The sequence below is a fragment of the Lichenostomus cassidix genome, chromosome W (genome assembly GCF_008360975.1).
Source record: "Lichenostomus cassidix isolate B80296 chromosome W, HeHo_3.0, whole genome shotgun sequence".
Classification (NCBI taxonomy): Eukaryota; Metazoa; Chordata; class Aves; order Passeriformes; family Meliphagidae; genus Lichenostomus; species Lichenostomus cassidix.
The window spans coordinates 17761534-17833622 of record NC_139510.1 but is presented as its reverse complement, the minus strand read 5'-3'; the positions used below and the strand labels follow the sequence as shown (position 1 = coordinate 17833622).

The 72089-nt window shown below is 43.8% G+C and overlaps 1 protein-coding gene across 1 annotated transcript; it reads right to left on the bottom strand.

Annotated features, from left to right (window-relative positions):
* Positions 1–22134: 22134 nt before the first annotated feature.
* LOC146425619 (uncharacterized) lies at positions 22135–26852 on the bottom strand. The gene is made up of 2 exons (XM_085041489.1): positions 26764–26852; positions 22135–23014 (listed from the first exon to the last, which is right to left on the bottom strand). Exons 1-2 carry the CDS (start codon positions 26850–26852, stop codon positions 22135–22137), a joined length of 969 nt encoding a protein of 322 aa, XP_084897615.1.
* Positions 26853–72089: the final 45237 nt, after the last annotated feature.

Genomic DNA, 72089 nt, shown 5'->3' with positions numbered 1-72089 from the left:
TGAGCGATCTCCTGTTTGATCTGGGTGAAGGCTTGCTGCTGTTCAGGGCCCCAGTGGAAATCATTCTTCTTGCAGGTTATGAGGTAGAGAGGACTCACGATCTGGCTGTACTCAGGGATGTGCATTCTCCAAAAGCCTATGGCGCCTAGGAAAGCTTGCGTCTCTTTCTTGTTGGTAGGTGGAGACATCGCGGTGATCTTATTGATGACCTCAGAAGGAATCTGACGCCGTCCGTCTTGCCACTTTACTCCCAGGAACTGGATCTCTCGGGCAGGTCCCTTGACTTTGCTCTTCTTGATGGCGAAACTGGCTTCCAGGAGAATTCTGATGATTTTCTCTCCTTTCCCAAATACTTCCATTGCTGTGTCCCCCTACACAATGATGTCATCAATATACTGCAGATGTTCTGGAGCCTCACCCTTTTCCAGAGCAGCCTGGATCAGTCCATGGCAGATGGTGGGACTGTGCTTCCACCCCTGGGGCAGTCGGTTCCATATGTACTGCACACCTCTCCAGGTGAAAGCAAATTGAGGCCTGCACTCTGCTGCCAGAGGAATGGAGAAAAAGGCGTTGGCAATGTCGATGGTCGCATACCACTTTGCTGCCTTGGATTCCAGCTCGTACTGGAGTTCCAGCATGTCCGGTACAGCAGCACTCAGTGGTTGTGTGACTTCATTCAGGCCACGGTAATCCACCGTCAGTCTCCATTCTTCACTGGACTTACGCACTGGCCATATAGGGCTGTTAAAGGGTGAGTGAGCCTTGCTGACCACCCCTTGGCTCTCCAGTTCCCGAATCATCTTATGGATGGGGGCCACAGAGTCTCTGTCAGTGCGGTATTGCCGGCGGTGCACTGTTGCTGTAGCAATTGGTACCCGCTGTTCTTCAATTCTCAGTAGTCCTACAGCAGATGGGTTATCTGAGAGACCAGGCAGGCTATTCAGTTGTCTTATGTCTTCCGTCTCTACGGCTGCTATCCCAAAAGCCCACCGATGTCCCTTTGGGTCTTTGAAATATCCACTCCTGAGATAATCTATGCCGAGGATGCATGGGGCGTCTGGACCAGTCACAATGGGGTGTTTCTGCCACTCGTTCCCAGTTAAACTCACTTCAGCTTCCAGTACAGTCAGCTGCTGGGATCCTCCTGTCACCCCAGAAATAGAAATGGATTCGGTCCCCACATACCTGGATGGCATCAGGGTGCACTGAGCACCGGTATCAACCAAAGCCGTGTATCTTTGTGGGTCAGACGTGCCAGGCCATCGGATCCACACAGTCCAATAGATCCGGTTGTCCCTTTCCTCTACCTGGCTAGAGGCAGGGCTCCTCTAATCCTGTTTTTGGTGCATGATGTTCTTCTCCTGTAAATGTGTTCCAGAGGTCCCTTCAAGAGGATCAGTCATATTATCACTTCCATTCTGTCTGGAGTTCTGTCCACAAGAGACTGGGGCAGTGTTGTACCTAGATGAGCCTCCTGAAGTGGATGTTTCTGTTTTCAATTCACGTACCCGGGCTGCTAAGGAGGAGGTGGGTTTCCTATCCCACTTTCTCATGTCTTCCCCATGCTCCTGAAGGAAAAACCAGAGGTCACGTCGCGGGGTTTGTCTTCTTTCCCTGGCTGGGGGACGTCTGCTCCTGATGGCAGAGACTCTGGTTGGTTTCGGTGTGACATGGAAAAATCCTTCTTTGAACTCTTTCCTTAGTTTCTGGAGGCTCTCTTCAATCAAGCTCCGGACTTGCTCGGCCAGGTTTGTTTCCACTGATGAGACCTGGGTGCGTAGTGGGGCGGTGACAGTGTCCTCATAAATTCTCAGTTTGTTTGTTAACACGCCCACCTGGTCTTCGCCTTCCCTCCACTGCAGTGTTGCCAGGTAACGAGAGTATATCTCTGGTCCGAGCCGTGCGAATCTTAGCCACATTTGTGAAGTGCACTGGACATTATCTGGGCTCTTAGGGAATCTCTCGTTGTCCGAGAAAATGATCTCTAGCACGGCCAATTCCCTCAGGCATCGGATACCTTGTTCTATTGTGTTCCATTTTCTTTGGTGCATCTGGAGGTCTTCTTTGCAGAGGTATCTGTCCCGTACACTCGCCAGCAATCGCTGCCAGAGGCTGAGAGTTTCCTGGGTTTTCCCAATCCCCTGGTCAATAACCACATCCTGGGACAGGGATCCCAGTTGCCTGGCCTCACTTCCGTCCAGAATGGTGTCATTAGCGGCGGCATCCCAGATGCGGAGCAGCCAGGTTAAGATGGACTCGTTTGCCTGCCGGGTGAATTCCCTCCATAGGTCACGCAGCTCCCCCAGGGATAGAGAGCGAGTGATGATCTCCGGCTCTGTCTCTTCTGCTGGGTGAGATGGTCCTGCCGCATCCTCATCAGTCGCTGTGCGGACTGATTTGCTCTTTGATTTCTTTTTCTGGACGGGGGCAACTGCTACAGGCTTCGGCTGTTCTGATTTGGTAATGGTCTGTGTTGAGACGTCCACTGCTCTTTTGGTTCTCTTCCTCTTTCCTGCTGATTTGCTTTGTTTCTCCTCCTCAAGAAGACAAGATATTGTTCTGACCTTCAGCATGAGGTACACAGTGCTGGTCAAAGAAAACAGAACTAACAAAAAGATTATGCCATCCCTAGCATCCAGAGAGAACTCAGTATCCTCAAAAACAGCTGTGCCTGACCTGAAAGGCTGGAAGAAACCTCTCTCTCCTCCTAACCCCAGAGGCTGGGTATGATTGCTGAGGAGGTCCCAGATGTAGTGGCTCGGATTAGGCCAGGCAGACAAAACTGAGTAAATGTTCCGAATGGTATTCGTCGCCTTACAGGTTACCACGCAATAGGCATAATAAACCAATAGAGCAATTTTCATGCCATTCCCTGGTCGCAACAGGACCAATACGACAGGCAGATAGTTTCCCATTTGAGGAAAAATATAGAGAGCGAGATACAGAACCCATATAGATAAGCTGAGCATCATGGTGATAGGATTTCTGAGTTTCCCCAGGTTGTGCCCCACATTGGGCGCCAAAATATGTGTTGGTTTGAAAACAAACCAGTGGGAGATCACAAGTCAAGATTGAAATAAAAAAAAAAAAAAAAAGTGAAATAATACAAGGAAAAGCACTGACAAAGTCAGATACAACCTAACACCCTGTTAGGGTGGTAGTAGCAGTCCAACTGAAGTAGTCCAGTTGAAGCGGTGATCCTGTGAAGGTCTAGTCTCCATCTGAAGATCCAGTGGTAGCTCTCATCCTCTGGGAACCCAGTAGACAGGGCTAGCTCAGACAGTTCCAGGGCCAGGTTATATCCAGGTGGGAACACTTGGCTCCTCCCTCCTGGGCAGAGCATCCCACAATGGGATGAGATAAGTCCATGAGTCACACGGTGGGTCCCTGATGGCCCATTGCCTGTCATCTGGAGTGGGTCATTAGCAGGTGATAGCAGCTAACGGCCCACAGCTGGTGGTAATAGAATACTTAACTACATCTATATTGCAACCTAGGACAGGAATCAACTAGCTGATGAAGAAGTTAGGAAAGCTGCAAGTGCTGCAAGAAGCCTCTGAGATCCTCTCTTTGCTCCTAGTAGTTTTGCCACTGCCAGAGAAGCTGTATTTTCCAGCAGAGGAGCTTGAGATCATTAAAAAGAGTAGAGCAGAGGAAAGAGAGGATAATTGGCTTACAAGGGATGGCAGGCAGTGGATACCAAGAGCTCTAGCCTTACAAATATTAAAACAACTCCATGGGGGAAGTCATTGGGGCTCTAGGGGTGTGGCGGAAGCCTTCCTCAAAGTATATGCTGCTGTGGGTCTTTTTAATCTGGCAAAACGAGCTATTGAGGGTTGTTTGATTTGTGCTAAAACCAATGACAGGATTACAAAGAAAATTGCCAGGGGAGGGAAGATGTGTGTCCCTTCCAAAGATGCTGGGTAGATTTTACTGAAATGCCTTGAGTGGCAGAGATATCTCCTGGTGGTGGTGTGTCAAGCTGACCGGGGAGCCAGAAGTATTTGCAACTGCTTCAGCAAATACAAAATTGGATGTTGGAGTATTTTTGGAACAAGTAATTCCTGGATTAGAGACTGTGGAAGCAGTGGACTCAAACAGGGGAACTCATTTTACAAGAAAAATCCTTTGGGGATTTATGGCTGCTTTGGGAGTATAGTGGAACCTCCATACCCCCTGGCACCCCCAGAGTTTGGGTAAGGGGGAATGAATGGACAAATGGGGAAGCACCTTTTGAAGTTGGTGATAGAAAATAAGATGCCATGAGTATGGCTTTTGCCACTGGCTGTAGCAAAAATAAGGGCTGGGCCCAGGGGAGATACTCAAATATCTCCCTTTGGATTGCTGTTTGGAATTCCTTACCCTTGTAATTCTCAGCCTAGTGGGGGGGGGGGGGAGAAATAAGTTATGCATATTTAAAACAATATGTGGCCCCGGATACTTTCTCTTGTGAAATCTCTTTGACAGGAAACTCAGCTGGCAGAGACCCCGCCTTTGGACTTTGCCATTCACAACATCCAGCCAGGAGATTGGGTTCTAGTTAAGGCGTGGAAAGAAGCACCGCTGGTGGTGAAGTGGCGTGGGCTTTTCCAAGTGTTACTGACCACAGAAACGGCCATCAAGACAGCTGAACACAGATGGATACATCACACTCTGGGCAAGGTCTCTAAAGCCCCAGAGATTTGGACATCTCAATTGGAGGAAAAGGACAGGAAGCCATGACTGACTCTCCGCAGGAGCGGACCGGAGCAGTAACCAGTGCGTCAACATCAGGGGAAGCCCAGTGTGCCTACCACAAACTGTCTGGTAAAATAGTCTGTGTGGGCATTCCTCCTTTCGAAGCTCCAGTCACTGCAGGCAGGGCTAATACATACTGTCTTTGATTTATGTTAAATGGTTTCTGTGCCTTCACTTGCCACAAGTGGTGTGGAAGATAATGTGAAGATTAGATTAGATTACATTATTAGAATGTTTTTCTTAATATTCTTACCTTTATATTGTCAGTTAGTTTTGAGCTAGAAGGGGGAGAATAATTTTTTAACCCTAGGAGAAGAAGTAGCAAAGACCTTTAACCTCAGTAATTGCTGGGTCTGCGGAGGGCCAGGAGGATCGGAAGACTGGCCATGGGTGGCCAGCCCAGTCGAACCTAAGTGGTGGGTTTGATAGCATAGAGTTAAAATGTTTCTAAAATCATGGTAGCTAAAGTAAGCCTTGGGAACGGGAGTGGGCATTGTATTTACTGCAATTGTTAAATCATGTGAACTTACACCTGTGTACCTACCGGTACAAGTAGATGATGAGATTGAATACGATGATTGCTCAGTAAATATTGGGAATTGTCTTTGCTAAATCATGTGAACTTACACCTGTGTACCCATCTGTGTTTAGATCAGAAATATTGTGGGAAGAAGGGGCTTAGAGTCATGCTTGGGGGAAAACAATAGAACAATATCAAGTTGATGATTAACATATGATTATACAACAGTTATGTAAAGAAAGGGTATAAAATGTGTCCACTTCGAATCCATGTTGGAGTCAGATTTGGGTTCATCTGTACCCCGACTCCCAGAGCTCTTCAATAAAAGCACCTGCATATAATTATCCAGTGATTATGTGTTTTCCACGCTAACAGGTCAGCACCCTAAATGAGGTACATAATGGAATGGGATTTTGGGAAGAAGAAGGAAGTCCATGGCGACTTCCTTCTTCTGAAAAGGGCTTTTATTGTCTCAACAGAACAGGGGTGTATATGTGGGAAAAAGTGTTTGTGACTGGACTTTATCTTTGGTTTTAGATTGTTGGGCCCCCAACTGCCCTCATTATGATTGCTCCAAGTATCAAGGCAGATGGAATAAAACACATGTTAGGCTCACTAATGGTAGCTGGGTAAGGTGTTCCAACCATAATTACCAAAGGGATTTTGAAGGCTGTAAAGCAGTGGGGAGGGACAAGTTTTTTTTACCATTTATTTTTAACCTGCCCCCAAGATAATTCTACCAGTAGAACACATGTTGTCCATGACTATCATTGGAAGTGGCAACACCGGAATAGAACTATAATCCTTTATGTAGGGTGTATTACACTGTTGTTCTTTTTGTTACCACAAGTTCAGGGAATAGACAATGGACAAGTGGTGAAATAAATAACAAAGGGAATAAGAAAGTTAGCTCATGTACCAGTCCAAACATGGAAAGGATGGGAATTAGACATGTTTTCATGGTTACCTGGTGGTCTATGGGTTAAACAAATGCTCTTTTTCCTCTTATGTGCTATAGAAGCTCTGATCTTTTTACCATGCATGATCCCTTGCTTAGTGCAGCTCATTCAGCATGTGATCAAAGGGATGCAAGTAGTAGCCATGCCTACTGATCCAGAAATGGCTACCAAAGGACAAAAAATCATGTCACTACAAATGATCACAAAACCAAAAAAGACCCAAGAACAAACAATCCAGTCAATGACAACTAAAGTTTGTAAAAACAATTATTGAGAAAATAAAAAGAGGAGGGATTGAAAGGAATAAGGCAGTGTCTTTACAAACAAATGACGGGGAAATGCCCATGACCTCTCCTTTTATTCATTAATAATGTTACAGGACTCCTCTGTCTCCTTTTTGAACATAAACCTCTGGCGTTTGTGGATTAATTTTCCTGTCAGTCCCGTGGGGAGTCATGAGTTTTAGCAATTTGGTGTCTCGCAGTTATTTACTGTTAGTTTTTTTTCTTGCCTGTTGCCATTCTGTGTTAGTAAACTGTTATTTTTTCACTTATATCTATTCATATTTAATTCCTTATTGGTGGAAAGGGTTTGGCTGGAATCAAGTGGAGGTTACTATTTCAGAGTGCCCACCTCTTTAAAATTGTCCTTAACTGAGACACTGATAGAATCAGGTCCCTTGAGGTTTCACTAACTATTCTACAGATAACATACTGGTGAATCACGATTTGAAAACAAAGCAAAACAAAAAACTTTCTCACAGTATCCTGAGCAAAACCTGATGGTTGGCTTCCAGCCAAATTCTACATTTTTATTTTATTCATACTTTTACAAAAATCACCACGATCCTCATTTTGGAAAGCTTGTTGCTAATAGGCCCCTCAACTAACTCCATGTTGTGATAAATGAGTGAATAGTGAATGTTGGCTTTCACACATATGAATTTAACATTTACAAGTGATAATGTACTGTGTAATTTAGTACTAAGATAAAATATAGTTAAGTAGAAACAAAGTTAGAGTGAATTATAACTTCGAAATGGTTGTAATATTTTAGAGAACCTGGTAAGAAATACATGGTAATACATGTCTTTTAAGCTGATAAGCCACAAGGCCGGAGATCAAGACGCCCTAAAGAAATAAAAGGAAATAAACCTCATGCAGCCCAGGAAGTCTGTTATCTCCATTCACACCTCCCTGAGAAGCTGTGAGCAACAATTTGAATTAGAGCTGAAGAAACATTGAGAGGGGATTTCTGCCTTCAGCCCTGAGGCAAACCAGAGGACCCAAAAAACGCAGCGCTAGCAGGGGGCAAAGATCGAAGAAAGAGGGATGGTTGAAGTGTAAATAGCTTTTTTTCGGGACTTAATGAATATGTAACAGTTAATGTGTTCTTAAGATGAATAGGGCGCGCAGCTGGCAAAGACAAACTTGCCATGCCCGCCCGGCGCTGTATGCCTTTGTTCTCCTAATAAATGTTCAATATTTTGTTTCTAAAAATGTCAGCTTGTGAATTTGTTCATATCAATGTCCTTTTCTTAGGATATTCAGAAAACACAGAGCTGTGTGTGGGACTTCAAATTGGAAGCACCCAATAGCACTGTACAACTTGGATGATATGGGCAGTGTTTCAGTTGCCTCCTCTAACAAATGGGATTGCACAGTGGCTTGTTCTTGGGCACAAAGCATCTTGCATCATTCCCATAAGAAAGTAAGTTGCTGAGACACATAGTAGGTGGAAATATTTGATCCTTGCATACTTGGGGTAGGCATTCAATCGGCATGAACTATCTATGAGAAGCAGACAATTATAGAATGGTTTGGGTTGGAAGAAGCCTTAAAGATCCTCTATTCCTAACCCACCCACCCCCCCCCCACCCTGCCATGGATAGGGAATGGACAGGGACACCTTTCACTAGACCAGAAACTATGGAATCAACAGCACCTAAACATTACTATATATTTGAAGTAAATTAATCTAAGGCCATTTATATCTGAAAGAGCATCTCCTCAAACCCCATCTGTGGTGGTGGGTGATACCACCTCGGGAACTGCTGGGGAGCCAAGTGGTCCCAGTACAGCAGGGTTTCACTGGTGGCAAACTTCCTAGTCTGAGTAACACAATAAGTCCCTCCCCAAATTATGTAAATCCCCCTGGCTGTAACCTAACCCCTGACTCCATCCCTCCCTTCTCCCCATTGGTTGTAGTGTTCCCCCCGCCTCCTCTCCCCTGACCCCAGGTGATCCCTATATCTAGGGACACCTGGGGCTCATCTTCCCCTTTCACTCTGGAACCCTCTGGAATAAACATCTGGAACATCCAGCTGATTGAGCCTCTGGATTCTTTGTCTCTGGTAACGCATGAGCTATCCGGCTCTCTGGGTGAGTGAGAATCTGTGCCTTACACCGGCTCGGGTGTGAGAAGGGTCTTTCTGTACAGCACCAGAGCAGTGCTGGCTGGAGTGATCTCTTGATAGCCTTAGAGACACTTTTGGTAAACGCAGAGGCCTGTTTCTACCCCTCCTCTCCCCACTGCGTTAAGTGGCGCTCGATACAGGGACATAAAAAATCCCTGAAAGTGTCTTGAAAGGCTTTATGCCATAGATGTCACGATCGGAGCAGCTACTTCCCTCGAAAACAGGTCTAAGTTTTATTAGATCTGTTTAAAGAGGCAGCCGAGAAATCTCCGTTTGTCTGGGACAGGAGAAATCGGCTAAAACCAGAGAACCACGCCGAAAATTTTTTTTACACTCTCGGAAGCCTCGAGGTGGTAAGTGAGGCTTTGCCAGAGTGAATTTTTCTTTTGTTTCTTTCCTTATTTTTTTTCTTTAGGTGTTGGGAAGAATTTATTTGGGGAATATGGGTGGGAAGTTAACCCGTCCCCAATCAGAGCTTTATACCTCCCTTAAAACCACCCTTAAGTCAGATAATTCCCAGTTTTCTAAGGGGAATTTAAAATCTTTTGTTCGATGGATTTTTAACATCTTTCCAAATGTTTCTGTAGTTTCTGTTCAGTCTCTTAGTTTCTGGGATAAGATCGGGGAGAAACTGACGGTTCTCACACAGTCTGGGGATCAAAGAGTTGCTAAATTCCTCCCTTTGTAGTGATTTATAAGTCTGTTAAGAACTCTAAGACTCAGTCAGTCCTGCTGAAAAATTCAGACCCTTTTTGTGCTATTTCCCCTGTGTCTGTTCCCTCCCCCGCTGTCCTTAAACCCCCAGAACCTCAGGGGAGAGAAGCTCTCTCTCCCCTCATGCCCTACTCCAACCGGGACTGATCACCCCAGTCCGAGCCTGTCCCTCACCCTCCTTCCAGCACCCCAAAACCTCCCTACCTCGACTTCATGTTTCTTACAAGATGGTGGAAGCCACGTGTTACCCCTTTCTCCTGCGGGACAGGACCCGGCCCACGTGGCACAACAAGCTGGGGTGCTTTGTTCATATCAGTTTAAAACTCCCGGGTTAGCGTCGGCCCCGCCCCCCGCAGTATCGGGTGTCCCTGCGTCGGCTCTGCTCCTCGTGGTATCGGGTGTCCCTGTGTCGGCCCTGCCCCCCGCGGGGAGCTCTCACCCGGGCGCAGGCCCCTCCCTTGTTCATGCCCCCCTCCCCGGCAGTGCTACTCCTGCGGCCCCGCTCCTCCCTGGTTCCCACGGCAACGGGGCCGGCCAGCGAGAGGCGGGGAGCCGTCCCCGCCGTGCCCGGTCCCGGCCTCGGGCTGCCTGTTCCTCTTCGAAAGAGGAGAGCAGCGATTCTGAAGAGGATACCCGGCTTGAAATACGCCGACAAGCCGAGCAGGTGGGACACTGGGGAATAGCAAACAAAATCTCTGTCACTGCTGCCCCAGTGCATTATAACAGGGCTGGAGGGAACCCTCGCTGGGATGCCCTCCCATATGCACAGATAAAAGAGATGTGCAAGGCAGGGAAGGATTTTGGGCGTGACTCCCCTTATTTTAAGAATCTACTTCAAGCTACTTTTGCTGCAAATGTATTAGTTCCACATGATATAAAAAATCTTATGGCATGTCTTCTGTCACTGGGGGAATACATCCTGTGGGACAGAACTTGGAGAAAACAATTAAAAGACCTCCTACAGGTATATCACAGAGATCCCAACAGGGCTCACTTAACACTAGATGATCTTTGCGGGGAAAGAAACCTAGTTAAACCCCAGGATCAGGCGAGACAATTGCCTGAACTGATTTTAGAAGATATCAAAAGAGAAGCTGACAGGGCTTTGCTCTCAACTCCCTCGGACTCCACCCCCTCTCTAAATTTCTCCACCATAAAACAAGCAATCGATGAGTCCTTTATAAAATTCTTTGACAGACTAAAAGAGTCAGTTGAAAAGCAAGTTGGGAATTCAGAAGCCCAAAAGGAGCTGCTGCGTGCAATAGCTATGGCAAATGCTAATGAGAGTTGTAAAAAAGTCCTTCGAGCCCTTCCTCTAGATCCAGCCCCTACCCTCAATCAGATGATTGAGGCTTGCACCAAATTAGCATCCCCTGAGGCAACTATAGCCCAAGCAGTTTCACAAGGAGTAGCAGAAGCACTAGCAGCATCACAGAGAATACCTCGTAGATGTTATAATTGTGGGAGTTTTCAACACGTGGTCAAAGACTGCCCTGAACCAAAGCGTGTTAAGAGAAATACTAACAAAAATACTGAGGCTGTACCCCCAGGCTGTCCCTGCCAGCATCACCATCAGAAGGACCAGGGAAATGGACAGTGAAGCGCGGCACGGCTCCGCGCAAAGACACAAATTCTACGGCCGTCTCTCCCTGCCCTGCAACCCCTGCCATGGACTGTAACTGCGCACCGCACAGCGGAACAGACAAAAGACTCCGTCTTGTAAGTACTGATACACACCACTTCCGCCATGGAAATCAGCAACACATATATGTAAATTTTGAAAAACCTTTTGATAAGACTGTGGACATCTTGGTAGTCGGGGACACTAAGCACGGTCCACCTGAACTTTCTATTTTACCTGCGGTGCACAAAGTAGACCCCAGTGGACAAGTACAAATTTCTGTCTCCTGTAACAACACTCCCTGGTTTCTATCAAAGGGTCAGGTGGTAGCACAAGCTATCATACTACCTGAAAACCACCCCAGGTGCCACAGAACACCTTCCATATGGTGGGCAGAGGTTGTGGGCGCAGACAAGCCCATGATGCATTGTAAACTACACAATGATAAATCCACTGCTTACCTGATGGGGATGGTAGACACAGGGGCCGATGTAACCATCATTTCTCGAGCAGAATGGCCCCAGGACTGGAACACCAAACCAGCAGGCGGGAGAATCACAGGCATAGGAGGGTCAGCAACTTCCCAGAGGAGTACAAATAATATCATCATAGAAGGCCCTGAAGGACACACAGCCACCATCTGCCCATATGTAATTGACTCTGGTTTTACCCTCTGGGGCAGAGATCTCCTTACCCAGTGGGGGACTCAGCTGGTAATCCCACCTCCATCTCAGGATTTCTAGCTGGGGCCACTGGGAGACGCTCCACCCCACCCCTTACCTGGAAGACAAACAACCCAGTCTGGGTGACCCAGTGGCCCCTAAGCAAAGAGAAGCTCAGTGCTTTAGAATCCCTAGTAGAAGAACAGCTTGCCAAGGGTCACATTGTACCATCTAATAGCCCTTGGAACTCCCCTGTTTTTGTCATACGGAAACCTGGAAAAGACAAATGGAGGGTCCTCCAAGACCTCAGGAAAATCAATGAAGTCATTGAGGATATGGGACCCCTACAGCCTGGCCTGCCCTCGCCCTCAATGCTTCCTCGGAATTGGAAGCTTGCTGTCATTGACATTAAAGACTGTTTCTTCACAATCCCCCTACACCCAAGTGATGCTCCTCGGTTTGCTTTCTCCGTGCCATCCCTAAACCAAGAAGGCCCCAAGCGCAGATACCACTGGTGTGTGTTACCCCAGGGTATGAAAAATTCTCCAACTATTTGCCAATGGTACGTGGCTCGCGTCCTGTCCCCCATCTGCAAAGAGTTTGCACGTTCTATCATTCTCCACTACATGGATGATGTGTTGATTTGTGCACCAAATGATAAATACCTGAACTTAACTCTAGAAAAAACTATTCAAGCCATTGAGAAAGCAGGGTTCAAGATCCAGCAGGAAAAGATTCAGCGTACCTGCCCGTGGACCTACCTGGGACTCCGCATCAGCGAACGGACCATCGTACCCCAGCAGCTCACCATCAAAGACAACCCAAAGACACTCCGGGACTTGCACCAGCTGTGTGGATCTATAAATTGGGTTCGTCCTCTGCTGGGAGTGACTACGGAGGACCTTGCACCACTGTTTAGCCTCCTGAAAGGCTGTGACCACCTGGACTCACTCCAAGTCATCACACAGGAGGCCCGGGAATCCATCGCTAAGGTACAGCTTGCCCTGTCTTCTCGCCAAGCCCATCGGACAAGTCCTGAGTTACCTTTTAATTTCATCGTTCTGGGTGAGTCACCCAGGCTGTATGGACTGATTTTTCAATGGGACACTGCACAAAAAGACCCACTTCTTATAATAGAGTGGATCTTCTTATCACATCAGCCGCTCAAAACCATAACAACATGACAGGAACAAGTAGCCCAACTAATTATGAGAGCCAGAGCATGCCTCCGTACCCTTGCAGGATGTGATTTCACCTGCATCTATCCATCATTGGAAAATGATTCCTTAGCAAACGTACTCCAAACAAATGAACACCTTCAATTTGCTCTGGATAGTTATCCAGGCAAGATTTCAAATCATCATCCAAAACATAAATTATTCAATTCGACTTTTCATTTGGCCCCAAAAGAACTTCAAAGTCGAACCCCTCTCAAGGCTCTAACTCTTTTTACAGATGGCTCCGGGAAATCCCAAAAGTCAGTCGTGACTTGGAAACATCCCGAAACGCAAGTGTGGGAGCATGATGTCTGGGTAGTGGAAGGCTCCCCACAGATTGCAGAGCTATCAGCCGTTGTTAGAGCTTTTGAGATGTTCGAAGAACCTATTAATCTGGCAACAGATTCAGCTTATGTAGCTGGAGTAGTGGCCAGAGCAGAACATGCCTGGCTAAAAGAAGTGTCAAATCCTAAATTGTATAAACTGCTCTCAAAACTTGTTTTTCTGCTTTCCCACAGAAAGCAGCCGTTCCATGTGATGCATGTGAGGTCACACACCGATCTCCCTCGACCAATCGCTGAAGGGAATCAGAGGGCAGACGCTCTAGCTATGCCGGTGAAAGCTCCTAACATTCCAGACACCTTTGCTCAGGCAAAGCTGAGCCATCAATTTTACCATCAGAATGTACCAGCACTCATAAGAATGTTTAAACTACCTCGAAACCAGGCAAGGGCAATTGTAGCAACCTGTCCTAGCTGTCAGAGCTACCAAGTGCCATCATTAGGGTCCGGGGTTAACCCCCGGGGTCTAGGCAGCTGCAAAATCTGGCAAACAGATGTAACCCATGTCCCTCAGTTTGGCAAATTAAAATACGTACACGTTTCTGTAGATACATTTTCTGGAGCTGTTTTTGCATCTGCCCATGCAGGAGAAAAGGCAAGAGATGTTATAAAGCATTTTCTCCTTGCTTTCTCTACCCTGGGCGTTCCTGCTGAGATAAAAACTGACAACGGTCCAGCATACATCTCTAACAGACTTCAAGAGTTTTTTAGCTCATGGGGCATCAAACACATTACAGGCATCCCCCACTCCCCCACAGGACAATCCATAGTTGAGAGGACCCACCAGACAATTAAGAGGGTCCTAGACCAACAGCAGGGAGGGTCAGAACTCAATTCTCCCATTTTGAGACTCTGCAAAGCCCTTTTCACAATAAATTTCTTAAACAATTCGTTTGAAGAGCCTGACCCCCCTGTGTTCCAGCATTTTACCAATTCGACCCAAGCCAAATTGAAAGAACAACCGCCAGTGTTAATCAAAGATCCAGAAAGCCATCAAATATCAGGCCCTTTTTCACTAATTGTATGGGGGAGGGGATATGCTTGTGTTTCCACACCTTCAGGACCCAAGTGGATACCAGGAAAATATGTAAAGCCCTACCTCTGACCGTCAGCGACAGCTCCTGAGCAGACGAAAGATGACACACCAGACGCTGACAAAGAAACCCCAGACAAAGAAACCAGTGCCGCTTGGAGAAGACGTCGGCGCAAGATACCAGTCACGTGAACAGCTATTTGTGCCGCCTTCCAGCAGTTCCCCAAACCCACAAATCCCTTATCTGTTACCCTCATGTGTTTCCCTAACCTTCTACCCTATTACCTGTGTGTTATGAGAAAAAAAGGGGGGATGAGCGGGAAAAAAGAAAAAAAGTAACAGAAAACCATCTTTTAATGATCTTTGCTTGAAATCCCACAGAAAAAAAGGACTACCTATACCTCTCTTACCACCATGCCTCTAATTGCCTACCTCTGCATTCTCCTGACCTCCTGCATCCTGTTACCACCAGAGGTTGTTTCATGGATTGTCCTGCAGCCAAAGACCAACATGTGGGTCACATTGGCAAAAGCACTTCAGCAAGACCATATGTGCCTGTCTGTGGGCAGCGTCAGTGACCCAGTTTCATCATGCCTGGTGGGGATCCCTCTCCACGGAGATGAACTGCCTTTTGCAAGCCAGGTGCTCCACCAGAAGGAAGCTTGGGAGAAATGGGTAAACATGCTGGGAACAGCACCGGAGGAACCCCATGAATTGCTATTATTGAGGTCCTCCCAGGCCACCTTTTGCGTCAAGTTTGTCTTCAGCCTGAAAGGAGGGATGGCATTATCCTGGTCAGAACACCAGAAATTAAGTCATAATAGAAATGCAACACCCCGGGAAAAGGTTTACTCTGTCAGTAATTGGTGTCAGGATAATAAGGTCATCCCAGCAGAGTCATCTGTACACCCCAAAGTGCTGCCTACAGGTGTGTTCCTGATTTGCGGAAATCGGACGTGGTCTGGAATCCCATCCCAGTTCTGGGGGGGGCCGTGCACTCTTGGCAGGCTTTCTGTACTGGCACCCAACAAAATCCAAATTCTATATTGGACAAACCATACTCGATTGGCCCGCCAAAAAAGAAGTATACAACAATTAGATCCAAATTGTGATAGCGAAGTTATCAATTGGTCATTGTCTAAAAGGATTGCTGCATCATTTTTCCTGCCTGGAGTAGCGGCAGCAAAAGCCTTAGGTGAACTTAGCCACCTTGAGTGCTGGCTCGGAAAGCATGCTAACCTAACCTCGAGTGCCCTCTCTCTGACATAACGACGAGAGGGAACTCACGGCAGTCTCAATATGAGATATACAGTAAGCTCCATTTTATTTCACCAAACGAGAAACTTATATACTGTTATAGATGTTACTAATTATAGTTACACACGTATTCGCAGTTTGTTCTCACATAATCAGGGTCCTCTCCTGCATTCTTTGGTAATCACAAATTCACTCCCGTACATTCTTTACACAGCTGCATCTTGAAATCTTCTCACAGAACATTCTCAGGGAAATAAGCCACTGTAGCTTGTTAGGATTTTAATTAAGGCCTGAGTATGCTGAGGCCCTGCTCAGGTGTGTTCAGTTAGCATAAGTTTTGCTGGAAAACTGCGTTTTCCAACAGTTCCCCTGTTTCGCTTGTGAGAACAGACGTTGTCTGTTATCAGATTAATTTGCTTTGCTATAAGTAATTCTTATTATTAGAATTGTTATAAATTTGCTTAAGGAAATTTCACTAGTTATTTAGATATGTTGCCATGGTCTAGGAACTGTCATTGCTGAAAACATTCACTTCACAGGTAAAGCTTGGAGAACCCTTTCCGGACAAGGACTCCAAGTTTACTTGGAAGAAGGTTTAGCTTTTATAAACTCAATTTGGCAAATGAAAATTATTTGATCACATTTTGGTGCAGAACACTTGGGACTCATGGCATGTTTCCCAGCTTGTTAGGACCAAGGCTTGGCCAGAGCCTAGGTGCTAAGTAGGAGGGTTTTCTTGGAACATCAAGCTTTGATTAATATCAATAAGGAGAGTGTCTTAACATGTTACTATTTTTGCAGATAGCTATATAAGGTGAGATGAAATATTTGAAAACAGTGGACATTATCATTTGACTTTAACTAAGGAAGATAAAACTGCAAAGCTTTTGTGAACAATAATATAAACTAACAATTTTAAAACTTAAAATCAATATCACTGAAAATGAATAAAACTTGATCTTAATAAATTTGATTTAAAACTAACAAATAGGACTTAACTATAATGGAATTTAAAATTGATATCACTTTAACAACTTAACTCTAACAAAATTTAAAACTTAACAGAATTTAAAATTAACATCACTTAATATTACTTAACAGAATTTACAACTTAATAGAATTTAAAATCACTATTACTTAACTTTAACAGAATCTATATTTAACCAAAGGTACTTAACAGGTAGTTTAGACTATTCAGTATAACTTCACTCACAGGTTTTCATTCACACATCAAAACTCTCAAGAAATCAAAATCACACTCTCAGCAGTCACAGGGTTCATCTACACATTAAAGCACTCAACACACTCTCAGTAGGCCTACAATATTCACACATACACACAAACACTATCTTAAGCAATGCTTTAGCAAAATTCAGCTTTTGTTCAAGGCTTTTAGTATTCAAGGTGTTATTTTTTATCAGGATAATATCTTGTTACAATGCTTCTTTATTAGTAAAACGCTGGAAATAGGTTTTGGTCTTGGTGTCGGTGCAGCCGGGCTGAAGGAAGAGCCAATCTGCTCCATCTGCTTGCACATTTTCAGGGAGTTTCGGTTGCTGAGCTGCAGCAGGTGGTGAAGGTTTGCCAGGACAAGTGCTTACGAAAGAAGCCAAGCTCAGAGGCATTTTCCTGAAACTCTGGAAAAGCTGAAAAGTCACAAAGCTGCACCGGATCAGCCATAGCAAGGCTGTGCTGCTGGTCAACACATGGCAATGGGTGTTTCACCTGGCAAAGCGAATAATTAGGGCTTTTGGGGAGAATGCCGCTCCGATTCGGGTATCAGACTGCTGTTTTTGCTGGCAACGCTGTTGGTTAGTTCTGGTTCGCTGCTGAAGCTGTCAATCATTTCCTCATCCTTGGGGAGGAGTAGAGTTTAGAGTTTCACCATAGACATCACCGTTGGGGCAGTGAAGGAGGCGTGGATGGCTCGCGGCTCCGCCTACCGGGGCACCCTCTGGGACCTCTGCTCTCGTTGTCATTTGACCGGAAACCACGGTTGGAGCAACTTCCGCCACAGGTCTATTTGTGTGCCATGCAGGCGGCGTGCATTGAAGGGTAGGGGCCACCGCTGCCATGCGGCCACTGGTCGCTTTCTGTTTGTTTTTTCCGTTTCTACAAGCTTCTGTGCTGTGAGTATCTCTATTGCAGCGGGAACACCAAACTTTTTCGTTACAGTTCTTTCGTATGTGTTTTTCACTGCCACATCGATAACACTGGAATGATTTCTGGCTACTCTGGCTTTTTACCCCCGATATTTGAGCTCTCTCTAACATTGTATTCAGTTGTTCTGGCAAAAATTCAACGGTGACTCTCTCAGACAAAGCAGCTAAGATGTTTTTCGTTGTAAAGTTGCTAAGCTCTATGATACATTGAGACAGGAATAGGTTTTTCATCCAATCGAGTAACTTTGTATTCTCGGCTGCTAGCAGCGGTGCGGAGTGCCCTCCCCTTGGTAGCGCTGGGAGCGAGGGAGAGCTACTATTCTCCCCCCCCCCAGCGGGGGGGGCTTCCCTGGCTGCACCGCAGCTGCTGAAGTCTTTTGCATTTAAAAGCAGCACGGTAACTCTCAGGTTTTTCCCTGCTCTCTGCGGCTGTTATCTCCTGTGCTGCCAGCCACGCAAGGTCCTGCCCCGTGGCATGCTTTTGTAAGCAGGCTACGACTTTACTCCATGGTTTACCAAGCTTTCTTGCAATTTTATCACACTCCAAAAGTAAAGTAGCTCCATAATTCAACCACTCTCCTACATCGAATACTGTAATAGGATTTGTAAAAAATCCATAAGCTTGTCCCACCGCCATTAAGCCAGCTAAGTGTGATAGGCTGCCTTTACTGAGTCCGTGCTTTTCTAAAAAGCATAACAATAAAAATTGGGCTACCTCTGTCTCCATTCCGTACCAGCTGGGTTTAAAGTTACGCAGTCGCTGCCGTGGTTATTCCGCGGTCGCTACAATCAGTGCAGCTTTTCCGAGGTTTATTAGCCCATCCGGAAGCGGGTCTTTTTCGGCCCAGGCCCTCTTAGCCCCCCAGCGCTGCCCCGGGACCTCTCTGGTCTTGTCGCTCTCTGGGCAGGGTCGTAAAACTCTGCTGCCAGTGTCTGTGGTCGTCGGTTCTTGAAGCAGGGTCCTAAATCCTGCTAACTCCGTATCACGTCGGAGGTCACCATTTGACATAACGACGAGAGGGAACTCACGGCAGTCTCAATATGAGATATAGAGTAAGCTCCATTTTATTTCACCAAACGAGAAACTTATATACTGTTACAGATGTTACTAATTATAGTTACACACGTATTCGCAGTTTGTTCTCACATAATCAGGGTCCTCTCCTGCATTCTTTGGTAATCACAAATTCACTCCCGTACATTCTTTACACAGCTGCATCTTCTTGAAATCTTCTCACAGAACATTCTTAGGGAATCAAGCCACTGTAGCTTGTTAGGATTTTAATTAAGGCCTGAGTATGCTGAGGCCCTGCTCAGGTGTGTTCAGTTAGCATAAGTTTTGCTGGAAAACTGCGTTTTCCAACATCTCTCAACTTCTTGAAGATGAAGAAACCACCAGGCATGCAACACTGCAAAACAGAGCAGCTATCGACTTTCTTTTATTGGCCCATGGACATGGCTGTGAAGAATTCGAAGCGCTGTGTTGCTTTAACCTGTCATCTCATAGCCAGAGCATCCACGCAACGATACAGAAAATAAAGGATCAAATCAAAGAACTAAAGACAGAAAAAGAAGCAGACTGGATTGGTGATCTTTTCAGACAATGGGGACTTCAAGGATGGCTAACATCCTTAGTCAAAGCTGGACTGTGGGTGATCCTAATAATTTTCCTTGTTCTAAGCTTGTTCAGTTGCCTCAATATGTGTTTAACTAAGCAAGTAGGGGAGGCCTTTCCTTTAAATAAGGAAGGGGGAGATGTGGTGGTGGGTGATACCACCTCAGGAACTGCTGGGTAGCCAAGTGGTCCCAATACAGCAGGGTTTCACTGGTGGCAAACTTCCTAGTCTGAGTAACACAATAAGTCCCTCCCCAAATTATGTAAATCCCCCTGGCTGTAACCTAACCCCTGACTCCATCCCTCCCTTCTCCCCATTGGTTGTAGTGTTCCCCCCGCCTCCTCTCCCCTGACCCCAGGTGATCCCTATATCTAGGGACACCTGGGGCTCATCTTCCCCTTTCACTCTGGAACCCTCTGGAATAAACATCTGGAACATCCAGCTGATTGAGCCTCTGGATTCTTTGTCTCTGGTAACGCATGAGCTATCCGGCTCTCTGGGTGAGTGAGAATCTGTGCCTTACACCGGCTCGGGTGTGAGAAGGGTCTTTCTGTATAGCACCAGAGCAGTGCTGGCTGGAGTGATCTCTTGATAGCCTTAGAGACACTTTCGGTAAACACAGAGGCCTGTTTCCACCCCTCCTCCCCCCACTGCGTTACCATCTTTGTAAGCAGACTTCCGTATAACTGCTGTCTTTACTGTCAGACCTTTGCTGTCATTTGTTGATCCTTAACCAGGATTTTGGGCAACTGATTATCAATAATTCAAGCAAAGAAATTTTTACTTCTTGAAGTAGCTATCTATTTATCTGCAGTTTAAAGAGAGAAAATTGAGGGCTAATGGTCACTAAGTATGCCCTGATGGTAGCTGTTTAATAAGGATAAATGAGAAGTGATGTGTCAGCTTAGAAAGCAGCAATAAAGTCCCAGGAAGTGACTTGCCCAAGCGAGCCTGGAGACACTTCAGAGACAAAGTCGGAGAAGTGGGTATTTTCTTTTATTCAGTGCACCGGGTGTGGGGGAATTCACTCCTCCAAACACACACACTGGCACTTCCAAAGACACAGTGTTATAGGTAAAATTCATGAATATTCATCACATTCTCCGGGATAGGAGTGGTTATACAAATAATTTCTCGGAAGTACTTATTATCATTAGCATGTGTGCCATGCATGCTCTGTATGTCCTGGTGGTCTTTGGAGACCCCAAAGACCCCTCCAGGATGACAGTCATCACAATGCACTTTTCACTTTTCTCTCTGGAGCATGCGTAGTCCTTCATGAGATGATTCAGCGGTTTCTGTGCTGGCTTCAAACAGATTCTTATCCCTCTTATCTTGATAAGATTAAGGGAATACTGTTTTTCTAGGTTTTAGAATTCACATATTCTGTCTCCCAATAGTTAACTTGAGTTACCTATTGATTACCCCTTTCTCAATCCCCCCTTTTTTTTGGTCATTTTGTAATTCTTTACAAATCTTTTATATAGTGAAAGTAAGTACTTTATCTTATTTTTAAATTTGTACTTTTGCCATTGAGTAAAGAGAAACGACGGGAGGGAAACTCAAGGCAGTCTCAATATGAGATATAAAGTAAGCTCCCTTTTATTTCACCAAACGAGAAACTTATATACTGTTACAGACATTTCTAATTATAGATACACACACCTGCAGTCTGCTTCTCACACATTCAGGGATCCTCCTGTTAACTCCCTTATTCTTTTCTCATAACACTCCTGACTTCCTAATCTTTCTCATGACATTCTTCCCACAGAACATTCTCAGGCAAACAAACCACTGCAGCTTGTTGGAATTTTACTGAGGCCTGGCCATGCTAAAGCCTTGCTCAGGCTTGCTCAGTTAGCATGAGTTTTGCTGGAAAACTGCATTTTCCAACAGTTCCCCCGTTTCGCTTGTGAGAACAGACGTTGTCTGTTATCAGATTAATTTGCTTTGCTATAAGTAATTGTTATTATTAGAATTGCTATAAATTTACCTAAGGAAATTTCATTAATTATTTAGATATGTTGCCATGGTCTAGGAATTATCATTACTGAAAACATTCACTTCACAGGTAAAACTTAGAGAACCTTTTCCGGACAAGGACCCCAAGTTAACCTGGAAGAAGGTTTAGCTTTTATAAACTCTTGGGACTCATGGCATGTTTCCCAATTAATTAGGACCAAAGCTTGGCCAGAGCTTAGGTGCTAAGTAAAAGGGATTTCTTAAAATATCAAACTTTGACTAAATAAGAAGAGTGTTTTATCATGTTACTGTTTTTGTAGTCAGCTATATAAAGTGAGATGAAATATTTGAAAATAGTAGATATTATTATTTGACTTTAACTAAGAAATATAAAGCTGCAAAGCTTTTTGTGCAATAATATAAACTAACAAATTTACAACTTAAAGTTAATATCACCGAAAATGAATAAAACTTAATCTTAATAACTCTTATCTTAAACCAACAAATAGGATTTAACTATAATGGGATTTAAAATCGATATCACTTTAACAACTTAACTCTAACAAAATTTAAAACTTAACAGAATTTAACATTTACATCACTTAATATTATTTCATAGAATTATAACTCTAATAGAACTTAATAGAATTTAAATTCACTATTACTTAACTTTAATAGAATCTATATTTAACTAAAGGTACTTAACAGGTAGCTTAGACTGTTCAATATAACTTTACAACTTACATTTCTTTCACACTCTATTCCCACATCTACAAGGTGTTTTCCTTCATTCTCTGTTAATCACAAGTTTCCTCCTGTACATTCTTCACACAGCTGCATTCTTGATATTTTCTCACGAAGCGTTCCCAAGGGAAGCAAGCTGCTGCGGTCTGTACATGGTCTAAGTGCTACTTAGCCTAACAGTGATCTTGCTCGCACAATCCTTCTAATAAGTCATGTCCGTGATCTTTAAGCCATTGTGTAACAGTTCCCCCTTTTCTCTTTTGGGCGAGCAAGATTCCGTCAGTTGTTTGATTAATTTGCTTAGCAACACACTTATAAGTAATTTTCACTACAATAACTATTAATATAAGAATCACTAACCAACGTAGACCTTCTTTAAGCAAGGGTATCAACCATGGTGACAGACCTCCAAACAGGGATGACAACCATTTGTCTAAGGGATTGACATCAACTGTAATTGTGGAGGTGTGCTTTTTCAACCACTCTAATTGTTTATGGATGGAATTGCTATGATCTGACAAATTAAAGCAGCACATCCCCTCAAAGTCTTTACAACCATGGCCTTGAGCTAATAATAAAAAATCAACAGCAGCTCGATTTTGAAGCACGGCATGTCGCAAACTCTTTTGGTCCAGCAGCAATTGGGAAAGGATATTAGTAGTAACATTTGCTTGTTTAACTGTCCAACATGCAAGTTTTTCAATTTGCCTGAGGGCTCTTGCAGCAGCTATTCCGGGGGTAAACAGGGAGGTGAATACTTTAGCTGTTACTGACCATAATTCAACATCATCTTTGCACCGTGAATTTAGTTGGTGAGACAGAGAGCGCTGTTGGCGTTTTGGCTCGGCGACTACGCTAAGCCACATGTGCTGGTTGGGTGCTAAAAGAGTTAGTTCTCCTAAATAACATGGCCCTCCAAAGATGTTATGAGGGACTCCTTGCCATGCTCTATCTCTACATATTAGGAATACAGATGGGGGTATCGCTTTTGGCGTTCCGTTGTTCCAAATCGTAATTGGTGATTTCTTTATTTCAGCTCCCAAAGCACCCAAACTTTGATTAGCAGTGTTGTTACTTCCGCAATAGCCGCCTTTAACATTGTATGAATAATCTGCTATATTTATCGGGCTGACATTTGTCCAGCCTTTGTTAGAATAACTTAGGGTTAGATTTTGTTGTCTATTTCCAAACCAAATGCATGTTTGCATCCAATTGCTGGAGGTATTACCAATTTTCATGGACCCCAAGAGATGCAACTCCTCTGGGTCCCAAGGCAAGGTAGTATTTAACTGATTGATTAGGTTTGCAGCACACCAAGAGGTGCTTTTCGCTATAGAACATTTAAGATAGGTGCTATAATTGCTAAACGCCTCAAAACTAAACAAAGGCACACCGACTAAACATGTTTTAAATGGTGCAGTAGCTGATTGCAAACTGAGGCAAAATTCTGGGTTATGCGTTGCACTGGCCCAAGTCACCCACAGGTTCTGTCTTTCTTCAACCTTCGTTATGAGGGTCGTGGCTGAGCCCGATATTAGAGCCTTGATCGCTAGCAGCACGAGTAACAGCTTTGGTCCACTTCGCAGGGACCCACTGTGTACCTGTGGATGTAAGCACACACATGTAACCGCGCCCTATATATTTCACTTCTGCCGGGCCTCGCCACAGGCCTGAGCACGGGTCGCGATACATGACCATCATGGGTTCCTTATGCTCTGAAGCGGGAGCTCGGCCATGCACTTGTGCAGGAGGAGAATCCTGGTCTGAAAAAATACACAAATAATTTAACACAAACAATGTTTTAGCTAGCCTTTCACTAACATCACGAACATCATTGAATTTGTCTAAGTATCGCTTTAGAGTCCGATTTGCTCGCTCAACAATGGCTTGTCCCGTTGGTGAATGGGGAATGCCTGTTACATGCTTGACCCCCCACTGTTGACAGAATTGTCGCATTTTTTCGCCGATATATGCGGGCCCATTGTCGGTCTTGATCTGCTGCGGCACTCCCATAACTGCGAAACAGCTTGTCAAATGCCGTATGACGTGGGTGGCCTTTTCTCCTGCTTGAGCCGTGGCCCACAGAAATCTGCTGTATGTGTCAATTGTAACATGCACATACTTTAATCGACCAAACTGAGGGACATGGGTAACATCCATCTGCCAAAGTTCACAAGGGCCTAACCCTCGTGGATTTACTCCAATTCCTAGGCCTGGTCCATGATGGCTACAACTTGGACAAGCTCTGACAATGCCTTTTGCTTCTTCCATAGTAATCTTAAATTGGTGGAAGAGTCCCTTGGCATTTTGATGAAAAGTGTTGTGAGCTTCTCTGGCCTTAACAAATTCGCTCAGTGGCACCACTACTGAAACTAAACGATCCGCTCTCTCATTGCCCTCCCCAAGGCCCTTTGACCATTTGTGGCTTCGTATGTGAATGACAGCATAGGCGCATTCTCGCTGATAAATTGCAGCCTGCAGCTGTCTCAATAGTTCGAAAAGTCGTTTATTTTGGCAATCTTTGAGCCGGGCATCTTCGATACGCTGTACTATGCCAGTGACATACATGGAGTCAGAAATTACATTTAACTCCGTAGAGTGCCAGTTCACAAAGGCCCAAACGACTGCTGCCAGTTCCAAGGTTTGCAGTGAATCTTCTTCTTTCGCGGCTAATATGTGATGATGCCATTTGCCGTCTTGCATCCAAGTTGCTGCTGCGCGTCGAGATTTCTGTCCTGCATCTGTAAAAACTGTCACTGCGTTTTGCAATGGGTGCTCACTCCTTTTTGGTATTGTAATCCAATCTTGGTTACTCACCCAACGCAGGGTGGTAGATCGCAGTGGCTCCACCCTAATTTCCACTGCTTGAGACAGCAGGCTGATTTGCAGCGCTTGCGAATTCTGAAGATACCACTCGAGGTTTCGTCGCTTCATCGGCAGGTAAATGGTTTCCGGCTCTTGGCTTGTTAACTGTAAAATCCTGGTGCGACCCTTCTGGATCAATTCTGCTATGTTTTCAACCTTTTGTTGAATTGTGGTTTTGGGCTGGATGCTAGTGAACAGCCATTCCAATATTTTCACCTTATTCTCCCTCTTTTTATTTTTGCACTGCGTAAGTGCACCAAGGATTTGTTTTTCGCCGCTTAAAATTGTAAGATCTACTGGAATGTCCGGGTCGCAACGATCAACCCAGCGTTGTGCAATTTGTGTGCCGATTTTCTGAATAATCTGCTGTTGCAGCGGGGTTGGATGTACTGTCCGTGCTGGGTCGGTGCCTTGTAGCAGTGGTCGCAAGGCATCAATGTCATCGTTTGAAATGCCAATAACTGGACGTAACCATTGAATATCGCCTAGGAGGCGCTGTGCGTCATGTAACGTTTTCACATGTGTGTTAAGCTGTAATTTTTGTGGTCTCACATGCCCTTGTGTTATTTGCCATCCTAAGTATTTCCAAACAGGAGAACGCTGGATCTTTTCAGGGGCAATGGTTAGTCCATGTCTGCCTAATTGTTGTTGAAGCATATTTTCTTGTTCGCTAGTAAAAGCTGAGGCCTGGGCAAATAAAATGTCATCCATATAGTGGTAAATCACTGTTCCAGGCCATGCTGTACGAATGGGTTGTAGCGCATTGGCTACAAACAGTTGGCACAGGGTGGGGCTATTTTTCATTCCCTGTGGCAAAACAGTCCATTCAAATCTCAAGAAGGGGGCTTCTCTGTTAATTGTTGGTAGGGTAAAAGCAAATCGTGCAGTGTCCACTGGATGCAGCGGAATTGTAAAAAAGCAGTCTTTCAAGTCGATGATTAACAGGTGCCATCCCTCAGGAAGCATGGCAGGGTTTGGCAATCCAGGTTGGAGGGCCCCCATTGCCTGCATTTGTGCATTAACTGCTCGCAGGTCATGTAACAGTCTATACTTGCCGGATTTTTTCTTGATGACAAAAATGGGTGTGTTCCAAGGGCTCGTGGAAGGTCGCAGGTGTCCTTGTTGCAATTGTTCTTGCACCAACAGCTGTGCTTGTATTAGACTTTCCCCTTTTAGCGGCCACTGCCCTATCCATACAGGCTTGTCTGTTGTCCATGTGAGCTGGATCGGGAAAGTCCATCTGACAGCGACCGCTGGGGAAAATGCTGATTGGTTAACACAAGTCCCAGTTGGTCTAGCACATCCCGGCCAATTAAGGCATTCACCTTTTTTGGTAAGGGCATAATAGTTACATGGACTGTCGCCACTCTGCCCTCGATGGCTACTTGAATTGGGTCAGAGCTCCGCTGTACTGAAACTGAACTCCCAACGCCTTCAATTCCACTCAAAGTATGGTGATGTGGCCATTCAGTTGGCCAACAGGCGGTAGACATTATCGTAATATCTGCACCTGTATCAAGTAATGCTGGCAATGTTTGGGAGATATCTCCCCGAGTCCAAGTAGTTTCCACAACTGGTCGTTCTGTTAATGGGACTGTTAACATTGCAAGTTCTCCTGTAGAGCCAAATCCACCGGCTCCGCGATCCACGAGTGCCTCGTGTTGTTGCATCTGTGCGACCATTTGCGGGAGCGGGACGAGTTGAGCTAGTCTTGTATTTTTAGGAATATAAATGGGGGGAAACATAGTTTGCACCATGATGTGAATTTCACCTGTAAAATCAGCATCAATTATTCCTGGTAATACGAACAGTCCTTTTATACTAGCAGATGAACGACCCACTAGAAGCGCGCCCACAGGTTCGTTGTTAATGCAAAGCGGGCCTTGAATCCTAGTGGGAACTTTTACAGGGCGCAAATCGATGATTGTTACACCTACTGCTGTTGCCAGGTCCAGGCCGAGGCTTCCCTTGGTGGCAGGTCGGAGGATGCTTGCCTATCGAAGGGGTTGACGGCGGGCGAGCTCATCGGCGGAGATGTCGTTGTGTATGAAGGATGAGGTGGTGGGATAGTCGCGGGGGTGAGGGCTGGAGCTGCTATTTGTGTCAGGGCGCGGCGGCTGGACGCGCTCTTCTTCGCGTTTCCCGATCGCCGACAAGCTAGCGTGGCGTGGGTATCGTTGCATTTCTTACACCAGACTGGATCTTTACATTGCTTCTTTGTGTGTCCTTCAAGCCCACAACGGTAGCACTTCATACCTTTCCCTAATTTTTCCCCTCCTGCAGGCAAGCTAAGGGGTCGCAGTGGCCCTAAAGCAGCAAAGGCTTGAGACTGTGCTTGGGCTAATTTCTCTCCTAGCTTATCTCCCATAGCTGTCACTAACTCTGCCACAAATGCCTGGGTGCCTACTGGTACACGACTCATACGTTCTAACATCATTTCCAGGGTAGCATTTATGGGCAGTGTGACAAGAATACTTTTCGTTTGCTGGTTACAATTTTCTGTCACACACTGGCGCAATAATGCTCCTGACATCCATGGTTCTACCCCAGCATTCAGCATTGCAGCTGAGACTTTATCAACAAAGCTAGCAAAAGACTCATCTCTTCCTTGTTTAATAGACATGTAGGATGGTGTGGGGGGGGTAGTGTGCACTCTGAAAATAGCATCTCGTGCAGTTCGCATGGATTCTATTAAAATGTCTGGACCCAATTGTAATTGTTCAATAATTGTAGCCCACCGGCCTTGGCCCATTAATTGTTCTGGAATGACCCCTTGTAAGGGGTCATTTTCCCCCCGTGGCTGACTCGCTGACTGATGGCACAGCTCTTGCCAGTGAGCCTGCCACAGCAGCTGTTGTGACTGGGTCATAATCATTTTAATAATATTTTTGATGTCTTCTGGGCACAGTATATAATTTCCCCAAATATAATTCAACATTACTCTTGTTGGTTCACCATGCAAACCCGATTCAGTAGCTGTGCTACGCAGCTGCGTGAGCAGCTTCCAATCGGTAGCAACATGGGTCGCTTGCTGCCCACCCCCTTCTATCGGTTCAAAAACTACAGGAAATGCTTGCTCAGCTTGACTTAGCAATGTTAGTGTTTCTGCAATTTGTATATTACCTTCTTGTACAGCTTTTTCTGCAACGCCTTTCCAATTAAATCTGCGCTTGCCTAATAATCGAGAATCGCTCTGAAGAGCCTGTCTGACAGGAACACAAATTTCAGCAGGCGGGGGAGGTGCGCTGGGCCACCCTTCAGAGCCTGGTGTACTAACAGGGTTTAAATCAGATGTAGTACAGTGTTTCGTTAAAGATTCCTGCGCTCCTAACACTTTGCACTTTCCCGGTGGGGGCAAGCTGGGTGGATCTGCGCCCACAGCAAGCATGCCCGGAACAGGGCGCTCAATTTCTCCCACTCCTTTTCCCAATTCAAAGTACTCCCCCCCGGCATCTGATCCCAACTTATCAGTAGCTACGGCAGCTATTTTCTTTTCTGCTTGAAACCGTTGTAAGCAATTAATGACTTCTTTCCACAGTCTCGCTAATTTATTGCATGTTTTATCACCCTCTAGCAATCCATCAAACAAGATATGTTCAACCTTTCGCCATTCGACCTCATCAAACAATAAATCAGGGTCAGCAAACAACCCTTTATCTTTCCCTGCAGCAACTAAAGCGGCTAAGTATTTTAAAGCATCTTTGCTTACTCCGCGCTTTTCCAAAAAGCGTAACAATAAAATTTGGGCTACCTCTGATTCCATTTTGGTCCAGCTGGTTTTCAGGGTCCTGGTCAACACCGTCTAAGCACTCTATTGAGGCTCACAGTTGCCAGAGTTGTGCAGTTCACCGAAGTATAGCCCCACGGTAGGCAGGTCCTATTTGGCCTGTGTCGCTGGAATCTCCCCCAATTCGGGCGAAGATTTGACACACCGTCGCTGCACTGCTCCGGCGCCTCTCCGTTCCCGCCGCTCTCAGAAGCAGGGTCGTAAAACTCCGCTGTCAGGGTCCGTAGTCGTCGGGGTCACCATTTGACATAACGACGAGAGGGAACTCACGGCAGTCTCAATATGAGATATAAAGTAAGCTCCCTTTTATTTCACCAAACGAGAAACTTATATACTGTTACAGACATTTCTAATTATAGATACACACACCTGCAGTCTGCTTCTCACACATTCAGGGATCCTCCTGTTAACTCCCTTATTCTTTTCTCATAACACTCCTGACTTCCTAATCTTTCTCATGACATTCTTCCCACAGAACATTCTCAGGCAAACAAACCACTGCAGCTTGTTGGAATTTTACTGAGGCCTGACCATGCTAAAGCCTTGCTCAGGCTTGCTCAGTTAGCATGAGTTTTGCTGGAAAACTGCGTTTTCCAACAATTGAGCATAAGCATTGTGATTTTAAGTACATAATATCATACAACAATAACTACTAATACAGACAGTAAATAACAATGCAATAATACAAATGTTATTATAAGTTAATACAAGTTAAGTTTAAGCTAGGATCAACATAATTGCAACAGCTTGTATTTATAACTGTACATACTCCTCTTCTGGCATACAGCAAATCTAATGCAAGTCTATTTTGTATAGCTAATTGTGAGATGCTCTTAATCTCGATTTGCTGTGCTCTTATGGCATCTGCATTCATTATGGTCTCTAGAGTGGCAGAAAGATTCAATATTGATTTCTCTAGTTCACTTACTCCAAGCCAGGTTATAAACCACCTGGCAAAGCTGTGAAATCCAGTGGGCCTATCTATTCGTATAAAAGTTCGGAGTAAGCCTTGTAGTTGAAGAACAACATTAATGTGGGGAAATACTGGTCTTATCACACAGCGACCTTGCCATCCCAAGGGTAAAACTTTATAGGCACTGTGTTCACATATCCAATATCAAGCCAGCCCTGGGGGCACTGGCCAATCCTTGGGCTGTGGTCCTCACCTAGTTTGATTCTTATTCTACATATTAGAATTCACATATTCTGTCTCTCAATAATTAGCTTGAGTTACCTATTAATTACCCCTTTCTCAGAAGCAAGCAGGCTGCCTCTTTCATCTTCTGCCACAAGATCCATTTTTATACTCTCTCCATGACCTAAATCTTCATATCCTGCAGCCTCTCCCTCCCTTCAATGAATATACCTTTGTGTTTCTGAACTCATTGCTTCCCCTTCAAGTGTGCTGATTTTTTTTTCCTGTCTTCTAGAAAAGTAAGCAGTGCCCTCCTTTGTCATTATTTTCATTACAACTCTGACACATCATCATTTTCTTCCTTCAGAGATCACTTTTCATCCCTTCTCTAATTGTGTTCTTGCATGCTCTTCATGTGCTCTCTTTCTTGCCTTTACTTTGTAGAGACTTTCACAGTTTGCCCTTTTTAACTAATCTTCTGCTTGGTATACTTGTTCTTTGATAATATAAACAGAATATTGAGAAAGGCAAGTAGAAGGCACTAAAAGCCATTTGAGTTCACAAATAGTATTGTGGCATATTAAATAAGGGAGATGTGGCAGGGAATTTTTTTCCCTTTGAAGCAATGACAAAACTTCTATTAATTCAATTGGAGCATTATTTACCAATAACATTTGTGGGGCAGTTTAAGAACTGTCAGATATGAGCATGTGTGGGAGTAGAATGGAGACAGGCAAGAAATTTTTAACATTTTTTGAAAGATGTTCAAGGTCAATCAAGCAATTATACCTGTGATTTTTCCCCTCTTCTGGAGCAGGTCACCTGGAAAAGGACAGAGACTATAGAGTCCCTGATCTGTGCTTACTGGGGAAGATCCATAAGGGGATAAATCCCATGAGGCAAACAGAAGTCATATAGGCTAGATCTGTTTCAAGCACTGCAGAAGAAACATTGGGCTTCCTACATGCTTCACTTATGCAGGGCTGTTGTACTCCACGATACCCAAAACCTGGTAATTTTTTTCAGAATTTTTTGGCAATGTGATAGAGTAATGAGAAGTAGATATTGTGAAAAATGAGGTTTCACTCTCCTGTTAAAATTTAAAAGTTTAATAAAGGACAATAGGGGACAAAGGCAATAAAGCAAAGTAACAGCACTGGGTTCTGGGCCCTTAGCCAAAAGTACACCAGTCACTGATGGAGACACTCTTTATATACCTTCCCTAATTACATCAGCCTAATACATATTCATAAGCAATCATACATATTCAAACTTTCTCCTAAACTAGTTTGCATGTTCCAGGAACTGTTTAGCATGGTCCCTCCTCTGATCTGCCCTTTTAGAGCATGTGCAGTCCTCTTGGCTGTGGTCTTAGTCTGTTGTGTTATCACCCCCATTTTGAGCCCTGTTCTGTGGTCTCTGCAGATGACAGTCGCTGATAGTTGAAATGTCAGTGGCAGGGGTCTTCATCACACTGTTCTTTGGATGTTATCCAACCAAGCAGGTGGTTCAGTTGTTGTAAGTTAACCACAAGTATTCTAAAATAACCATATCAGCTATTTCACCACTAAGTTTAGTTAGTAACAGAAATAAAGGCATTAGTTATTATTACACTACTATATCTTTATAACAAGGCTACTTTTGTAAAAATTAAAATTATACACATAGCATCCATTTTAATATTTGTGAAAAGCCAATATTATAATATATACTTATCACAATAATAATACTTAAATATCTTCCTGATATATAAAACTATGTCTCATCTTTATCCCAAGGACTCTCCCCTTCTTTTGCTTTCTTCTTTCCACCACAACTCTTATAAAACCATGATGACCTGGCTATTGGTGTTGCTGAACCAGTTTTCCAAACATTTTAATTTTTAACAAAGGTCTGTTTTCTCAGTATAACACTTCTTACAGGCAACAAACAAAAGTAGCTTTTATTACATCATATTACTAGCAGCACTCCAAAGCTATTTTGGGATGAATAGTTTCTATAAGGAAAATGAAAACAGATCTTTTGTTTCTGCAAACTGCTTTAAGACATTTGAAACTGATAATGCTGATCTGCATAAGCTGAGAATGTGAACCAATGGGTCTTGCTCTGTGTTATAGAGAAAATTAGTTGTCATAACGACATTACTTATGATTACAGTAACATTCTGTCAAAGTCCTCTTATGACTCCTGTGGTGCTCTCACACCAGTTATTCCTGCAGCTCACAGTAAAAAATTCATTGATCATTTGAGATGCCACACTTCACTGTGATTTCTATTTGCTGTTAGTTCTGAAACCCCTGTGTTAGTGCACTAGAGATGTAGTTCATTAATTGCTCATAAATGGCCAAACATATATGTTTTAAGTTGACATCTGTGCTTGCCTTTGCTTTCTAGAACTTGCCAGATGGTGTGTACTGAAGGGCTTCGAGTAGGGTCTTGTCATTGATTCACCCAAAATCACTGTGACAGCAATGGTAATCCAGTCTACGTATGTCCTACCCATGCACACCCTGTCTCAATGCAATATGGTTTGTCCTAAGAACACCAGGTGGAAATTGCAGGAGGAACTGTCTAGATGCTCACATAATGAATGCATTCCAGAGATGGGGGAGTTGAGAGGATCGTGATTGACTTTGGTACACCTCAGCCTACAAAAGGTTATAAAATGCTGCTGGAAAATGGGCCAACTGGGAAAACTGGTCTCCCGAGGTTGCAGGCAGCTTCCAGTTGGACCTCCCCTCTGGCAGGGATGCTTGCAGGGTACATCCAGCCTGAAGATGGGGAACACTCACTTTTAGATGGGTGAGTAAAAGCACTGAGATCTGGACACATACCGAGATAAAATCCTAAAGTATCTCTATAGGTGCTTTGTTGCCTTGTACTTGTGCATTCTGCAAGGCCAAAGACAGTAACTTGTCCATTTGTATCTGAAATTACTTCTGTTATAACCCTTTAGGCCTGCATATATTAGATACTGCATTGGCAATATTTAGATACTGTATTAGCAATAAATCTAATCATAATAATCCACATGATCAATGTCATACTTCTTGTGCCTGACCAAGTCTTCTCTCTACTACTCTGCCATAGTCACTGGAACATTTTTCTACTTAGTCAGTAATGATGCCTTAATAATTTCTAGTTTTTACTCTTCATGTATCTGTAACTTGGTAGAGTTCTGTGCTGCTTATAAAATGCTAAAAACCTCTGTTCCCAGCACCTTTAGCCAAAAAAATCCCTCTGAATAGAAAATCCAAGGACACATTCTTTGCCCTAGGGCCCAAAAATATGTAAACAACAGTGAAATAGGGGGAGCAGGCTTGGGGTGGTTAACATCATTGCCCAAGGGTGTGATTGGAGAATTAGGGGCCAAGATGCTAATAGGACAGAACTTATAAAAGGTGAAGGGTTCGTGACCCAGTGTCCATTTTGGGTGTGGTCCCTTGAGGGGGACTTTGCTTGCCCGAATGTACCTTTAAGGCCTTGAATAAATTTGTCTGCTTTTTATACTCCTAATTTTGTCTAGTCCTCTGTTTCAGGTAGCCTGCTTAAGGCATCAGTAACAGTAGCATTGTTCTAAAATTATGTGCATGCTTTGTGTTACAGAATGGCAAATAATGCTGTCATGAGCTCACAGAACTTGCATACAGGCTGCAGCCATCTCCACCAACTAAACTTTTCTTGACACAAAATAAATTCAGTATATGAGATAGCTCTGGAGTCTAGTGGGAAATGGTACCATGAGGGAGAAGGGGGATAAGGTTGAGCCTTGTGTCTGCCACCTGATGATGACTTAAGGTCGCTGCGGTCAGCCTCCTTATCCCAAGGGACATGAACAACCTTCACTATCAAAAGTGAATTAAGATCATACTTTGCCCCAAGGGATAGAACACTTATCTCCTTATCCATTCCTTGAGGGTGGAATGTGAAATTCCCTCCTAAGTTGAAGCTCCAATAATATGGAGGATGGCCAAAAAAGGTTTGAACAGAACTTCACAACTTTTATAAGCAAAGGATGCTCAGAAGAAAAAGGAGGATTGTTGGAAAACGCAGTTTTCCAGCAAAACTTATGCTAACTAAACAGGCCTGAACAAAGCCTCAGCATAGTCAGGCCTCAGTAAAAATCCTAACAAGCTGTTATGAGAAACTAACACCTGGGAACCACAGCTGTGTTTCTGAGCTGTGGGAAGAATGTCATGAGAAAGAATAGGGAGTCAGAAGTGTTATGAGAAAGAATAAGGGAGTCAACAGGAGGATCCCTGAATGTGTGAGAACAAACTGCAGATACGTGTGTAACTATAATTAGTAACATCTGTAACAGTATATAAGTTTCTCGTTTGGTGAAATAAAATGGAGCTTACTCTATATCTCATATTGAGACTGCCGTGAGTTCCCTCTCGTCGTTATGTCAAATGGTGACCCCGACGACCACGGACACTAGCAGCAGAGTTTTACGACCCTGCCCGGAGAGCGGCGAGAACGGAGAGGCACCGGAGCTGTGCAGCGACGGTGTGTCAAGATCTTCGCCCCGCGAGGGGGAGATCCGGCGGCACAGGCCGAATAGGACCTGCCTACCGTGGGGGCTACACTTCTGTGAGCTGCACTGACTGTGGCGACCGCGGAATAACCAGAGACGCCCCAATGGAGGGCTCGGACGGCGGCGACTACGTAACTTTAAACCCAGCTGGTACGGAATGGAGACAGAGGTAGCCCAATTTTTATTGTTATGCTTTTTAGAAAAGCACGGACTTAGCAAAGGCAGCCTGTCGCATTTGGCTGGCCTGATGGTGGTGGGACAAGCTTATGGATTTTTTACAAATCCTATTACGGTATTCGATGTAGGAGAGTGGTTGAATTATGGACCTACTTTACTTTTGGACTGTGATAAAGTTGCAAGAAAGCTTGGTAAGCCATGGAGTAAGGTCGTAGCCTGCTTGCAGGAGCATGCCATGGAGCAAAACCTTGCGTGGCTGACGGCACAAGAGATAACAGCCGCATGGACCAGAGAAAAATCTGTGAGTTACCGTGCTGCTTTTAACATGCGTAAAACTTCGGCAGCCGCAGCGCAGCCAGGGAAGCCCCCCCCGCCAGGGAGGGGAGGGGAGAAGTGTAGCTCTCCCTCGCTGCCAGCGCCGGCGGGGGAAGGGCGCGCCGTGCCGCTGCTGGGAGCCGAGAATACAAAGTTACTCGATTGCATGAAAAAACTATTCCTGTCTCAATGTATCATAGAGCTTGGCGACTGTACAACGAAAAACATCTTAGCTGCTTTGTTTGAGAGAGTCACTGTTGAATTTTTACCAAAACAACTGAATACGATGTTGGAGAGTGCTCAAATGTCGTGGGTGGGGAGCCGGAGTAGCCAGAAATCATTCCAGTGTTATCGATGTGGCAGTGAAAAACACATACAAAAGGACTGTAACGAAAAAGTTTGGTGTTCCCGCTGCAATAGAGATACTCACAGCACAGAAGCTTGTAGAAACGGAAAAAACAAACAGAAAGCGACCAGTAGCCGCATGGCAGCGGTGGCCCCTACCCTTCACTGTGCGCCGCCTGCGTGGCACACAGATAGACCTGTGGCGGAAGTTGCTCCAACCGTGGTTTCCGGTCAAATGACAACTAGAGCGGAGGTCCCGGAGGGTGCCCCGGTAGGCGGAGCCGCGAGCCATCCACGCCTCCTTCACTGCCCCAACGGTGATGTCTATGGTGAAACTCTAAACTCTACTCCTCCCCAAGGATGAAGAAATGATTGACAGCTTCAGCAACTGAAACTCCCTGAAAATGTTCAAGCAGATGGAGCAGATCGGCTCTTCCTTCAGCCTGGCTGCACTGACACCGAGACCAAAACCTATTTCCAGCGTTTTACTAATAAAGAAGCATTGTAACAAGATATTATCCTGATAAGAAATAATAACACCTTGAATACTAAAGCCTTGAACGAAAGTTGAATTTTGCTAAAGCATTACTTAAGATGGTGTTTGTGTGTATGTGTGAATATTGTAGGCCTACTGAGAGTGTGTTGAGTGCTTTAATGTGTAGATGAAACCTGTGACTGTTGATAGTGTGGTTTTGATTTCTTGAGAGTTTTAATGTGTGAATGAAAACCTGTGAGTGAAGTTATACTGAACAGTCTAAACTACCTGTTAAGTACTTTTGATTAAGCATAGATTCTGTTAAAGTTAAGTAATAGTGATTTTAAATTCTATTAAGTTGTAAATTCTGTTAAAGTTAAAATTCTGTTAAGTAATATTAAGTGATGTTAATTTTAAATTCTGTTAAGTTTTAAATTTTGTTAGAGTTAAGTTGTTAAAGTGATATCAATTTTAAATTTCATTATAGTTAAGTCCTATTTGTTAGCTTAAAATCAGATTTATTAAGTTTTATTCATTTTCAGTAATATTGATTTTAAGTTTTAAATTTGTTAGTTTATATTATTATTCACAAAAGCCTTTGCCGTTTTATCTTCCTTAGTTAAGGTCAAATGATAATGTCAGCTGTTTTCAAATATTCATCTTATATAGCTATCTGCAAAAATAGTAACATGTTAAGACACTCTCCTTATTGATATTAATCAAAGCTTGATGTTCCAAGAAAACCCTCCCACTTAGCATCTAGGCCCTGGCCAGGCCTTGGTCCTAACTGGCTGGGAAACATGCCATGAGTCCCAAGTTTTCTGCACCAAAATGTGATCAAGTAATTTTCATTTGCCAAATTGAGTTCATAAAAGCTAAACCTTCTTCCAAGTGAACTTGGAGTCCTTGTCCGGAAAGGGTTCTCCAAGCGTTACCTGTGAAGTGAATGTTTTCAGCAACGACAGTTCCTAGACCATGGCAACATATCTAAATAACTAGTGAAATTTCCTTAAGTAAACTTATAACAATTCTAATAATAAGAATTACTTATAGCAAAGCAAATTAATCTGATAACAGACAACGTCTGTTCTCACAAGCGAAACGGGGGAACTGTTGGAAAACACAGTTTTCCAGCAAAACTTATGCTAACTAAACAGGCCTGAACAAAGCCTCAGCATAGTCAGGCCTCAGTAAAAATCCTAACAAGCTGTTATGAGAAACTAACACCTGGGAACCACAGCTGTGTTTCTGAGCTGTGGGAAGAATGTCATGAGAAAGAATAGGGAGTCAGAAGTGTTATGAGAAAGAATAAGGGAGTCAACAGGAGGATCCCTGAATGTGTGAGAACAAACTGCAGATACGTGTGTAACTATAATTAGTAACATCTGTAACAGTATATAAGTTTCTCGTTTGGTGAAATAAAATGGAGCTTACTCTATATCTCATATTGAGACTGCCGTGAGTTCCCTCTCGCCGTTATGTCAGAGGATAATCAGAAAAGAACATTATTTCTCTAACACACTCAGTGTTTTCATTATTTGCAATTATTTATTAATAATGAAAGTATTCTAACTAAATTTGGAAAACATGGAACTCATGCAAAATGAGACAAAATAACAGTATCTCACAGAAATCACAGAATGGGTAAGGTTGGAAGGGACCACTGGAGGTCATCTAGTCCAATCTTCCTGCTCAAGCAGGGTCCCCTAGAGCATGTTACTCAGGAGTGTGTCCAGACAGCTTTTTAATAGCTCCAGGGAAAGAGACTCAAATCCTATTAAACAAAGAGTAGCTTAAAAAAATTGCAACCTACCTGAGCTTGTGAATTTACTGAACTTTGTTTCTAAGACTTTCAAAGGTGGACTTTCTAAAACTCAGAAGTGATTTAATCCACAGGAGAAGACTGTGCTGGAGTAGTTATTAGGGATGAAATGATCACAGAGAGATCCTATCAAGAGGCTGACTTTACTCTGTGAAAACAGATAAGGATGATGATCAAAGACTCCTCGTTGCCCAGAAGGAGACTGGTGAGGAGTATGGGGCTCTGACACTGTTCATGGTGTCAGCAGTCCAGTGAAACAAAGAGACCAGAGGCAAGAAAGCATGAAAACCTCACAGGTGGAGTTCCTCATGCCCTGTCCCCTCCAATGACAGAAACCCAACAACCCCAACTTCACTCCCTAAAAGCATCTCTCCCAGCCTTGCTCCATCATGCCTGCAACGTGACACCACCAAATACAGCAGAGTGCAGTGGCAATGGGAGATGATAAACCTCAGAAAAGAGCTGGCAGGAGGGGACAACAGTCCTGAGATACTGCAGCAGCAAGCATGAAACTTGACAGTTCACAAACACTTCCAAGGGAGTCTTACTGCAGGTCTGTTACAAAAATGTGGTTAGAGTTGGAGACCAGTAGCTTATACATCACAGATTCTGATAAAAATAAAGTGAGCAAAGATGTCAGCACTTTTGTAAACTGTTGTCAAAAGCTGTGGCTCTGCATATATTAGAGAGAGAGGAGAATGAAAAAAGCCCCCTTGCATTTGAGATCATCATAGAATAGTTTGGGTTGGAATGGACCTTAAAGCTCATCTAGTTCTAACCCCTCTGCCATGGGCAGGGACACCTTCCCCTAAACAGGTTCCTCAGAGCCCCATCCAATCTGGCCTTGAACAATCCCAGGGATGGGGCATCCACAACTTCTCTGGGCAACCTGTGCCAGTGCCTCACCACCATCACAGGAAATATTTTTTCCTAATATCTAATCTAAACCTGCCCTCTCTCAGTTTGAAACCATTCCCCCTTTTCCTGTCGCTATATGCTCTTGTAAAAAAAACAAGATCTTTGAAGCAGCTCTACTACACTAACATAAAGCAACAGCTGTCAAAACAGCAGTCAGAGGGGTTATCTTTATGGTTACATGGGTTGGTCCACCAAGCCAACCTGTACTGCAAAGCTTCAGAAGGGAAGAACTGTAGAGTTGGGGAGCAAGGCAAAGATCTCATTAGGTGGTGTTCAGAAAATCCTTGATCACCCAGAAAACAAGCCTTTTTATACTCTCCATTTGGCGGGCTAGAAGTGGATTGGCTGTGCACCTGTCAATCACAGGCCTTCCCATCCAATCACCATACAGTGTCCATGCGTCTCTCTGACCAATCCCTGCCTCTCGCACGAGGCATCTGGGGGGACCTAACAGCTATCTCTCACATCTCTCCCTTCTTTGTTTATTAAATGAAAACACAAACTGTATCCCAAAACTGAGGTTATTTAGAAAAATCTGAACAAATAATAAAGCAACAACCTTTTAAAAACATCAACATGAACAATATCAATTTGCACACACCGTGATGAAACTTATTTTATGTGGTGACCTTTGGAGAACCTCTGCCCCATGTTCATTATCTGTCATGTAGGCCCCCTGAAAAAACATGAGAGGACACTGAGTTATCTATCCTGCCTGAGCATCACTACCTTCTCCAGGAAACAAGATTTAATTTCCATTACTGAGCTATCGGGGAAGGTGGGAGATCCTCTCTGAGGAGAAGGAAAAAGATTAAATATGATGTTGCTGCAGAGGAACTTGGGGATGTTGAGGCTGACTGTACAATGGCAGCTGACCACTCTCAGAAGCAACTTGGAAACAAAACTTAAAACCATACTACAACCAATGTCTGGTCCCATAGTCACAGCATGAGACATCACAGAATGGAAAATACCCCTTGTCCTACAGCCCTTCATGTCTGATGCTCAGTGAGGAGAGGGTTGGCTCCTGTCACCTCCTTGTTCATAACCTAGCCCCTGGGACTCCCTTCTCTACAGGGATCTGGAGAGATACATCCCCATTTGCTTCAGGAGTAGAAATTCCACCTGGGTGGCAAGTTGTACTGTACTGGTGCCTGGGACACAATTTGGACCAGAGATGTTTCTGTTCATTTGGTGATATGCACAGCCCAAAGTGTGAATCTCTCTTTTGTCCATGAGGGCCATGGTACAGTCCATTTTTAACTTTTAAGGATATTCTGGGAAAAATAAAATTAAAAAAAAAAAAAAGAAGAGAAAAAAACAGAACCAAAGCATGTTTTTCTCCATTACCATAAAGAGGGCTTATGAATGCATGGCATTAGTATTCCAAAAGCTGTTAAAATCCTTAGTGATGGGAAACAGATGGAAAATAAGACAAAAGAATTCACAACTCAGAGTGACTTGAATGCCTTTAATTTCACACAATTAATAACATATGAATAGGATTGATTTTATTTGTTCGTTTTAGTTAAGTGCTCTATACTGTGCTAACCTGATTTGATAGAGAAAAGATTGAGCTTTGTTTTAGAAAAAAAAAAATTAAAAATCAATATCTAAGATAATGAAGGAGTATAACATTAAAGCATACCAGATGCATCAAGTTTATATCCATTTCTAAATATATAAAAATGCTTCATGAATAAAAACTGTTACAGAAAGAACATTTCAAACAATGTACAACTTTTTTCTTGCCTCTCTATTCAATAAAATACAAATACTTTTTTCCTCCAAAGTATGTTTACATAAAATCAAAGTACAACATGCAAATTACATGTGAAAAAAGGCTTTTAAAAACCACTTATGAATACAACTAAAAATTAGCCAGCACGATCTATAGAACAATCTTGTGTCCTAATAGTTTAATTTTTCTATTTTTTTTAAATACAGTATATACATATTGAACACTTAATGTGCATTTATTATTTAAGAAATAGCTTAAAAATAAAGGAAAAGAAAGTAAAACAAACCAACATGGGATTGAACTGCTTCCCCATGTTGTCCAAATGGCAGTTCTTTTCATGTTTTTCCTTTATTTTCCTTTTTTTTTTTTTTTGTTTTCTATGTAGTGTTTTATACAACCTAGGCAGGAATCTTAAGGAGATCTCAAATATGTGTCCTTTGTTGAAATGTGCTTCTAATTATCTCAGAATTGTTGCACCCCAGTTTTTGGATGATATGGAAGGAAGAGGCATTGCAAGGACATGAAGTTTATTTTCTCAGTTCAGAAAATCATCATGTTTTGGTTTTGTTTGTCTTTTTCCTTTTTCCTGTGTTGTTTTTTTTTTTTTTTTTGTTGATCTTTTAACTCTTCAGGATGCTCCTTAAATGTACATAAGTGCCGTCCTGAATAAGGGCTTGTGAAAATAAAAGTTAGGGAAATCCTTGTGTACGTAACAGCAATTTCTGTATATTCAGCATATTATTATAGCGCTCAGAAGCCCTAATGACAAACAAGCACTTCATTGCACCAGATACTATCTAAAAAATATAGCAACACAAACACAGTATTCTACACAAATGATCCAAAGCATTGCTGTCAAGTGGAAAGTCATGTGCTATGCTCTAGGATACCCAAGTAGCTGATGACTATTATAATTTTTTTTTAATTTCCTTTTACTAATGTTTGGTTGGGTTTTATTTGACAGTTATCCAAAAACATGCAAGGTACTTCACAGAAAATTTAATATTGAAGGGCTCAAGAAACTGGCAGTGTGAAGATCCTGGAGACACAAGTGGTTATGGTTTTTTTCCTCTCTCCCTGCATGCTTGTCTCCATTCCTGGTTTTACATTGAGTTGAGGAATACAAGACCAATGTGATTTCTTTTTGCATTTTTATTGAAGCATGCTAAGATGTGTGCTAATCTGTGACACAGTGGAGGTGTTTGAAAGGTCTTTTTGGTCTTAACAAGCAAATGGGCTTTCACTTCAGTTTTGTACAGTTCTTGGAAATGTGTGGAGATAATTTAGAGTATTCTTCAGTAAATATTCATAGAGGCAGGGGGGGAAAATCAAAAAGCTTATTACTGGAATATTGTTGGTTAATAAACTGCAGGAGTGGGATTTTAGCCTTAAGCCCTGTTGGAGGTTAGGATTTTCCTTTTTTTTTCTTTCTCTCAGGGAATTTTGTCCCATCTGTTGCCTAAGAGACGATAATGACAATACTTAAGAGAGACAGAAGATATACCTGGGAACAGGAGGGGGAAGGGTGCAGCTGGCTACCCTCCTAGCTGGTGCGGGCTTTCTCTTGGGTAGGGCAGATATACAGCGAGATTTTGGCTGGGGATCATGGGGCTGGGCTCAGCTCCTGGCTCTTGGGATCAGAGGGGAATGGTTGAGTTGCTGCTACCACGGGGAGAATTTGCTGCCACCACGGAGTCCAGACCTGTACTGTTTCTTCCTTACCGTGGGTGAACCTCTGCTTGTAAGAGCGGCCCTTGAACTGGGACCTTATTAACATCTGATTTCACTGGAAAAGACCCTCACCATCTACTCAAGTGCCTCAGGGGAAAAACCTGGGACCCTGACCCCCTCCCCGTTTCTGGAGGGCACTTCTCCTGGCTGCATGTGGCAGCTGCTCGCAGAAGCCCAGGTGCTGCTGCCAAGCCCCACTGGTTTTCTGATGCTGCCTCCGGCTTTTTTGCTATACTTTAACCCAACACCCTGTGTGTGCCCAACCTCCATGGCTCTTGCTACTGCTGCAGAGTTTCTGCTACATATTGTTTGTGTCTTGGTTTGAAAGACAGGTGTCTACCAAGGAAGGTGGGAATCTCCCTTGGAATGGAGAATATGACTCCCTCCAATTTATTAAAACTTTGAAATTATGGGGCTTTCACACAAAGATATGGGAAAAGGAATTACAGTTCTTTACTAGTATTTATAACAAGGCAAAGAGACAACAGCAGTAGCAACAAACCAAACCAGAAACCCAGTAACAGCCTTCTCTTGTCTGCCAAAGCACCTTCCCATTTGGTGTGGTTACGGTCACAGCCAGCAGGGGTGCTGTTGGCTCCTGGCCGGGCAGGCCAGGTGCGATGATTCCCTCACGGCTGCAGGGGCACTGTGGCATGGGTTCAGTCATGTCTTTCCCTCACGTGGTGATGCCGGGCAGGCTGGATAGTGGAATGGGCTGCAGCAGGAACCTCAGGCTGGTGGCTGGAGTGGCAGGGGCTGGCTCACCTGGGGTAGTGAGCAAGAGGTGGCAGAAACTCAGCAGCTGTGGCAGGAGCCATGGTGTGTCCTGGCAGGTGGGGGATGCGGGGTTACAGTGTAACAGAAACAAGTCCGAGGCAGTGGCAAAAAAACAGCAGGGCTAGGAGTGGCAGCTGGGCACCTCTGTAGCAGCTGCTGCACGCAGGTGGGGAGACGCGCACTCCTCAGAGGGGGTTGGGGATCAGGGGTCTGGGTCCCGAGTTTTCCCCTGAGGCACCCAAGTGGATGGTGAAGGTCCTTCCCAGTCAAAATGGGTGTTAACAAGGTACCAGTTCAATGGCTGTTCTTACAAGCAAAGGCTCACCCACAGTAAGGAAGGAGCAGTACAGGGCTGGGCTCTGATGGTGGCAGTGAATTCTCCCACAGTAAGCAGCAGCTCGCTCCATCCCCTCCAATGCTGAGAGAGCAAGAGAGAGCTAGGGGCTGCACCTTGCCCCTTCCCTCAGCCCAAGTCTCATGGGATCTCTGCCCCTCCGAGAGAAAGCCCTCAGATAGGAGAAGTGTGGCCAAGTGCTCTCCTCTCCCCCCCTGCCCATGGGTACATCTTTTGTCTCTCTTAAGTACCGATAGTTATTGTCTCAAAGCAACGAATGAGACAAAATTCCCTAAGAGAAAGAAAACAAAAGGAAAAATCCTAACCTCCAACAGTTTGTCATGCTGGGTGTGCCCACCTCTGCAGTTCCAGCTTGCTGCCCTGAGGTTCCTGCTACAGCCCATTTCACCATGTGGAAGATCAGGATCAACTGCCTCTCTGGGTTTGTAAAGGAAGCCCCTTTTCTATCTCTCCCTCTGGCTCGCCCGTGGAGGGATGGCTAAGCTCACTCCACAGCGCCCCCTGCAGCCATGAGGTAATCATCACACCTTCCCTGCCCTGCTGGGAGCCAACAGCGCCCTTGCCAACTGTGACCGTAACCACACCAAATGGGAAGGTGCTTTGGCAGCTGAGAAAAGGCTGTTATTGGGTTTCTGTTTTTGTTTGTTGTTGCTATCGTTGTTGTTTGTTTGCCTTGTTATACATATATATATATATACTAGTAAAGAACTGTGTCCTTTTCCCATATCTTTGTGTGAAAGCCCCATAATTTCAAAGTTGTAATAATTCAGAGGGATGGGGCTCACATTTTCCATTCCAAGGGAGCTTCCCACATTCCTTGGCAGATACCTGCCTTTTAAACCAGGACAAGCCCTAAAACAAAATCCTTTATTATCTACATGTAGTATATGGCTTTATAATATTATTCTGTCAGCAACTTGTTTTTCATCTTCATACAACATGCAGAACACAAATTCTGAGTGCCATCTAATAGTATTTTCAGTCTGCTTTGTATGACATTAACAAGTTAATCTTCCTGTCAGCCCAGGACTGGCTGCACCAGGCTGTTGCTTGGACAAACAGCCAAGGCTGTACTGCAGCACCACACTCTACCAGCACCTTCCTGCCATGAAAAGCAAACCTCAGGCATCTGGATAGAGCCCATCCTACACTGACAACTTGCAGCTACTCTACCTTTAGTTTCTCTAGGATGAAAAGGACCTTTTAATTTTTTTGCTCAGAGAAGGGTCTATAGGGTTTTACTCTCTGAGTGGATGCTCTCCTTAAGCACTGTGCCTCTAGAAGAATTTTAGATAGCACTTTTTGGATGAGCATTTTGTTCCCTAAGTTCAGGAGTGCAGGAAACAGCAGCCACTCAGATATCTTTCCCTGGGGAAGGTTGCATCCTAGTTAATACAGAAATGTCCTGCCCAAATCTAGCCCTTATCAGCATTCTGTATGGTCTGATATGTCTTGAAGCCATGATGGGCATTCAATGACAGAATTTGGTCCTTTCAGACTTTTGCTCCACTCATTACACATTGAAATGTCCTTCAATGCTAATAAAGAGATCACTGAAGATAAAACTAAGGATAAGTTGTTTTCTGGAATAGTTTCAGCTATCTGGAATACCAAACTTACAGGTTTTTTTGCATTTAAAGTGACACCGTCACCTACTTTCAGGCCCAAAGGAGAGCTGGAAAAAAAGATTTCTAAATAGGCTACACCTTGGTCCAATCCTTTTTAAGGAAAAAGGGAGGAGATCAAGGAGGCTTAAGCATTTTTTTCTGCAGACCTACTTCAGTCAGTAACACTGTGTTAATTCAAGAGAGCTGAAAAGCAAAATTGGTTGTAACAGAATGAGCAACTGGCCAGTTTATTTCTAAGCTGCATTAATTGGAAAACAAATGTGGAAATGAGTATGATGAATTATGCAAAACAAATTGGAAACAAAATTCTACCACCCCTCTTAACAGTTTCAAGGAGGTAAGATCTCAAGGTCTGTTCCAGCCTTTGAGAAAAAAAAAAAATCCTCTCTCCCAGCCCCCCAACCCAATCCAAACCTCAAATGCATTCAGTTTTAATAAGCTAAGGTGCTAAGAAAAATCAGTCTCTAAAAATAACAAGCTGTATGTTTACAGTGTCCCTTTAACACCATAGTCTTGAAATTATTTTTGTAAAAAAATAATAGAATAGAAACACAATATTTTCTTTGTGGGGGCTTTTTTGTTGGGTTTGTTGTTTTGGGGGTTTTTTTGTCGTTATTTGAAGTTTCCTTGGCAACAAGCCAGTCCAAAGATTTCACAAAAAAGGGAATAGCAATTGGCTTGTGAATCATTAAATAATTCCTATTCTTACTCCTTTGTTGGAATTTTCCCTCCCCAGTCTCATTTTAATATTCATCTTGTTATGCCAGGTATTGAGTGTACTGCAGGACTTTAAAAAGAAATGAAATAAAGTTGAAAGTACCTATTTCAAATTTCAACAACTGACTTCTTTTTTCAAAAAGCATTGTTACTGCTATGGAAGGGTGCCCTGTTCAGTCTTTGCTTTAGTTAATCATTTTGATTGGGTTATGGAAATGGAACTTGAGTATTTTACCCAATAGTTAATAGCCCAATGTCTAACAGACAACTTTAATGAGAAATATACAATTTGAACTGACCATTTAAACAGACAATTTGTCACACACAGTTTGCATCCATGCAGACTGAGAGGTTTATCATTACATTATATACAAAAAATATATTTTTTTTAGATTATTAAGGCAACCACAATTTGGAGAACATGTCCAAAGTGGCATTAATACAATTGCAGTGGTGATACCCTTTGAATATTTTTATTTTCAGACAAGAACACTTATTCCTTTTCTAAGAAATAATTGCCAAGAAAAGACCTATTTTCCATAGGTTTTTGTTTTATAGTTTTTTAAAAACAATCAATTTTATCTATTTTTTTTTAAGAACATATCAAGGCATTGTTACCCAATGCAAATTCTTCCGATCCTGGGTTTTCCATCAATTTCACTGGGAATTGCAGGTGGTAAGAACTGGTAGGTTTGGGCCTTGTATTTTTACTCTGCTTTTTCTGTCCTATTTTTTTCTTTTATCTTTTTTATACTTTTTTTTGTGATTTTGCCCATGTTTGCTGTAATTCTGTTCCCCAGAACTGTCTTGCTGTTCTCATCTTATATGTACCAAGCATCAAAACAACTTTGCTGATGGATGGCCCCTTTTTCACATGTCATTGCCAAGTTGCTTCATAGAAATGTGCTATCATAACTGAATATCCATATATACTTTATGGTTAAATGCTGTGGCATTTTGTCATTCCTTGGGATAGCACTTGGAATGAGTGTGCATGCATATAAGACTCTAAATTTCTATTGACTGTATTGCAGCTAATTGTAAGTAGGCAAATAAATGAGAAAGAAATTTACAGTTCTAGCAGAAGTCAGACATTTTGAGTTATGCTGCCCCAAAGCCTGGCACGTATATAAAACTAGAAAAAAAAAATCAAACAGATTACAACCAATATCACAGTTGAGAAAATTACACTACTTTTTTTTTGGGGGGGGGGAGTTCGTTTGTTTTTTCCTTTTTTCTTCTTTTTTACAGTGATTTCTACTATGTTAAAGTTAGTCTTAGTTTCACCTGGCCCACCAAACAGAATCAGAGTCCAGCATGCAGCCCTAGTAACAACATTCAGCTCTTTGCAAGGATGACTTCCTGCCTTCCAGGTACGGTATGAGAAGAGCAATGCTGAGATTCTGATTAGTTTTGGAAACTCTGCAAAATAGATGCTCTCCCCAAATTTGGCACACACACAGAGCCCTCCTTCCTCCACTTTTCCACACCCTTCCCCACTCTTTCCTGGGGGGGGGCTGAGGCCAAACACAAACCCTGGCTGGCACAGCTCTCTGCTAGGGTTTCTGGCTGCCAAAAGGGATGAGTGAGTCTGGTGCTGCTGTAGGGGTAAAGCAGACTGTGTGTCTCCAGTCCCTCAGTCCTGGAGTACCCTGCTACTAGCAGCCAACATCCAACGAGGTGCACCAGCCATAGGAAAGGCCTTTGCTTTTGCTCCCTCTGCCTTTCTGATGCCACTTCACTTTCACATCCTCCTTTTCCTCCTGCAGAGACTTATTTTTTCTTTTCCCAACCCAGGGCTTCCAGAGTGGAGGAAAAGGGGGTGGAGGAGGGGGAGGAGGGAGAGGAGGTAGTGGTGGTGGTGTCTCTTGAGCCATGTGTATGACAGCCTCAATAGTGGCCATGATTGTATCTTGAGTGGCTGCTTGCTCTAATATTGAAGGGCTGAGTGTTGGTCTTTGGCCTCTTTTGCTGGGAAAGTCAATGCATTTTTCCAGAATAGGCATTTGGTCTTTGGAGTCTTCATCAAAGGAAAGGGGTTGCTTCCAAGGATGCCCTCTCTGCTTCTTGATGAAGTTATTGCCTGTCTTTGATTGTCTCTGCAGCCGTTTGGCTTTCAGGATCTTGTTCACATGATCCAGATTCTTCTTTGTGGACAGGATCTTGGTGTAGTGTCTCATCTTGCGCACCTCACACTGGATGGCTTCAGTTTCATGGCGCTTGAACCTTTTTTTCAGTGGTGAGTTGGCTGTTGGGAGACAAGAAGAGAAACAGGGGTAGGTCAAATAACAGAAACTCTACTTTGCCTGCTTTCAGCATCATGAAGACTAGATGCTTTCAAGTCCAGTAGGCTGAATATGACGACTGAAGAAGAGATGGTTGTGAAAAAGGATTCTGAATAGAAAAACAACTTTTAAAACCTTTAAACATTATTACAGTCCCAGAAGAATGACTGTTGCCTCCTTTTTTACTGTGCTACATGAAAACACAACTTGGACTACCAAGCAGTCTTCAGAGATATCTCTGTCTTTCCCCTCTTCTAAAGCAACAAAGCTTTTCAACAGCACTGTTTTACCATAGGTTTGCTTCATTCTCATTTCTAAACCTCTAGTGGGAGGGAAGGAAGCTTAGCATAGCTGTCTTATTGGCCCACCATAACTATTAAATTTTCTATATCCCAAGCATATACTCCTGATGTTTTAACCCCAGCCTTTAATTCTTGCCATGGATGCCAGTTAGTATGGAAAGTGTTTGTTACTGAAAGTAGTGGGCACAGACAAGCTGTGTGGGTCACTTCACCTGTGGCAAATTCATTACCCCACCTGGGTTTCTTTACTATCATCTTCATGGATACTAGCTGAAACTACTCAATCATATAATTGACTTTATTGTCCCCCGAAGTAAGCTTATTCCAGGTTCAGATCACTTACTTTAGATCTGAATGAAGTCCAAAGTAGTAATGTCTCTTCCCAAGGTCACGTTGTGAGTCATTGTCAGAGTTGGAAAGAGTACCCAGTATTTCTTGGCTCCTGGTCCTTTGCTTAGGACAAGAGACCTTGCTTGTTTTGCCTAAATTGTCTCATTGTCTTTTACTGAACATGGCATCTGTTCAGAGTTCAGGATTTGCACACAGATTAGAAGTAACTCCTCCTTTGTGAGAGAAACAGAATGTATTAATTCTGCTGTTGCAAAAACTGGTGCTTCCTTTCACTCCTAACATATCCATTCTGTGCTGCTGGAAAAGAAATTATGGAGTTCAGAATTTCTTTTCATTAAAGAATAAAACATCCCACTAAATTAACCTCAGCCCACATCTACTTGCAAACTTAATTTACACCTGACTGCCAAGCAGTCATTTGGGTTTGAAATCCTTGAAGTTTCCAGAGCAGCCAAGATTTCAAGAGAAGTTAGTTTGGGGGTTATCACTCCCTTCATGGCTAACAGGCTAATCTTCTAGCAATAGTTTAAATAAAGTTGCTATTGTAGCATTTTCTGTAGATAACCAGGAGCTGTCAAGTGGTAGAACCTCCTCTTGCTCATAACAGGCTATGACAGATTCAGCATACAAACCTCACATGCTGGCCTCCCCTCTTGGAGAACATAAACTATCAGCTCTTATACCACCACATTTCTTGGATCCAGCAAAGAGCTTGAATAAACAAACCAAAATTACAATATAAGAAGTAGGTGTAAGTCATAAACAAAACACAGACATATGCTCTCTTATAAATAAAGACCTGGGATGTCTAACTTCCCAAAGTCTTTGTAGGATTTAATTCTGTGGTATTTGGTTATGAGGATGTGTAAGGGTCGATCCAAGAATCGAGTTCTGTCTCAACATTTCTCATCAGAAACTACAGGTGCAGGACTTACACAGAGAATGCTTTGTACTTACCTGAAGCTGGTACGGAGCGAATGCTTTGTGCCCGCCTAAGGTGGTACGGAACAAATGCTTTGCACCTACCTGAGTTGATACAGAACAAAGGCCTTGTACCTGCCAAAGCGGGCACGTGATGAAGGCTTTGCACCCGTTGCTCTGACACCCATTGTGAAAAACCTGCTGACCATGCCTCGGACACTCCTCCCTTGGCCCTGCCAAGTGGAGTTTGGCATATCTCCACAAGAATTAAGGGGGAGCAAAGGCGGGTCGCAAGGACGGACCAGGTGTATGGACTAAACATAAAAGACAGCTCTGGAGTGACTGAACTCCGAAGATCTTCCCCACCGAAAGATCACATCGATCTTTGCAGAGGCCAAGGAATGCCGACTGAATGGGACTCCAGGGATGCCGGACATCTGTGGACCCATGGTGGTAGCTATAGTCCCCTTTCCTTCCCTTTCCTCCCCATCTTTTCCCAATTTTCACTCCTTCTCTCTCTATCGCAGGCCGCTTTACGGGCCAAATTAATAACGTTCCCCCTTGGATTGAAATTTGACTCCCTTGACTTGTTGGATTTTGTGTTTTCTTTTCTTTTTGCACTCTGAGATCGTAGCTGGTACAAACCATCACGCGTCTGCTTATGAGTGGACCGTGACATAAATTGGCGTCACGGACAGGATCCTGATAGAGGCCGAGGGGCAAAAACTCTCGAAACTCATTTTGAGGACTCTATTGGGATTCCGGCTATCAGAACTTAGAGTGCAAAAAAAGGGGAGTTAAATTTTTGTTTTAGCGACACCTGAGAAAGGGTAAGAGTGGCCATTGGAAAGTATCTAACTTTCTCAAGTAGATTTGAGCTGGTTTTGTTGTTTTTGAAGTTGTTTTGTTTCAGGATAGATTTTGAGCTGTTTTTTGTTGTTATATTGTTTTGAGGTTGTCTGGTTTCTGAATCAGGATAAAGAAAAATGTTTCTCAAGTGGATTTGAGTTGTTTTTGTTGTTGGTTTTGTTGTTGTTTTTATTTCTGAGTCAGGATAAGGAAAAAGATGCCTGGCAAACAGGAGAAGAGAGATTCTCAGTTGGTTAATGATAGAGATGTATTATTTACATTTTTGGCTAAATATGGTGCTCGACCCTCTCCTATTGGGGAAGATTGGGCTAGAGAGAATTGGAAAAATATGCAGAGTATAGTAGATCGGATTTCTCTGCTACAGAATGAGGCTAAGGTTAAGTTTTTACTACCAGGAAAAAGCAGGACAATAGTCTGTTCTGTTTTGGGTGCCAGCTTGATCGCAGCCATTGAAGACCATCATAGGCAGCGTAGTAATGAAGAAAAAACTCATAGAATCCTTAGAAAACTTGGTGCGCTGTCACCAAACAACAATTTCCAATCTGGAAAAGGAATTAGAGCACAAGGAAGAAGAAAACCATTCATTAAGGGTTGCTCTTGAAGTAAATCACACTAATTCACAGAACACTAGTTCACAGAATATAGTATCATCAGGATCAATTAACCCAATGTATCCACAGAAGGAATTGGAACAGATGAAAAAATTTGATGAAAATCCCCCTTATTTAAGACCCTTATTCAAAACTGAATTTTCTTACCCTAATGATGAAGATACAGACCCCCACATAACCACCAAGGAAACACCCTATTCTGCCACTAAACTAGCCAAGTTAAAAAGGGAATATGGGCATCTTATCAAAGAATCTGAAACAGAATATGTGTCTTTAACTGGGGGTGACCAAATTCGATTGAATGAAAAGGAGGCTGAGGGTTATAGGGGCCACGGAGTTAACAACAGGTGATCTCCGGGCCCCATGGTCCTTAACTCAGCGTGCTGCTTACTGGGCTGGAGGGTTAAACCCTCTGGACAGGGGAGACCCCTTGGCAATAATAGGCACAGCTGACCAATTACTAGAAAGTGTACACAAAGCTGCTTGCCTACAAATTATACATGAGAGAAAACTAATTCCTGGATGTGAACTACAAATGATGTTATCTGTTAACCCTGAAATTATGACTGCCATAATATGGGGACTGCCCGAGTCACTCAAAACCGAGTCAATCACAGAGACAAGTCTTCAGAGAACCATAGCGTCAAAGGGTCCGGTGGAAAGATTGGAAAGTTTTATGTGCAGAGGTGATAATAGCAGAAATACAGGCAGTACTGATCCAGACTCTTACGCTAATTCCTCTGACCTTTCACCAGCCCCGCCAGGTAACAGACCACACCCTAGACCTAAAGTCTGGACATGGGGGGAGGTAGCACAAGAATTAATTGACTACAGTAGAAAATACTGTCTGATAAAGCCTCTAGAAGAGACATCAAGAGGTATCCGGCAAGTAGGAGTTAAAAATGCACTGCTCTGCCCCAACAAAACTATGGATGCTGCCAAGGAACTGTCACAACCTAAACCTGTTTCGGCCCAACTTGATTGGTGGTGTTTAGGGCTTAAAAAAGGAATTCCTAGAGATTTGATGGATGGTTTACCTTTAGAAAAATTGTGCAAACTGGTAACTCAGTGGTGTGTGACAAAACCACCTTCCTCTGTGAAAGAAAGTGCACCTGTCGCAGCTTCTGCCCCCCCTTTCGTGGATGGTGCAGACAAGACATCAAAGCAAACCTTTTTCTCCAGAACAGGGACAACGGACATCTGTGGACCCGTGGTGGTAGCTATAGCCCCCATTCCTTCCCTTTCCTCCTCATCTTTTCCCAATTTTCTCTCTTTCTCTCTCTATCACAGGCTGCTTTATGGGCCAAATTAATAAAGTCCCCCCTTGGATTAAAATTTAACTCCCTTGACTTGTTGCATTTTGTGTTTTCTTTTCTTTTTTGCACTCTGAGATCGTAGCTGGTATGAACCATCAGGCGTCTGCTTATGAGTGGACCGTGACAGGATGGAATAGAAACAAGAGATCTCTGAAGTTGGGTTTTAGAGCATGGGGGTTTATTGTGAAAGAGCGTGGGTGTGAGAAGCCTGCTAGGCTGCAAGACGCAGCTCAAAGAAGGTCAGAAAAGCAAGAGAGAGAGAGAGGCCAAAGGAGAAAGCAATTTGCCATTTACAATACAATAAATCATCTTCTGTGTTGAATATTCTAATTCTCCTTAACCAATCTAGGACAAGCTACAAATCCTACAACATTTACATATAACCTATAAGAATCATAACATTAACATACGAGGTTATATTTTAAACCTTAAAAAACTGCTTTTTGGAACCTCTGCCAGGCAGGCAGGGTCTGCTCTGACCCTTGGACCTGCCTGCAGGCAGAGGGCATTGTTCTATCAAGAAGGGGGATTACTTTCAGTGGCCGTACCATTGTTTCCTAGTTATTCTTCAACTCAAAGCTTGTCTTCATCTCAATCTCACTTATACTTTCCATATTCTCAGCGTCTTTTGCAAGGTAATCATATCTATAAGGCTTTCTGTCTTGGAGTGATGTTATGATAATCCTTTATCCCCTATTGTTAGCTTATATGCTCAAGAAAAAATGCGGTCCTGTCGCTTTAACTACATTCAGCAGCAGAGAGAAACGCAGGTTGTTTTGAAAACTTTTTCCCCAAGCCTCGCTTCAGGGGAGGATTCTTCGCTCGGCAGAGACTGCGCGCTGGACGGCGGTTGGAGTGAGCTCTGTTCCGGTTCTTTTTTTTTTTTTCCCTTCTTTTCTTTTTCTTTTTTTTTCCTCGTTTGGACCCCTTTTCTTCGATCTGCTTTGTCACCCGGAGACCCAAGAGAGCCAGAGGACAGCAGAGCTCTCAGGGAGCTCCACCCGGCCCCGGGGGGAGGGGGGGGGGGGGCGAGGAGGAGGAGAGGGGCTGCGTCTGAGGAAAAGGACTTTTTAATCAGGTTGAATAACTCCTTTTCACCTTGGTTTTCCCCTTCCCCTGTGCCTTGCAGGGCACTCTGCGTGGTTTTGTTGAATAAATAGTTTTTTCTTCACTTCCAAGAGGTTCTGTTGAGGGTGGGGGAGGGGGTGTCGGAGCCCTTTGCTCTCAGAGGAGAGAGCGTTTTACCATTAATCCAGGACATCCAGGATATTTCATCTTCCCCAACAAGTCTTGTTTTCATTAATTACAAAACAAAATACATTTTCCATATGTAACCCACTCGCCACAACAAAAAGAAAAATAAAACCCACTCGCAGTTTGGGATTCACAAAGGATGAAAGAAAAGAGGAATGCAGTCATTTGGTACTGAAGAAAAAGAGAAAGGAAATGAAATACTCAAGTTGCTCAGAAGATAACTAGTTGCATAAAATTCCTCTCAAATAGGTTGGAACTAAAAAGTGTGAATGCGAAAACCCTATGGGCAAGTGGCAGTGAGCTATTTTTCAGATATTTGATCAAAAAAGGTTAAATCCCTGTCGCACAAAATGATTACTGTCATCTGGCCTCACTGGTGATTGACATATATAGTCCAAATATTTCCAGTCCTAAGCATTCAACTCATTTGAGTCCCTCACAAAACCTGAGAGTAGCTTCCGGTCAGAAGATCTAAGAAGTCAAACATTTAGCACACTTTTCATATTCACTGTCTGCCTTTTGATTTTATTGCTATTGTCAGGGTACATTTTCAAGACTTCTTTTTTTAAATTCCCATATTCAATATGCAAAGCCTTTTCCCAGAAAGTAAAGCTGAAATTTTTCAGTTGATGATGGAAATAGTGAAGATGGGAAATTCAGCAGAAATACAGGAAAAAATGCAAGGTTCATAGTGATATCAGGAGATTTGGCATTACTCTCAACTTTCATTGGAAAGAAATTATGTCAAAGGACAGGAAACAAATTTTAAATAAAGCATTAGCCAAGTATCTGCAAAGATTTGATGTCTTTACTGAGATTTATTTGTAGCCAGTTGTTTCTGATTAGTATTACACCCTCATTGTAATCAGTGGACATATGGTCTGTACAGTTGGTAGAGCATTACCTCCATTTCTAAAATGGGAACTCAGTGCAATTTAAGGTGACCATGGACATCCTTCTGACACTCTCATACTGGATAGGGAAGGTGCAGGGTTCCTGTCCATCCTGCAAGTCCAATGAGTGTCTTAGGCACCCAAGAGGTCTAGGTCTGAGTGTCCTGAGTGGAGCCTGATGGTGAGTAGACTACCTCAGTGGAGCAAAGGTGGGCAACTGCTTTCTGCCAAACTGCCTAGTTCTCCAAAATTAACTGACATGCAGACAGTGATGGACAGATATCTGCACTTAGATGTAAATCTATAGGCTGAACACCACTCTCATTGTCTTCCTTCATGTTGTTTTGCAAGCTGACAGTCCTTTTGGACTGAAACTAATTTTCCCATTTAGAAAAAAAAACTGTGCCGTTCTATTCTGGCTTACTGCACTCATTTTTCTTGCATAAATTATTTGGGGTGTTTATGAATTTCTCAGGAAGCTTGTTAGAAGCTCCTAATAATGCTTTTGCTTTTCTTCCTATCAAGCCTTTGAAATTGCAAGCTCTATAAAGTTTTTGAGTTGTGTTCTATAGTCTGCCAATAGAATGCATGCACTGAATAAGTAATATGCTTTCAAGTCAGGTCATTTAAAGGACATATTAGGAAACCCTAATTTTGACTTAACCCTTATTTTGACTATTAAGAGTCAGGGACATCTGATTCTACATTTGATGTACAGAGATTATGCAGAAAAGAGTCTGATGGGTCTCCAGGAGGAAGATTTGATGAGGTGTGCATAAGACAAAATATCAAGGAGATCTGCCAAAGTAAACCACTACTGAACTGAGAGACATTAGATGTTATCAACTCATCTGGAAGCTCTTCATGAACAATCTTCAATATAAAATATTTTCCTATATTGCCATATGACATACTGCTCTGCTGAAAACCAAAGCTAAGTACTAATCTTTTTCATTTTATCCAGACAGACCCTGCCCAACCCTGGACCCAAGTTTGTCTGTGTTGGTTTTAGGCTTTGTTGTTGTTTTCCTGCACATATTTTCCTGTTTGAACATGGAAGTCTTGCTTTGGGAGGCAGACTTCCATCTTGTTCTATCTGGTAGAATTCATTTAGAAGGGGTTGAAGAGGAGATGAGGAATAGTAACACTATGTCTGCATGAAAAAGAGAATATGCTCCTACAGAGATGATACAACATGTGGCAATCTCCAGGTGCTGGGGATGCATGGGGGGACACTTTTTTGCCTTTGCATAGTTATCTCCCTACACCTCCCCAGGCTGCATGTCTCCATGAAGGGCTGAAACTATTTGGCAAAATCCAGCCCAACATGAAGAGAAACTAGAAATACTTGATGCAGCACAGGTGCTTGTACTTTTCTTTCATCCTTTTCCCACTCCAAACAACTTCACCTAGCTGCCCCAAACAAGCAAGAACCACTGTTAGTTTTAAAACAAAGCTTTACACATTTAAAATAAGGTACATGGAGGCCTGATGTTTCTCCCTTCCCTGGGGTACACAGATGCAGTGAGGTTCCATCTCGCAGACAAAGATAAAATGAAATGGCCACAGGCTATTCTGGGAAGTCACACAGGATTGATATGATGCTAGAAATAGCTTCTGAGGCAAAAAGAGAAATCTCTATCAAAAATATACATTTCCAAGGGTGGCTTAGAGCAGGCTGAAGGACCCACTCCAGTACTGTGGTGTTGAACATGGTGAGTCCAGGTAGATCAGACCCCTTGGAAGTTCTCCATTGGTCCCTTAACTTTATTCTGGATGGCTCTTTTATGGTTGAAGCTCTAAAATTCTTCTTACTGCCTGTCATTCTCAATCCCTTCAGAATTGCCTGAGGCCACTTGCAAGAACATGGCACAGAGAAAACTGTTTGCTCAAGAGCTGAGCTCAGTTTGTCAACTTTGTTAGAATGAAGGAATTTTCAAAGAGCTCCCTATTAATTACAGGAAACCCATAGACTGTCCTGTTTTCCCATTAACACAGTTTCTTTCAATTTTCAACTAAATTATTTCAACATCTGGGCTAAAGATAAATGGAAAATTTAATTTCACTTCTGAAGATGGAAAGAATTAACTGTGCAGTCAAGCATATACTTTCATCTTGAAACTGATCATAAAATATTTGTGTGCTTCTGACATAACGACGAGAGGGAACTCACGGCAGTCTCAATATGAGATATAGAGTAAGCTCCATTTTATTTCACCAAACGAGAAACTTATATACTGTTACAGATGTTACTAATTATAGTTACACACGTATCTGCAGTTTGTTCTCACACATTCAGGGATCCTCCTGTTGACTCCCTTATTCTTTCTCATAACACTTCTGACTCCCTATTCTTTCTCATGACATTCTTCCCACAGCTCAGAAACACAGCTGTGGTTCCCAGGTGTTAGTTTCTCATAACAGCTTGTTAGGATTTTTACTGAGGCCTGACTATGCTGAGGCTTTGCTCAGGCCTGTTTAGTTAGCATAAGTTTTGCTGGAAAACTGCGTTTTCCAACATGCTTCCATTTTCCACTGCTTTAAAAATGTGTCCTTAGTTTATATATAAGAAAGTATTAAAGACTAAACAGACAATTCTGATTTTTTAATATAAAAAAATTATCTTTATAGAGGCTACTTTACAGCATGGACCCCTTGTTTTCATTATTTATTCAGGAAATGAGAGGGAAAAAAGAAACAGCACTTTGAATTAAATATGCAATCATTCCATAACAGTGTGTACTGGTTTTAGCATCAGCCAGAAATTAAACTCCAAATAAGCCACTCCCCTTCCCTTGCCCCTTCCAGTAAGGGAGGGACAAAAAGCAGAGTACTTTTTGCCAGAGGCTCAGGGCAGACCATTCCCCCTGGCTGTAGTGTAGAGCACATTCTTCACATCCTGTCCTGTCCTAACTAGCATGAGTGCTACTGTGTGGGCAATCTCCTGTTTAATTTGTTCAAAAGCTTGTTGTTGTTCAGGACCCCACTTGAAATCATTCTTCTTCCATGTCACACAATAGAGAGGATTTACAACCTGACTGTAATCTGGAATATGCATCCTCCAAAAACCAACAGCACCTAAACCCCCCTGTGTTTCCGTCTTGCTGGTCAGTGGGGACATAGCTGCTATTTTGTTGACCTTGTCCACTGGAATCTGACAACATCCATCTTGCCATTTTACTCCTAAAAACTGAACTTCCTGGGCAGATCCCTTGACCTTACTTTGCTTTATGTCAAAACCATCCTTCAAGAGGATGTGGATTATCTTCTCCCCTTTCTCAAAAACTTGCTCTGCTATGTTGCCCCACATGATTATGTAATTGATGTACTGCAAGTGTTCTGGAGCCTCACCCTTTTCCAGTGAAGTCTGGATTAGTCCATGGCAAAGAGTAGGGCTGTGTTTCCACCCCTGGGGCAGTCAGTTCCAGGTGTACTGGACACCCCTTCAGGTGAAAGCAAACTGTGGCCTGCACTCCGCTTCTAAAAGAATTGAGAGAAAAATGCATTAGCAATGTTGATGGTGGCACCACTTTGCTGCCTTGGACTCCAGTTTGTACTGAAGTTCCAGCATGTTTGGCATGGCAGCACTCTGTGGTGGTGTGACTTTGTCCAGGCCACGATAGTCCACTATCAGTCTCCACTCTCCATTGGACTTATGCACTGGACATATAGGACTATGAAGGGTGAGAGAGCCTTGCTGACCACTCCCTGGCTCTCCAGTTCATGAATCATCTCATGGATAGGGGTCATGGAGTCCCCATTGGTGCAGTATTGCTGACAGTGCATTGTTGTGGTAGTGATTGGTATCTGTTGTCCCTCAACCCTCAGCAATCCCACAGTAAGAGGGTCTTCTGGGAGGCCAAGCAAGACATTTAGCTGTCTAATTTCCTCTATCTCCACAGCAGCTATCCCAAAAGCCCAATGATGCCCTTTTTGGTTCTTGAAATACCCTCTCCTGAGGCAATCTATGCCAAGGATGCACAGGGCCTCTGGGCCAGTCACAATGGGGTGTTTTTGTCATTTGTTCCTAGTCAAGCTCATTTCAGTTCCAGTACAGTCAGCTGTTGGGATCCCCCTGTCACCCCAGAGATGGATTCTGTCCCTTGTATTGGGTTTGCATGGCCAAGCTTTGGTAGCGAGGGGGCTACAAGGGTGGCTTCTGTGAGGAGCTGATAGAAGCTTCCTCCATGTCTGACAGAGCCAATCATTGGTGGCTCCAAAGATGGACATGCTGCTGGCTAAGGCTGGGCCAATTAGAAATTGCTCTGTGATAATATATTTTAAAAGAAAAAAAAGTTATTGTGCAGTTGTAATTGTGGATAGAGAAGAGTGGGATGAGAATAAGTGAGAGGAACAACTCTGCAGACACCAAGGTCAGTGGAGAAGGAGGGGGAGGAGGTGCTCCAGGTGCAGGAGCTGAGATTCCCCTGCAGCCCATGGTGAAGACCACGGTGAAGCAGCTGTGCCCCTGCAGCCCATGGAAATCCATGGGAAGGCAGAGATCCACCCACAGCTCATGGAGGAGACCCATTTTGGAGCAGGTGGATGCCTGAGAGGAGGCTGTGACCCTGTGGGGGGCCTGTGGTGAGAGGACCCCATGCTGGAGCAGCCTGTCCTTGAAGGCCTGCACCCTGTGGAAGAGTGACTCATGTTGCAGAAATTTGGGGAGGACTGTTGCCCTTGTGATGAACTCACGTCAGAGAGCTTCTCAGTGAATTGTGTCCCATGGGAGAGATCCCATGATGCAGCAGAGGGAAAAACAACAGGTGATGAACTGACCATAACCCCCTTCTCTGTCTCCCTGCACCACTGGGGGAGGAGGTAGAGCTGGGAAGGAGAGAGGGGTGGGGGGGAAGGTGGTTTTTTATGTCTTATTTTACTTCTCATTATCCTTCTCTGATTTTGTCAGTAATAAATTCAATAATATCTTTAATTGTAGCCTTTTTTGCCCATGACAGTATTTGGTGAGTGATCTCTCCTGACCCTTATCTCAACACATGAACCCTTTGTTATATTTTCTCTCCCCTGTCCAGCAGAGGAGGGGAGTGATAAAGAGGCTTTGGTGGGTGCCTGGAATCCAGCCAGGGTCAAACCACTACATCCCTACATATCTTGATGACATCAGGGTACATTGTGTGCTGGTGTCAACTAAAGCCTTATACTATTGTGGGTTTGATGTGCCAGGCCATTGGATCCACACAGTTCAATGGATACTACTGTCCCTTTGCTCCACCTGGCTGGAGGCAGGGCCCTTCTAGTTCTGGTCATAGTACTCGTTGCTCACTCCTTGTAAATATGAACTGGAGGTTCCTTCAAGAGTATTGGAAGTAACATCAGCCCTACTATTCTGTCTGATAACTTGTCTACTGGAAACTGGAGTGGCATTTATCCTTGAAGAATTTCCTGTGGTGTTTGTTCTTCCTCTCAACTCATGTACCCATGCTGCTAGGGCAGAGATAGGTTTTCCATCCTACTTCCTTATATCTTCTCCATGTTCAGTCAGGTAAAAACTCAAGTTACCTTGTGGAATGTACCCTCTCTCTTGAGTAGGTGTGCGTTGGTTTTGCATGACCTGGCTCTTGGTAGTGGGAAGGCCACAGAGATGGCTTCTGTGAGAAGTTGCTAGAAGCTTCCACCATGTCTGACAGAGCCAATCTCTGATGGCTCTGAAGATGGACATGCCACTGGCCAAAGTTGGGACAGGTGGTAGCACCTCTATGATAACATATTTAAGAAGAAATTGAAACAAAATTTGGGGCACAGTTTTAATTCTAGCCAGAGAAGAGGAGGAGGTGAGAACATGTGAGGAGAAAAACATGGAGGCACCAAGGTCAGTGAAGAAGGAGGGGGAGGAGGTCCTCCAGGCGCCGGAGACGAAATTTCTCTGCAGACTGTGGTGATGACCATGGTGAAGCAGGCTGTCCCCCTGCAGCCCATGGAGGTCCATGGGGGATGCAGAAATCCACTCGCAGCTTCTGGGGGAGCTGCCCACACCAAAGCAGGTGGAAGCCTAGAGAAGGCTGTGATCCGGTGGGAGACCCATTGGGAGAGGGTCCCTTCTTCCAAGCTGGAGCAGCCTGTTCTTGGAGGTCTGTACCCCATGGAAGAGTGACCCATGCTGCAGCAGTTTTGGTAAGACTGTTGCCCATAGGATGGACTCATATTCAGCAGTTCGCAGGGAGCTGCGGCTCATGAGATGGAGCCACGTTGGAGAAATTCACGGAGAACTGTCTTTTGGGGGAGGGACCCCACGGTGTAGCAGGGGAAGGACTCCTCTCCCTGAGCAACAGAAGAAAACCTTGGGTGATGAACTGACCATAATCCCCATTCCCTGCCTCCATGCACCGCTGGGATAGGCGGTAGAGCTGGGAAGGAGGGAGGGGTACGGGGAAGGTGTTTTTGAGGTCTTATTTTACTTCTCATTATCCTGCTTTGATTTTGTTAGTGTAATAAATTCACTTAATATCTCCAATTTGAGCCTGTTTTGCCCTTGATGGTAATTGATGAGTGTTTTCCCCCAGTCATCTCAACCCGTGAACCCTTTGTTAAAATTTTCTCTCCTCTGTCCAGCTTCAGAGGAGTGAGCGAGCAGCTTTCGTGGGTGCCTGGCATCTGCTCAGGGTCAGACTTTGACAATTTTTGGTGGAGAATGCAGGCAGTCATGAAGATTTTGAGATAAGGATATGTCTTGGTTTGAAAGACAGGCATCTGCTAAGAGAGGTGGAAAACCTCCCTTAGAATAGAAAATGTAACCCCCCCTTTCCTCTGAATTATTTTAACTTTGGAATCAAGGGCTTTCAGGCAAAGATATGGAGAAAGGAATAACAGTTCTTTACTAGTATCTATAACAGAGGAAACAAGCAATAACAAGAATAGCAACAACAAACAAAACCAGAAATCCGGTGACAGGTGTCCCTGGGCTGCCAAGCACTTTCCCATTTGGTGTAGTCACGGTCACAACCAGAAGGGGTGCTGTTGAGCTCCCAGCCAGGCAGGGCAGGTGTGATGACTCCCGAGCAGCTGCAGATGGCGCTGTGGCGCTAGGTCAGGTCAGTCTCACAGGGTTGGTAATGGCAGGCGGGCTGGGCAGCAAGCAGTGCGCGGCAGGCAGCTCGGAGCAGTGAGCTGGAGCAGCAGGAATGGCTCACCCGGGCTAGCCAGCAAAGGTGGTAGGAACTCTGCAGTTATGGCAGACGCCGCGGTGCATTCCGGCTAGTGGGGCGGGGGCAGTGACAGCCGGACTCCTCCGCAGTTGTTGCAAAAAATGTAGCTGGGGAGGCGTGCGGTTCCGGCGGGGAAAAAGGGTTGGATCCTGCGCCTTTTTCTCAAACAAGAGCTCACCCAGCCAGGAACAGAAGGCAGTGTACAGTCCGACATCCTGCGGTCGCAGCCAGAAGCCAAGCAGCAGCTTTACTCCCGGTGTCCCACAAGCTGGTCCCAATGGCCAGAGTGCCTCCTCCCCTCACCCCGCCCAGCCACAGCCTTTGTCTCTTACAAAAGATTTAATGGCTCTGAGCACCTGATTGTTGGTTCCCTAGTAACAGGGATGGAGAAAATTCCTCCCCCCAGCCTTCAACAGAATACTAATTGGGAGAAATAATTAGCAAAACAATAAACAGTATTATAGTGTAGATGACTGAGGGGTAAAACCTCAACAAGGGGGTAGCCTGCTCCTAATAGCAGAGACTCTGGGCTGTATTGGCAGGGTATGGGACATTTCCTCTTTAATTTCCTCTTTAAGTTTCTGGTGGCCCTCTTTAATTGCCTCTTAAATTCTGGAGATCCTCGGTTAGTCTTCCCATGGATGAGATATAAACCCATAACAGGATGGAGATAATTTCTTTATGTAGCCAGAGTTTGGTAACCAGAGTTTCCACTTTTTGTTCTACTTCCTTCCATGACATCGCTCCCAATGAGTTGGCATATGATGCTGGCACATTCCATAGGAATTTCTGCCATATGCTTTGTGTGCACTGGTTGTCATCTGGATTATTAGGGAATCACTCGTTTTCTAAAAAGATTATCTTCAGCACAGCTAATTCTCTCAGGTATCAGATACCTTTGATTTAGGGTAAAATAGAAATTACTAATGTAAAAGAGCTAGAAGCTGGATAATAGTAATAATAATATTTTTTAACTGATTTAGAGAGCCAGAGATTGGATAATGATTTACTAAGATATTCCAGCTGCGATCCATTTATTATTTTCTTAATGAATTTGTGCCTACCTGGTACCGGGGAGGATAAAGAGAGGAGAGCCAAGTAATTGAGAGAAACCACCAAGTGTAACCGAGCATCCTGCCCTTGGACCCCAGAACTGGTACGAGTTGGTTCTCAGGCTTGGACAAGGACCAAGGACCAAGGGAGCATGCGCAAGGGAACAGGGTGAACAGTTCATTGTGATGAAGAGGAGGGAATCTGTCATAATTAATCATCGGGACCCTCGCCCACAATTAATTTGAAGACACTGCGCTTGTGTGAGCATATTTAAATGAACTTTGAACTCATTATAATACGAAGCGGGGATAGGTAATGAATATGTATAGGGGCTTTGTCTAACTTTATGCATATGTAATCTGTAACCTAATATAAACTTAGTGAAGTGTCGCTGAGGGTGTGCATGTCTTTGGAGGGGCTACCCCCCATGCACCCCAGCTGGAATAAACACATACCTACTTCATAACTATCTGAATTGTGGAGTCAATTCCGCGCTTCACCTTGCTCCATGGTGTTCCACCTGTCTCAGTGCACTAAAAGGTCATCTTTGCAAGGATACCTTTCCCTCACACTTGACAGGAGTCGCTTCCAGAGGCTGAGAGTTTCTGGTCTTTTCCTGATCCCTTGGTCAATACCCACATCCTGGGACAGGGATCCTAGTTGCTTGACTTCGTTGCCATCTAGTGTCACACCATGGGCTGCGATATCCCAGCATCAGAGCAGCCAAGTCAATCGGGGCTCACCTGACTGGAGGCTGAAATCTTTCCGCATATCACACAGCTGACCTGGGGATAGGGATGTGGTGATTATCTCTGGCCCTGTCTCTTCCACTGGTTGTGAGGGTCTGGCTTCCTCTTCATCACTCACAACACAAACTGATTTGGTCTTACATTTCTTCTGAATAGTGGTGATCAATACTGGCTTGGGTTGTCCCTCTGGTTAAGCTGCAGTTGCAGTGGACACAGTTCCTGTTGATCTGCTTTTCTTCCCCTCTCCCTGAGGGTGCTATCTAGTAATGAGCAGTGTCCATAAAATAGCAGCCAGGGCCCAGCACAGTGCACTAAGTTGCTCCTCTCTGGAACTGCTAAAGCATTTTTCCTTCACATATCACTTTAACAGGATCCTGTAGTTGTTCAGGGATGAAGTTACAAATCATCGGAGGAGAGAAACTCTCCAAATACTGGCCCACGTCCTCCCACATTGCATGCTGAGAAAGATATGGTCAAATAGAAAACCCAAATCTATTTGCACTTCAATCATCATTGTTTCTCTGAGCTTTTGCCCCCCTTCCACGGCACCTGTCCAAGCTGAGGGCTGAACTCTTGATTCAAATTCAAATTGTAGGTAACAGCTCTGGCCTGATGGCTTATCAGCTAAACATGCATTTGAAACCAGCACAGAAACCTTCACCCTGGAGGGGTCTTTGGGGGCCTCCAAAGACCACCACGACATATTAATGACTTCCGAGAAATGATTTGTATAACCACTCCTATCCTGAAGAATGTAGTAAATATTCATGAATTTTACCTATAACACTATGTCTTTGGGGGTACTGTGGTGTGTGTGTTTGGTGGAAACAATTCCCACACACCCTGTGCGTCGAATAAAGCAAATACCCACTTCTCTGACTTGGTCTTTGAAGTGTCTCTGGGCTCGATTGGGGTGAATCAAATTGGCACCCCAGATGGGACCCTGACTCTGCTCGGCTGCCGGATCCAAAGGTAAGCAGACCTCCCAGTCGCGACCCTGAATTTTCAGGGGGAGCTCAGCTGTCCTTTGGCTCACGGCGGGAGTTGACTAAGGACCATCTGCACCAAATTAAGGTATTTGCTACTTTTAAAATAAATTCCTGCAGGTCTGGGGTGCTAGTCCCCGAGGGTGGGTTGAGACTGGGTCTCCCGAAATTAGTCCCGGGCAAGGGGTTAGACCCCACTGTCAGGAAAAGGTACTTTTAAAGGGTTGGACCCCTGGGGTTGGACCCCGCTATAGTGAAAGGTACCTTTAAGGGGTTGGACTCCACTGTACTACACCACCATACTGTGATTTTTGTTCTGTCTGTCATTATTTTGTTACTGTGTTACTGTGTCATTATTTTGTTACTGAGTGTGAATGAATGAGACGTGTCTCCGACACGAAGCGATAGTGGAGCTCTATCTGCGTTTCCGTACTCTGGCGACAGAAACGGCCAGAGAAAAGCGAAGCGACTGGCAAAGAGTGAATGAGTATAAATAATATATAAACCATTGGTTTGGAGTATCTGGAGGGGGGCAGATTGTATTATTGGAGGGGAAAGACTGAATTGAGAACACCCAGACCCCCTTCACCTTTCTAATACAGCTCCATGTGATTTCCTTTTGAAATCCTGTGTTTAGTGTGGAAACTGGACTTTTGTGTGCTTGTAATTGAAGGAATAGAATAAGGGGAGAAGTGGCAGAGAGTAGCGTGACTTTGTGGCTGGTTCTCCGGATCGGAGGGTGTTGGAAAACGCAGTTTTCCAGCAAAACTCATGCTAACTAAATAAGCCTGAGCAAGGCTTTAACATGGTCAGGCCTCAGTAAAATTCCGACAAGCTGCAGTGGTTTGTTTGCCTGAGAATGTTCTGTGGGAAGAATGCCATGAGAAAGATTAGGAGTCAGAAGTGTTATGAGAAAAGAATAAGGGAGTTAACAGGAGGATCCCTGAATGTTTGAGAACAGACTGCAGGTGTGTGGATCTATGAATAGTAACTTCTGTAACAGTATATAAGTCTCTCGTTTGGTGAAATAAAATGGAGCTTACTTTATATCTCATATTGAGACTGCCTGTGAGTTTCCCTCCCGTCGTATCTCGTTAAATGGTGATCCCGACGTGATACGGAGCTAGCAAGATTTAGAGCCGACGACTACGGACCCTGACAATGGAGTTTTACGACCCTGCTTCTGAGAGCGGCGGGAACGGAGAGGTGCTGGGGAGTGCAGCTTCAGCGTGTCAAATCTTTGCCCGAATTGGGGAAGATCGGAAGACACAGGCCAAATAGGACCTGCCTACCGTGAGGGCTATACTTCGGTGAACTGCACAACTCTGGCAATTGCGAGCCTCGATCGAGTGCTTAGACGGTGTTGACCAGGACCCTGAAAACCAGCTGGACCCAAAATGGAATCAGAGGTAGCCCAAATTTTATTGTTATGCTTTTTAGAAAAGCACGAACTCAGTAGCCTGTTATATTTGGCTGGCCTGATGGCAGTGAGACAAGCTTATGGATTTTTTACAAATCCTATTACAGTATTCAGTGTAACAGAATGGTTGAATTACGGAGCTGTTTTGCTTTTGGACTGTGATAAAATAGCAAGAAAGCTTGGCAAACCATGGAGTAAAGTTGTAGCCTGCTTACAAATACATGCCACGGAGCAAAACCTTACGTGGCTCACGGCACAGGACATAACAGCTGCATGGAGCAGAGAGAAACCTATGAGTTACTCTGCTGTTTTTGCTATGCGGGGAACTTCGGCAGCCGCGCAGCCAGGGAAACCCCCCCCGCCGGGGAGGGGGGGGGCGAGAGAGCACGCCATGCCGCTGCTGGTAGCCGAGAATACAAAGTTACTCAATTGGATGAAAAATCTGTTCCTGTTAGAACGAGCTCCGATATCGCGGGTAAAGAAACAGAGTAACCAGAAATCATCCCGATGTTACCGATGCGGGAGTGGGGAACATATAAAAAAGATCTGCAATGAAAAAGCTTGGTGTTCCCGCTGTAACACAGATACTCACAGTACAGAAGCTTGCAGAAACAAAAAGAACAAACGGAAAGTGACCAGTGACCAAAACCAGCGGCGGCCCCTACCCTTCACTGCGCGCCGCCGGCACGCCACACAAAGGAGGCCTGTGGCGGAAGTTGCTCCAACCGTGGCTTCCGGCCGAATGACAACCAGAGCGAAAGTCCCAGAGGGTGCCCCGGTGGGCGGAGTCGCGAGCCGTCCACGCCTCCTTCACTGCCCCAACTGTGACGTCTGTGGGGAAACCCTAAACTCTACTCCTCCCCAAGGATGAGGAAATGATTGACAGCTTCAGCAACGAACCAGAACTAACCAACAGCGTTGCCAGCAGAAACAGCAGTTTGATACAAGATAGAGTTGTTTCTTTTGTAATCATGGAGAACTTTTAAGAATTTCAAAGATGCGAATCTTCTTCAGTGCTCTGAACTAGAGATCCTTCATCTCCCGCTCGGGAATCACGTCCATGTCGTTCCCCATGGTGGCAGCGATCCCGCCCCGCTCTCTAGCTTCAGAAACAGATCTTTGAACACGTTCTCCAGCTGTTTTCTCCAAAACCTCTAATTATTCGCTTTGCAGGGTGAAACATCCATTGCCACGTATTGACCAACAGGCCAAAACTTATTTCCAGCAATTTACTAATAAAGAAGCATTGTAACAAGATATTATCCTGATAAAAAAAAAAATAATAACACCTTGAATACTAAAAGCTTTGAACGAAAGCTGAATTTTGCTAAAACAATTGTGTGAATGTGTGAATGTTGTAGGCCTACTGAGAGTGTGTTGAATGCTTTAATGTGTAAATGAAGGCTGTGATTGATAAGAATGTGATTTTGATTTCTTAAGAGTTTTAAGGTGTGAATGAAAAACCTGTAAGTGAAGTTATACTGAATAGTTTAAACTATCTATTAAGTATCGTTAGTTAAGCATAGATTCTGTTAAAGTTAAGTAATAGTGAATTTAAATTCTATTAAGTTGTAAGTTCTGTTAAAGTTAAGATTCTGTTAAGTAATATTAAGTGGTGTTAATTTTAAATTCTGTTAAGTTTTAGATTTTGTTAGAGTTAAGTTGTTAAAAAAACAAAAACCAAAGATAAGAGTTATTAAGATTAAGTTTTATTCCTTTTTAGTGATATTAATTTTAAGTTTTAAATTTGTTAGTTTATATTATTATTCACAAAAGCTTTGCAGTTTCATCTTTCTTAGTTAAAGTCAAATAATAATATCTACTGTTTTCAAATATTTCATCTCACCTTATATAGCTATCTACAAAAATAGTAACATGTTAAGACACTCTCCTTATTGATATTAATCAAAGCTTGTTTATAAGATGTTCTAAGAAAACCCTTCCACTTAGCACCTAAGCTCTGGCCAAGCTTTGGTTCTAACTGGCTGGGAAACATGCCATGAGTCCAAAGTGTTTTGCACCAAAATATGATCAAATAATTTTCATTTACCAAATTGAGTTTATAAAAGCTAAACCTTCTTCCAAGTAAACTTAGAGTCCTTGTCCGGAAAAGGTTCTCTAAGTTTTACCTGTGAAGTGAATGTTTTCAGTAATGATAATTCCTAGACCATGGCAACATATCTGAATAATTAATGAAATTTCCTTAGGTAAATTTATAGCAATTCTAATAATAACAATTACTTATAGCAAAGCAAGTTAATCTGATAACAGACAACGTCTCTTCTCACAAGAGAAACGGGGGAACTGTTGGAAAACGCAGTTTTCCAGCAAAACTCATGCTAACTAAATAAGCCTGAGCAAGGCTTTAACATGGTCAGGCCTCAGTAAAATTCCGACAAGCTGCAGTGGTTTGTTTGCCTGAGAATGTTCTGTGGGAAGAATGCCATGAGAAAGATTAGGAGTCAGGAGTGTTATGAGAAAAGAATAAGGGAGTTAGCAGGAGGATCCCTGAATGTGTGAGAACAGCTGCAGGTGTGTGTGTGTATCTATAATTAGAAATATCTGTAACAGTATATAAGTCTCTCATTTGGTGAAATAAAATGGAGCTTACTTTATATCTCATATTGAGACTGCCTGTGAGTTCCCTCTCGTCGTATCTCGTTAGGAGGGGTTTTGAGAGGAAAAGTCTGAGGAGACATGCAGGAAAGTGTGCGTGGAAGGAAGAAGAGAGGGAGAATAAACAAAAGGAGGCAATGGGATCATCAGAAAGCAAGGAAATACCCCAAAAAAGTCCCTTGGGATGTGTGTTAATACATTGGAAACAACTAGTAGCGTTCTCCGGGGGGACTATGGAAAAGAGCACCCTAATTAAATATTGTAACCAGTGGTGGCCACTGTACAAATTAGATGATGGTGAAAAGTGGCCAGAAAATGGGACTTTAAACTATAACACCCTACTACAACTAATGTTATTTTTAAAGGAGAGCAAACAAATGGGATGAGACCTCTTATGATGATTGCTTTTTCACTTTAAGACATAAACCAAAATGGCAGAAGCAATGTGGTATTAATTTAGCACCTCAGGACTTGATGGTCCTTGTATTGGAAAAAGAGGCAAAAGGGAAAAGCCGCATAAGGTGCTGTTCATCTTGCAGCATCGGACAGCGGTGTTTAAAGCTCAAAGCTGAGAGAGACCAGGATCCCTTAGAAACCCCGGAGTTGATGAACTGCAATGGTGACACCCTAACATCAGGGGCAACATCCCGCAGGTCCTCAACATCCCTGGAGGATAAGGAGGATGAAGGGACAAGTGAAGCTAGCTCGGGAGTATCATCCAGAACTAGAAGCAAGGCCCTTGTAAAAGAAAAACTAATAGCACCACTCAGACAAGTGGTAGGGCCAGACGGGGGAATAACAAAAGTTAAAACACCATTTACAGCTTTGGATTTAGATACCTGGAGGGAAGCAGCCGGGCTGTATAGAGAAGACCCTGAAAAGGTAGCAAAGAGGTTTGAATTAATTGTTAGAAATCAAGATATTGATTGGGAGGACATAGATTTAATGCTATCAGAATTAACTGAAACAGAAAAGGCAGCAGTAGTATCTGCAGCAAGAACACATGTGCAGGGACAGATAGCTACTGGAATATTACATGGGAATGTAGATAACATCTTTCCTATTTCAAATCCGCAGTGGGATGCGAACGATACACAAATGTATCCATTTTTGGTTAGATACAGGAAATTAGTACATTGGGGACTGCTAAATGCCATTCCTAAAACCATCAATTGGTCCTTATTATTCAATATTCACCAGGAAACCACTGAGTCCCCAGGCTCATTTATAGAAAGACTGAGAAATAATATGAGAAAACACACTACACTGGACCCAGCCTCTGAAGCCGGGCAACAACAGTTAATATCTTTGTTGATGGGTCAGTCAGCACCAGATATACGCAGAAAGTTGCAAAAGATTAAGGGACCAGATAGCCGAGACTTGGAAAAACTCTTAGCAGAAGCATGGGAAGTATATAAGAACAGAAAACAGGCCATCATGGTGGCAGTGGCACAGGCTGAGAAGCCAAACACCCCCAGGGGTGGGAGAAGGCCCCCATCTAGGGGGCAAAGATCGCAATGCCCAAGCCGTGACCAGTGCCTGTGCGGCAGGGGGTTCGGGCATTGGAAGCGGAATTGTCCTAACCGTGCCGCGATTGTGCAAAAGCAATCATCAGCGCTGCCAGAATCAGTGACTGTAGCACAGCTGCACACAGAATGACAGGGACCGGCAAGTCCCTCCCTAGCAGACCTGCTGGTTAAAATTAAGCTAGGGGAACAGGAGGTGGAGTTTTTGGTGGATACCGGAGCCACATTCTCAATCCTGAATCAAACTTTGAGTCCTATAAGCAGTAATTACATCCAAGTTATCAGGGCCACAGGGAAAACTGAAAATGCCTACTTTTTGAGACCTTTAAAATTTACACTAGGCAAGAAAATGGGAATACACCAATTTTTATATCTTCCAAATTCACCAAAACCCCTATTAGGCAGAGATCTACTAACCTGGTTAGAAGCAAAAATAGAATTCACAGAACAAGGAATGAGTCTACAGGTGCCTGAGGAAAAATTAATTATGGCTTTAAGCCTAGCAAATATCCCTGAAAAAGAAGAAGTACCCATAGATAGTGAAATAACAGATCAAGTGTTCCCCCTGGTATGGAATGTCAAAATTCCAGGAAGATCAAAACAGGCTTCCCCAGTGGTTATTGAACTGCTGGAAGGAGTGCAGCCAGTATCAGTAAAACAATATCCACTAAGGCATGAAGCACGGGTAGGAATAGAACCAATAATTGCTAAATTTATTGATCAAGGGTTGTTGAGAGAATGTAGGTCTGCCTACAATACCCCAATTCTACCAGTGCAAAAGCCAAACGGAAGTTACAGATTAGTACAGGACCTGAAGGCAATAAATGCAATAACAAAAACACTACATCCTGTAGTGTCTAACCCTTACACCTTGCTTACAAAATTGCAAAGTGACTGGGTGTGGTTTTCAGTTTTAGATTTAAAAGATGCTTTCTTTTGTCTGCTATTAGCTGAAAGCAGTCAGGAAATTTTTGCCTTTGAATGGGAAAACCCCAAAACAGGGAGAAAAAGCCAACTTACATGGACTGTATTGCCACAAGGATTCAAAAATAGCCTGTCATGGATTTGAGACCGGACATTGCCAGGAGGACGCACGAAAAGAGGGCAACCAGGCTGTTGGAAAATGCAGTTTTCCAGCAAAACTTATGCTAACTAAACAGGCCTGAACAAAGCCTCAGCATAGTCAGGCCTCAGTAAAAATCCTAACAAGCTGTTATGAGAAACTAACACCTGAGAACCACAACTGTGTTTCTGAGCTGTGGGAAGAATGTCATGGGAAAGAATAGGGAGTCAGAAGTGTTATGAGAAAAGAATAAGGGAGTCAACAGGAAGATCCCTGAATGTGTGAGAACAAACTGCAGATACGTGTGTAACTATAATTAGTAACATCTGTAACAGTATATAAGTTTCTCGTTTGGTGAAATAAAATGGAGCTTGCTTATATCTCACATGGAGACTGCCGTGAGTTCCCTCTCGTCGTTATGTCACCAGGCTCCAAGCTTAAAGTTGCAAAAAGTGTTTAATTACTTAACAGAGTTGGAGGATAAATGCAAGGCAAAAATAAACTTTTCATACAGATTTTGTTCGCTCCCCCCTCCCTCTTAAGAACCTATAGTATTCACCCCCTTTCCTCCTTTACAGTCAACAAGCCGGGTGGGGGGGGCAGTGTGTGGGGTCTCTTTTCAGTCCACAGAGCAGAATCTCAAATTTACTCATCACCACAATTCTTCTACTACAAATACTCTTTATCTCTACTTGTTTCTCTCTCTCTTCAGACAGCTTTTTCTGCTCTCACTCCCACCCTCTTAAGAAGCGGTCTCTGCACTCACCCCCCCCCTTCCCTCTTTCCAAACCAGCAACACAGACAGGGGCAGGTTGAGGGGTCCTCTGGTCAGTCCAATCAGGAAAAGAGGTTCTCCACTTAGCCAGGGGTCCTTCCCACAAGAGACAGTCCTCTGGGAATTTCTTTGGCATGGGTCCAATCTCATGAGCAACATCCCGCCCGAATTCTGCTGCAACATGAGTTCTTTTGTCCATAAGGTGCTGTGCAGACTCTCCTGAGCTGAGGCCAGGCTGCTTCCATGCCAGGAGCAAGGCCTTTCTCTCCCAGTCAAGGCCTTTTGTAGTTTTAACTCTTAGATGAGACTCCCACTGGTTCACAGTCTTTTCCAGGCATCCACCTCCTCCTCTGGAGTGAGCTGTGGGTGGATTTCTGCATCCTTATGGACTCCATGGGCTGCAGGAGAAACTTTTTGCTCCCCCCATAGCTTCCACCACGGCTAGCAGAAAGTTTCAGCTCTGGTGCCAGAAGCACTGGAGCACCTCTTTCTCCCCCCTTCTTCACTGACCTTGGCAATCTCCATGCTGTTCTCCCTCACATATTTTCACCTCCACCTCCTCCTCCTCCAACTACAAAGAAGTGAAAAGAAGTGCATGCCTGCTTTGTTTTGATTTCTTCTTAAATATGTTTTCACAGAGGCGTAACCA

Excerpts from the sequence above, each read along its gene's own strand:
- LOC146425619 (XM_085041489.1), bottom strand. The coding sequence starts at position 26,852 with ATGAGCTCGCCCGCCGTCAACCCCTTCGATAGGCAAGCATCCTCCGAC. Across the intron at positions 23,015-26,763 it reads GCCTGGACCTGGCAACAGCA|TTTGGGTGCTTTGGGAGCTG; the intron begins GTAGGTGTAACA and ends TGCTAATCAAAG.